This window comes from Moschus berezovskii, chromosome 9, assembly GCF_049115385.1.
Source record: "Moschus berezovskii isolate FMDL1 chromosome 9, NW_MosBer_1.0, whole genome shotgun sequence".
In the NCBI taxonomy this organism is placed as follows: Eukaryota; Metazoa; Chordata; class Mammalia; order Artiodactyla; family Moschidae; genus Moschus; species Moschus berezovskii.
In genome coordinates this window covers 99,154,327-99,206,144 of record NC_142468.1, presented here as the reverse complement: position 1 = coordinate 99,206,144, position 51,818 = coordinate 99,154,327, and the positions used below count along the sequence as shown (strand labels likewise).

The 51,818-nt window shown below is 50.7% G+C and overlaps 3 protein-coding genes across 6 annotated transcripts; 2 read left to right on the top strand and 1 right to left on the bottom strand.

Annotated features, from left to right (window-relative positions):
* The first annotated feature begins 1,176 nt into the window (after window positions 1-1,176).
* On the top strand, window positions 1,177-27,673 carry ARHGEF40 (Rho guanine nucleotide exchange factor 40). The gene is made up of 26 exons (XM_055436803.2): window positions 1,177-1,218; window positions 5,412-5,630; window positions 5,963-6,385; window positions 8,911-9,108; window positions 9,718-10,969; window positions 11,117-11,284; window positions 11,425-11,545; window positions 12,086-12,182; window positions 12,293-12,373; window positions 12,501-12,617; window positions 16,882-16,977; window positions 17,085-17,200; window positions 17,556-17,682; window positions 19,719-19,841; window positions 19,918-20,061; window positions 20,554-21,164; window positions 21,278-21,512; window positions 21,872-21,958; window positions 22,779-22,994; window positions 23,709-23,879; window positions 24,693-24,870; window positions 25,568-25,672; window positions 25,899-26,042; window positions 26,536-26,678; window positions 27,077-27,122; window positions 27,243-27,673. The coding sequence occupies exons 1-25, from the start codon at window positions 1,177-1,179 to the stop codon at window positions 27,116-27,118; spliced, it is 5,256 nt and encodes a 1,751-aa protein (XP_055292778.2). The 3' UTR covers window positions 27,119-27,122; window positions 27,243-27,673.
* Window positions 27,674-28,267: 594 nt separating this feature from the next.
* On the bottom strand, window positions 28,268-36,831 carry ZNF219 (zinc finger protein 219). 4 transcript variants are annotated; one of them, XM_088840022.1, is made up of 6 exons: window positions 36,457-36,831; window positions 35,492-35,576; window positions 31,676-31,767; window positions 29,986-31,393; window positions 29,549-29,680; window positions 28,268-29,333 (listed from the first exon to the last, which is right to left on the bottom strand). In XM_088840022.1, the coding sequence occupies exons 3-6, from the start codon at window positions 31,679-31,681 to the stop codon at window positions 28,729-28,731; spliced, it is 2,151 nt and encodes a 716-aa protein (XP_088696148.1). In that variant the 5' UTR covers window positions 31,682-31,767; window positions 35,492-35,576; window positions 36,457-36,831; the 3' UTR covers window positions 28,268-28,728. The 4 variants fall into 4 exon arrangements, with proteins under 4 accessions (XP_088696148.1, XP_088696149.1, XP_055292781.1 ...); XM_088840023.1 differs by lacking the exon at window positions 36,457-36,831 and adding an exon at window positions 36,048-36,064; XM_055436806.2 differs by lacking the exon at window positions 35,492-35,576.
* Window positions 36,832-39,765: 2,934 nt separating this feature from the next.
* TMEM253 (transmembrane protein 253) lies at window positions 39,766-41,490 on the top strand. Its single transcript, XM_055436821.2, has 5 exons — window positions 39,766-39,871; window positions 39,955-40,011; window positions 40,298-40,408; window positions 40,524-40,670; window positions 41,226-41,490. The coding sequence occupies exons 1-5, from the start codon at window positions 39,836-39,838 to the stop codon at window positions 41,304-41,306; spliced, it is 432 nt and encodes a 143-aa protein (XP_055292796.2). The 5' UTR covers window positions 39,766-39,835; the 3' UTR covers window positions 41,307-41,490.
* The last annotated feature ends 10,328 nt before the right edge of the window (window positions 41,491-51,818 follow it).

Below are 51,818 nucleotides of genomic sequence, written 5' to 3'. Positions count from 1 at the left end.
TGGCTCAGATGGTAAAGAATCCACCTGCAATGTGGGAACCTGGTTTGATCCCTGAGTTGGGAAGATCCCCTGGAGAAGGGCATGGCAACCCACTCCAGTATTCTTGCCTGGAGAATCCCCATGGACAAAGAAGCCTGGCAGACTACAGTCCATGGGGATGCAAAGAGATGGACACAACTGAGCAACTAAGTACACACACACACACACACACACACACACTCACACACACATATGTACCATATTTCCTTTGTCCATCTATCAACAGATAGTTGGGCAGTTTCTGTGTCTTGGCTACTGTAGGTAATACAGCAATGAACATAGACATTCACACATCTTTTCTTCAGGAAGAAATGAAAGCTAAGTAGTGGACTCCACACCTTGGCTTATTCACTTGTTCCTGGTTTCTCTCTCTCACCTGTTCCCACCGCCATTCCTATTATGTGGGGATTTCTGCTCTCTTTACAGTCTTCGGAGCTTCCCTGGTAGCTCAGCTGGTAAAGAATCTGCCTGCAATTCAGGAGACCCTGGTTCGGTTCCTGGGTTGGGAAGATCTGTTGGAGAAAGGCTATGCTACCCACTCCAGTATTCTTGGATTTCCCTGGTGCTCAGTTGGTAAAGAATCCGCCTACAGTGTGGGAGACCTGGGTTCCATCCCTGGGTTGGGAAGATCCCCTGGAGAAGGGAACAGCTTCCCACTCCAGTATTCTGGCCTGGAGAATTCCATAAACTGTGTAGTCCATGGGGTTGCAAAGAGTCGGACACGACCGAGCAACTTTCACTTTAGTCTTCACCTAGTTTGGTGACATCTTTTGGATTCTAGCTAGGATACAGCAGTGACAAGAGAGACAAGATCCTTGACTTTTCATGAAGCTTAATTTCAAATGATATGTGGTGGGAGAGGTGGGTCTATTGAAAAAAAGGAAATAAATAAATAATCAGATAGAGACAAACGCTGGGAGGAAAACAAAACAGAAAACATACATTATTTGGAGGGACAACAGATGAGAGATCAGTTTAGCCCACTTGAGTTTAGGGAAGACACTTGAGAATGCAACATTTTAGTTAGGATCGAAGGATGAGAGCCAGACCCTAGAACTGTGAAAAGAAGCCTCCAAGGAGAAGGAATATTCCAGATTAGGAATAAGCAAGGCCTGTGTGAAGAAATGAAAGGCCGCCATGACTGGAGGCTCACTAGTGTCATCCCACATCAGTGGAGCGGTAAGAGATGAGGCTGGGGAGAGGAGAAAAGCAGTCATGATACAAAGGGGAGGCCGTTAGAAGAGGCAGATGGGATCTGATTGGAGTATTTTTTTTAATGGAAAGATAATTGCTTTACAATGCTCTGTTGATTTCTGCTGTACATCAGTGAGGATCAGCCATAACTATATATGTATACCCCCTCCTTCTTGAGCCTCTCTCCCTCCATCCTCCCTTCCCACCTCTCTAGGTCGCTACAGAGCACCAGGCTGGGCTCCTTGTGTTATACATCAGCTTCCCACTGTCTATTTTACACATGACAATGTATATCCGTCAGGGCTACTTTCTCAGTTCGTCCTTCCCCAGCTGTGTCCACAAGTCCAGTCTCTACATGGGCATCCCCATTTCATCCACACAAACAGGCTCATCAGTATTATTTTTCTAGATTCCATATATATGCATTAATATACAATATGTGTTTTTCTCTTTCTGACATACTTCACTCTGTATAACAGGTTCTAGGTTCATCCACCTCACTACAACTGACTCAGATTTGTTCTTTTATGACTTAGTCCGTTCCGTTCCGTTTCGTCGCTCAGTTGTGTCCGACTCTATGCGACCCCGTGGACTGTAGCCTACCAGGCTTCTCCGTCCATGGGATTCTCCAGGCAAGAATACTGGAGTGGGTTACCGTTTCCTTCTCCAGGGGATCTTCCCGACCCAGGGATCGAACCCGGGTCTCCCGCATTGGAGGCAGACGCTTTAACCTCTGAGCCACCAGGGAAGCCCCATGACTTAGTAGTATTCCATTATATATGTGTAGTATTCCACTATATATGTGTACCACAACTTCTTTGATCCATGGTGGTGGCAGTTTAGTCGCTAAGTCGTGTCCAGTTCTTGTGACCCTACAGACTGTAGCCTTCCAATCACCTCTGTCCATAGGATTTCCCAGGCAAGAATACTGGAGTGGGTTGTCATTTCCTTCTCCAGGGGATCTTCCTGACCCAGGGATCAAACCCAGGTCTCCTGAATTGCAGGCAGTCTCTCCTGCATTGCAAGTGGATTCTTTACCAACTGAGCCATCAGGGAAGCTTCTTTATCCATATACCCTGAGAAAACCACAATTTAAAAAGACACATGTGCCCCAATGTTCATTGCAGCATTATTTACCATAGCCAGGACATGGAAAGTAACCTAGATGTCCAATGACAGATGAATGGATAACGATCAGGGTTTTTAGAAGATCAGTCTGGTGAGGGTGCAGAGAACAGCTTTTTAGGTGGCGAGAGTGGAGCAGGTAGACCTGTATGGAAATGAATGCATTAGTACAGGCAAGATGGTGGTGGTGTGGGCTTTGGTGCCTCCTAGTTCAAAGCAAGGAGAAGGCAATGGCAAGCCACTCCAGCACTCTTGCCTAGAAAATCCCATGGACAGAGGAGCCTGGTAGGCTGCAGTCCGCGGGGTCGCTACGAGTCTGACATGACTGAGCGACTTCTCTTTCTCTTTTCACTTTCACGCATTGGAGAAGGAAATGGCAGCCCGCTCCAGTGTTCTTGCCTGGAGAATCCCAGGGACAGGGGAGCCTGGTGGGCTGCCGTCTATGGGGTCACACAGAGTCAAACACGACTGAAGTGACTTAGCAGCAGCAGCAGTTCAAAGCAGACAAGCTATAAATGTTTAAAGGAATATTACCAATAAAATAAAACCAATCCTAAGGGGAAATTAAACAAAAAATAGAATCAGCATATATATAATACACAGATTTCTTATCCTGAAATACTTAAGGTTTGGCCTCCAGTTTCCTTGGAAAGCACGAGTAACAAGAATATGTTCTCTCAAGTCTGTCCCTTCTTGTCCCCCAAATTCCCCTCTGTGGCCCTTCACTAATTCCCCCTTACCTTGAGGCATGCAGCTCAAACAGAGCCTTCCTCCCTTCTAGTCTCCAAGTGGACAAAAACTGAGCAGCCTTAAGTCCCAACCCTATGTAGAATGGCCATTACATCTCTCGGTGCACACAAGCCAAGTAATAAACATTACAGACACAAATGTTTCTTTCACTGTCTCTCATGTTTGGATAACAGTACTTCCCAAAAGAACCATACTGGAAATTTCCTGGCAATTATTTTAACTATTATTTATTCTAGAACAAGACTAGTGGGGGAAATGGTTTCAATGCCTGACCACAGTGATATATTTATCACTTTTAGAAACTCTTTCCAGCACTGGTTACTACAAAAATAAAGTTAACACTTTAATATCCTTTTTAAAAAATGTATCTGTCTGTACCAGGTCTTAGTTGCAGCACATGGGATCTATTTCCCTGATCAGGGAACTAGATCCAGTGATCCTCTTCGTTGGAAGCGTGGAGTCTTAACCACTGGACCACCAGGGAAGTCCCAAAGTTAACCCTTTTTAACATAATGGTTCAGTTCAGTTCAGTTGCTCAGTAGTGTCTGACTCTGCAACCCCATGGATGGCAGCACGCCACGCTTCCCTGTCCTAACCTAACATGATGGTTAGGTGGTGGAAAAGGTGATGTAGTGTTCAAAGCACTTCCTATATGGACTCTTGCTTGACAGCTTGGATGAAACCCTATGACAGTGGTTGAGAATGAAGCCTCTGTTATCAGGCTGCTGGGGTTCAAATTCTGGCTTCTCCACTTACTGTATAGCTTACAGCTTGTTTTTTAATTTCAAATAAGCCAGAATTTCATCTGTAAAATGCGAGTTTGTTACACTCCAAAGAATCTGAAATTGGTGAAATATAGTGAGAACTTTTAGTGAATGCTGGAGAGTTTCTAAGTCTGGTCTATTACCAGTCTCTATTTCCTCCATTTTAATCTTTCTACTTCTTTCTACTTTCTAATCTTTCTACTTTAATCTTTCTCCCCAAAACGTTCACATCAACACACACACTATCGCGCAGATGCACAGTATTAGGTAAGAGCCTGCATCCTTGGAGAAAGTGGCATTTAACCAGTATATGCGTATCTGTCTATTTACTTAAATAAACCTTTCTAACTTAGCACAGATTAAAACTCCTGAAAAGGAATAACTTGATTTCAGAGCCTGCATCCAACCCCCTCACCTGTAGGCTGAAAAACTTTCAATAACTCCCTTTTTCCCATGGGGGAAAAAATATCCACTCTTTTTTTTTCCCCAGGAGCTCACAGACTATAAGAGCCAGCTTTGTGGGAAACTCGGATTCTACCAACTGTTCCCCAAACAATTTGTCTGAGTATAAAGAATATTAAGATCTAATGAGGAATAGTTCAGACTCTGTCAACACTGGGAATGGGTGAGCCAGGTTTGAAACAAGTAATAAGGTTCATAAAAAACCCCCTAAGAAAGTCTCCTAAATTCTGGCCTCTGTAACTAGCCCCTGGGTCGCATTTACAGAATGGACACCAGGGGGTAGCAAAATCTCACTCTCCGAGTTCTCAGTACTAATTATAAGGAGGCCTGGGGAGGCTGGATGTCTAGAGAGCTCATAACCCATTGATGGACAAGAGTTCCAGCTCCCTGCCTCTGACTGTTCTGGAAAGATGGGCACTGAGGTTTGCTGCCCTCGTTTTTTTTTTTTTTTTTTACGCTATGGAGCAGAGGGATCTTCTTGCCTCCAAAAGAATGAATATTTTCTCTCCTCTTTTCCAGACCCGGCGGAGAAAAGGGCGGAGATTAGCATTCAGAGGAGGTGAGAGAAGAGCCCATCACCTAGGCGACGCCCCCTCCATCCCCACCCTTCAGCCTGCCTCCGTTCCAGAGACTGCCCTCAGGACGTTTTCCAAACGTCACCCCCTCCCCAGTCGCAGTGGTACCTGCATTCACGTCCGTCTCTGGGGTCTATTTGGCTCTCCTATCTTGTCAAATGCCCACTCTTTAGAAGTGCCCCTGCCCACCCCTGGCACGGCTTCCAGGGGAGCCTGCTCAGAGGAGGGGCAAAGCATCTCCTTGCTATGCCTAAGCCTCCTCTGGCCCTCCTGGGAGACCCTCGCCAGGGCTTCATTTGCCATCCAGACGAGGTGGAGGATGGGTGAGACTAGAACTTTCTTAACTAGCCTACCCTCTTTGTCTACTGCGTCAGATTGCCATCCCCGCCACCAAGAGCTCTAGGGGCCCCAGGAGACTCTCTTTCGCCACCCCCAAAGAAGGAAGGGTCTGGAATCCGGAGGTGGGGCTGCTGAACGGGGTCTGGTGCCTTCCCTCCGCTAGCCAAGGGAGTGGATGAGGGATTCACAGGGGAAGGGGCAGCGAGGAAAGAAGTCAGAAAACGTCCGCCTCGGCAGGAGGATCCTGATCCCGGGACTCTGCGTGCATTCAGCCTCGACGTCCAATCCCCCTCCCCAAGCCTTCCCGCTCCCTAATTCCCCCACACCCCCGCCCTCCCCAGGCCGCACAGAGGAGCCCATTGTCGGAGCCCGAAGGCTCGAGGCCGGAGGAGATGGGAGGGGAAGAAGGATGGCAGGCAAGCCCCTGGAGAGTGGAAGGAATCCCCCGATTTTCTTGCCCCCAGCTCCGAGGGAAGCTAGCAGGGGCTGTGTGTGTGTTGGCGGGGTGGGGGGGTGGGGACTGTGTTCTGAGCTCCAGGTGCTGCCAATGCTGCCAAAGTCTGGCAACCGAGGGGAGAAGAGGTTCCCAGGCGAGTTAGACTCAGGAAGCTTCCGGCCATCAAATGACTCCATTCCTCGGCTGCGGACCCCAGGGAATTCACGCACGCCCCAGTCTCTGGACAGTCCCTTGCGGAGACTAAACTGATGGCCTAGGGAGCTAGGCGGAGGCGGGAAAAGAGGGGCATCTTCGGCGGGACGGGCTTCCGAGGGTCAGGGTCTGGGAGACCCGCTGGAGGGCGGGGCGGGGGAGGACGAGGGTTGCGGGAGAGCCGGGCAGATCGGCTGCGGGCGTCGGGGGGAGAGGCCAGAGGCCCGGCGCGGGAGCGGGCGTCCCGGCAGGGGCTCGGACGCGGAGGCGGAGGCGGGCCCTGCAGGGCGGGGCGAGGAGGGGCGGCCGTCTCGACCCTCCCTGCCGGGGCCCCGCGGCCTGGGCGCCCGAGCGGGCCGAGCCGCCGCCGCGGCCGGAGCTGTCCCCTCGCCAGAGCCGGCGAGACGCGAGCGGCGGGAGGGAGGCGGCGGCGCGCCCGGCCCCGCCCGCCGGCCCGAGCGTCGGACGCGGCCGCGAGCCGAGCCATGGTGAGTCCCGCGTCGCCACCCGCTGTCCCCTCCGCTTTCGCGCCGTCCTCTGCGGATCGTCAGCCCCCAGCTGGGTGCCTCCTGCCCCAGCTTGGAACTCTTGAGCGCTCTTGGGACTCTGCTTCCTCCCATCCCCCGCTTCTTTTCTTTGATCTGCCTGTCTGCCCCACTGACTCTGACCCCACTGGGTATTGCCCTCACGCCTTTCTTCCCCTCTTCTGCGCGCCCTCCCCCAACCTGCCTTAGGTCTCGCCCCCTAATCCACATACCTCCCCTCGCCCTCCTCTGTCCTGACTTGTGCTTTCCTTTGCAGGATCTTTCCTCCCCCTCCCGGTCCAAACTCCTTACCCGCGGGAGACCCCTGCGGGTTCGTGCTGCAGCGGCCCTGGAGGGGGACCCGGCCTCGGGTCATGAGAAATGACCTGCCTGGAACCACCATTTTCCATCCCGGGCCCCACCCCGGGCCCACCCATCCGGCCCTGGGGGACCGGCCACAGCTGCGGCTGGGCTGGGGCCAGGGACCTCGTCAAAAAGGGAAATTCCCGCGGAGAAAGAGATGCTGCCTCAGAGTAGTGGACAGAGTGGGGAGGGGGCCCACAGTGCCAGGGGGCGTAACGATGCCAGAGTCGCCCCGAGATGCGATGGGGGGAGGAGTGCCCCGGAGGTCCCGCTGCAGGGAAGCGAAGCACTGTCTCGGAGCATTCCCGCTGCAGCGGGCTGGGGACCCTGGCAGCAGCAACTCGAGGGCACAGGAAGCAGAAGGGCGCTGCTAGGGGACGGCCGTGCCTATAGCAGTGGACATGGTCCTGTGAACTTTCACTCCAAAAGTACTCTCTAAAGAGCCATTGCAGGTGTGGGCACCTCCAGGGAGAGCGCCCACTGCGGAGGGATGGGGGGGCACGGCCATGGGGGCGCTCACAGCACGGAGTGGAGGAGGGGGAGAGGCCCTGCCAGGGGGCGCTCCCAGCAGGGAGTGGAGGAGGGGTAGGAGCACCACCGGGGTTGCTCCCTCTACAGAAGGAAGGGCAGCCCCTGGCAGGGAGACTGGAACAAGAAGAAAGAGGAACTGGGCCAGGGAGAGCTGACTCAGTCTCTCTGCTCTCCTCCTTGGTCCGGGCCGGCTGGAGGCCGGGTCGCTGAGCTCCTGCCCGCCCTTTCCCACCCCAGACCCCTCCTCCCCTCCTGCCGCTGCCGTTTCCTGTGGCTGAGACTCTCACTCAGCCATGAGCTCACCGCCCCTAATGGGTTGCAGCTGCCTCGCTGCTCCAGCTCTAGCTCCCCCTTCCCGGCCTCCGAGGGGACAGCCCACTCTGCCTCACCCCGCCCATCCGCACCCTCCCCCACCCACGCTCCCGGAGCTGGCCGGGTCCCCGGAACACTGGGGGGTCTGTCTGCTCGCCCACACACCTTGGGGCCGGGTCTCGGTGCTGACGCACTGACTGACGGTCTCTGGAGTGGCTGCCTCGCTTCTCTGACTGTCGGGACAGGCTGGTAACACTCAGGCTGGAAGGACTCAAAGTAAAATATGCAGTTTTATCCTCAGGGCAGAGCCGGCGGAGTAGGGGGCGGGGAGGGCAGTGCGGAGTAGAGAACTAAGTAAACACTTCAATTCGAGCATCACCCTTGCCCAGTTACAGCAAAGAAATCTGATAAAAGGAATTTCAAAGCCACCTTGAAAGAGAAGTAAGTTTGTAAAGGAATAGCCTGAGGGGTGGTGTTTAGGTTCTGAGATGGAGAAAGATATCCAACTGATTCACTTAGGGAGGTGAGTCTGGAGGAAACAGGGCTGAGAACTTTTGAGAGAGTGGCCCAGGATGGAGGTTGTCAGACAGGCCTCACAGAAATCAGAAAATATTTCAGCTCCAATATATACCAGCAAGGCCTCCTCCTCCCTTCCCTACATGTTCCTTTTGTGACTTTTCCCTCTTTCAGCTGTCCCCACCCAAGTCTTTGTAACCTAATCCAGCATACTCCGGGAACGGGTGATTCCTTCAGAGCCACTGGAGAGGATGAGGGGTGCTAGAAAGACTCAAGACAGAGAGCCGTTCAGTCCTTCTTCTTCCCACCCAGTGACCATTAGCCTGCGATTGCTCATGGGTGGTGGCACCTCTACTTAAGAAGGGGGTCTTTGGTTGGCAGGCCCTGTGAGGAGGGACTAGTAGAATGGCTGTGTCAAAAGGCTTCACCCTGCAGAACTCTCAGCCCCCTGTGACTTCCCTGATAGCCCAGGGGCCCATCGCTTCTTGAGGAAGAGGGCCTACGCAATTATCCCAATGTGCAAGAACCAGGTTCAGCCCTGATAAGACATTCACAGAAAAGTCTCCCCAGATCTCCAAAACCAAGGTCTCAGAGTGCACTCTGATTGGCCCAGCCCCACTCCCATCTCATTCAGCCAGCATTTCCTGACTGCCTTCTCTCTACACACACTTTGCACATGATGGGGCCCCTGGGGGACAACACCAACCTTTAAGGATCCATGCTTGGGTGAGCTCTAGGGACACACTGTTTGATCTTCTCTCTCCCAGGAGCCTGAGCCAGTGGAGGACTGTGTGCAGAGTACTCTAGCGGCCCTTTACCCGCCTTTCGAGGCAACAGCCCCCACGCTGTTGGGCCAAGTGTTCCAGGTGGTGGAGAGGACTTATCGGGAGGATGCGCTGAGATACACACTGGACTTCCTGGTGCCTGCCAAGCACCTGCTTGCCAAGATCCAGCAGGAAGCCTGTGTAAGTGAACACGTTCCTGTTCTGTCTCCCCTAAGATCCACTGCCTCACCCCAGACACCAGTCAGACTAATTTCCCCCGACCCGAAGACACTGCCTCGCCAACACTGATGCCCCCAGAGACACTTACCACTCTGATACTAACACATAGACACTCATCTTCCCAAATATTGAGCCCTGAGAAACATCAACTCCCAAAGATGCTGACCCTCCAGACCAAATTCCAAACATTTCCCTCCTCATATCAATTTTTTCAAGATACTGACTCCCCCAAGAATGACTCAACAAAGTCACTTATACAGCTCTGAAGACCTCCTAAGAGTCTCCAACTCCTCCAAAACAATGGCATCTGCTGACCACATCTTTATAATGACTCAGTTCTTCCCCTCCTACTTGTAGAACCAGCTTCCTAGAGAAGCTTCCAGAAAACCGATCAGTCCCAATCCTTTCCTCTGTCACATGCACACGGCAAGATATCTCCTTTTGCACCCCTGGAGTCATAACCCACCAGGCATAAGGCCACTCCTGCCTAGGCTAGTCCCATTCTAACTAGCCCCTCCTGCTGGCTTCATCAGCAGAGGCCTGAGCACAGCCTGCCCCCTATCTCCCCAGGCCCAGTACAGCGGTTTCCTCTTCTTCCACGAGGGCTGGCCCCTCTGCCTGCACGAGCAGGTAGTGGTGCAGCTGGCCGCCCTCCCCTGGCAGCTGCTGCGCCCGGGAGACTTCTACCTGCAAGTGATACCCTCAGCAGCCCAAGCACCCCGCCTGGCACTCAAGTGCCTGGCCCCAGGGGGTGGGCGAGTGCAGGAGCTGCCTGTGCCTAATGAGGCTTGTGCATACCTGTTCACACCTGAGTGGCTACAAGGCGTCAATAAGGACAGGCCAACAGGTCGCCTCAGCACCTGCCTTCTGTCTGCGCCCTCTGGGATTCAGCGACTGCCCTGGGCCGAGCTCATCTGCCCTCGATTTGTGCACAAAGGAGGCCTCATGGTTGGACATCGGCCAAGCACACTACCCCCAGAACTGCCCTCTGGGCCCCCGGGGCTCCCCAGCCCTCCACTCCCTGAGGAAGCCTTGGGCACCCGGAGTCCTGGGGATGGGCACAATGCCCCCGCTGAAGGACCTGAGGGCGAGTATGTGGAGCTGCTGGAGGTGACACTGCCTGTGAGGGGGAGCCCCATGGATGCTGAAGGCTCCTCCGGCCTCTCCCGGACCCGGACAGTACCCACACGCAAGGGTGCTGGAGGGAAGGGCCGGCATCGGAGACACCGGGCGTGGATGCACCAGAAGGGTCTGGGACCTCGGGACCAGGATGGAGCCCGGCCACCTGGTGAGGGGAGCAGCACTGGAGCCTCCCCTGGGTCTCCCCCGGGAGCTGAGGTTGAGGCTCTCCCAGAGGCAGCAGCCCTGGAGGTATCCGAGCCCCCGGCAGAGGGACTGGGAGAAGCCTCCGAGTCTTGCCCTCTGAGACCAGGGGAGGTTGGAGCAGGACCAGGCCAGGGGGCTGAAGGGCTGCCTGGTACCCCTCGGAGAACAGGCAAAGGAAACAGGAGAAAGAAGCGAGCTGCAGGCAGAGGGGCTCTTAACCGAGGAGGGGAGAGTGCCCCGCTGAGCCCTGGGGACAAGGAAGAGACCAGCCACCAGGAAGCCCTTGTCAGCCTGCCCCCACCCAACGAACATGAGCTTCCAGGATGTAGCCCCGTTAAGGAGGAACATGAAGGCTCGGGGAAGCCAGAATGTGAGCCAAGAGAGGAGCTCAAACCAGCAGACGAAAACCAGCCTCGGTCCCAAGAAGTCTGCGGGCCTGTAGAAGAAAGGGCCAGAGAAAGAGAACAGGAGGGGCTAAGCCTGGCGTGCATGGCAGGTGAGACAACATTGAGGCCAACAGGGCAAGGGCTGGGCTGGGTGGGGCCTAGGGAAGGGGGATGGAGGAAAAACAGAGGTGAGGCTGGGAGCGGAACAGCCAGCCCTGTCCTCACTTCGGGCCCATAGCTCTGCCCTGTGTCTGCAGCGCCCAGTGATCCAGAAGGGCTCCTCTCCGACCCCCTAAAACCACCCCCAGAGACTGTACAAGAAGTGCAGGGGGAGAGCATTCCGGAAGAATGCCCCCCAGTCTCCATCTCTGATGACCCTGGTGTAGCTTGGGACTTAATGGCATCTGGATTCCTCGTCCTGACTGGTCAGTGGGCAGTAGTGGCTGAAGGGAAGGGGTTGAGGCAGGAAAAGCCTCCAGGGTGGGCTGCAGAGGGAGGCGGGGTAGACGGGAGGTAGCCAAGGCCTGCCCCCAGCCAGGACAGCCTGGCCATTTTGTGTCCTCAGGAGGGGTGGACCAGAGTGGGCGAGCTCTGCTGACCATTACCCCACCGTGCCCTCCCGAGGAGCCCCCACCCTCCCAAGACGTGCTGAGCACTGCTCTTCATTACCTTCACTCACTGCTCAGGTAACTGAGGCCCGGGCTGACACCCTGCACAGTAACCTCCTCGGTCATCAGGACCCTGCCCTCTCCTCTCCACAGGACACTGGCCTCTAGGACACCTACTTCTACAACCCTCAGATTGTTCAAGTCATTGACGTCTGACTTCCTGACCCCTGACTTGCAGAATGTCTTCATCAGTCCTCAAAATCAACCCTGCTGACGTTCAGTCTCCTAAGATGCTACCTAGATTATAAAAATGTTGATTCTCTCATCCAACAACTATTTCTTGAGCCCCAGAACCTATTAGGCTAGGTGCTGGCATTGAATTTATATCCTTCTGGAGCACAGAATTCCTAACTTTTTAAACTCTGATCCCCCGACCCTCTAGTTGTATGAATGTAGACTCCTAATTGCTAGTCATCACTGTCTCTTGGACACACATCCCAGGCTTTGTTTGATTCTTTGCCCATTGCTAGGATCTAACTTCTCCTGAGGCTGAGTGACACTCACACACACACTCGTACACGCACACTCTCTCTCTCCTTGGCTCTTCTGCCCCCACAGACCTGATCTACAGATATTGGGGCTGTCTGTCCTGCTGGATCTTCGCAAGGCACCCCCACTGCCTCCAGCTCTCATTCCTGTCCTGAATCAACTTCAGGTAACAAATCCCTTGAAATGATTACTTCTTCTGGGCCCTAACTCTTCCCTAGTGGTCATTCCAGGCCACCTAGTCGCCTGTAGTTTAGGGTTATTCTTCTCTGCCTTCAGGACTCGGGAGACCCTGCCCTCATTCAGCGGCTCTTGCTTCTCACTCTTGATGAGCCTCCAGCTGAACTCCATGGACTTCAGGTTTGAGCTCCTCATTCCCACCTAGTTCCTATCAATGATGGAGAGAGAAGAGGCTAGTTGGAGCCCCTGGTGAATCCCTGAATCCCTAGGTGCCAGGCCCCAAACCCCCGTCTTCATGTGTCTACAGGGTGCTGAGTTGCTATCAGAGGGTGATCTGAAAAGAGTGGCCAAGCCAGAGGAGCTGCAGTGGGACTTGGGAGGTCACAGGGAGCCCTCTCCTAGTCACTGGGTAGAGACACACCAGGTAAGCTTCCTCTCCCCAACCCAGGACACTGGGAGCCAGGAGTGACCGAGCAGAGGACGTTTCTAGGGGAAAATGGCAAATCTGAGACTTGACCAAGGAGCTGGGAAAGAGTGGTTTCCCTTCCATTTAGTTCAATAAGTAGCTATGGTTCACAATTCAACATGTGTTTATTAGCAAATTCAATAAGTACTTATGAGCAAAAGATTGTGTGTTTTCCCAGGGCTACTGGGAAGATGGGAAGAGTATATTAAATAAATTCTTTTTTTCCTTCTAGTTTTGAGATATAGTTGACATACAGCACTGAACAAGTTTGAGGTGTACAGCACAGTGATTTACATACAATCATGAAGTGATTACCACACTAGTGAATATTCATCATCTCATATAGATACAAAATTAAAGAAATAGGAAAATTGTTTTCCTTGTGATGAAAACTCTTAGGATTTACTCTTAACAACTTCCATATTTAACATACAACAGTGTTAATTATATTGTTTTGTACGTCACTTCCCTAGAACATATCACATCTTGTAACTGGAAGTTTTACCTTTTGATTGAGTGAGTGGGTAAAAATTGCTCAGTTGTCCAACTCTTTGAAACCCCATGGACTATACAATCCATGGAGTTCTCCAGGCCAGAATACTGGAGAGGGTAGCCTTTCCCTTCTCCGGTGATCTTCCCAACCCAGGGATAGAACCCAGGTCTCCCACATTGCAGGAGGATTCTTTACCAGCTGAGCCACCAGGGAAGCCCAAGAATACTGGAGTGGGTAGCCTATCCCTTCTCCAGGGGGTCTTCCTGACCCAGGAATTGAACCAGGGTCTCTTCCTTTGCAGGCAGATTCTTTACCAGCTGAGCTACCAGGGAAGCCCTGATCGTCTTTGTCCAATCCCCACTCCCCCTCATCTATACCCTTTAAAAAACAAAAATCTGATCTCTTTTTCTATGAGTTTGTTTTATTTGTTTTTTTTTTTTATTTGTTTTTGAAGTATAATTGACCAACAACACTATTTTAGTTCCTGGTATACAAGAGTACACTCAATATCTCCATACTTTTCAAAATGATCACTGTGACGTCTAATTAACGTCTGTCAGCACACAAAGATATTACATAATTACTGACTATATTCCCCACACTGTACATTTCATACCTGTGACTGATTTACTTGGCAACTGAAAGTTTGTACTTCTTAATCTCCCCCACCTATTTCTCTCCTCTCCCTACTCCCTCCCTTTCGGCAACCATCTGTTTGTTCTCTGTATCTATAACTTTGCTTCTGTTTTGTTATGTTTATGCATTCGTTTTGTTTTTTAGGTTCCACATATAAGTGAAATCGTTCAGTACTTGTATTTTTCTGTCTGACTTATTTCACTTAGCATAATACCCTCTAGGCCCATCCATGTTGTCACAAATGGCACGATTTCATCCTTTTTATGGCTGAGTAATATTCTTGTGTGTGTGTGTATACACCACTTCTTTAGCCATTCATCTACTGATGGGAACTTAAATTGGTTCCATATCTTGGCTATTGTAATAATGCTGCTGTTAACATAGAGGTGCATATATATTTTCTAATTACTGTTTTCACTTTCTTTGCATTAAATACTCAGGAGTGGAATTGCTGGATGGTATGGTAGTTCTGTTTTTAATATTTTGAGGAATATCCATACTGTTGTCCATAGTGCCTACTCCAGTTTACATTCCCACCAACAGTGCATGAGGGTGCCCTTTTCTGCACATCCTCACCTATACTTATTCTGACAGGTGTGAGGTGCTATCTCATGGCAGTTTTGATTTGCACATTCCTGTTTATTAGTAATGTTGAGCATTGCTTCATGTGCCTATTGGCCATGCGACAATGTCTATATGTCTTCTTTGGAAAAATGTTTATTCAGATCCTCTGTTCATTTTTTAATTGGGTTGCTTGCTTTTTTGATATTGAGTCGTATGAGTTCTTCATATATTTTGGATATTAACCCCTTATAGGATATATTGTTTGCAAATATCTTCTCCCCTTCAGTAGGGAGTTTTTTCATTTTGTTGATGGCTTCCTTCCCTGCACAAAGGTGATGTAGTTTGATGTAATCCCATTTGTTTATTTTTGCTTTTGTTTCCCTTCCCTAAAGAGATGTATCCAAAAAAATAATACTAAGATGTCAAGAAGCATATTGCTTATATTTTCTTCTAAAAGTTTTGTTATTTCAGGATTTACATTCAAGTGTTTAATCAATTTAGAATTTATCTTTGTGCATGGTATGAAAGAGTAGTCCAGTTTGATGCTTTTGCAGGTAGCTGTCCAGTAGTTCCAACACCATTTATTGCAGAGATGGTCTTTTTCTTTTGTATTTTCTTGCCTCCTTTGTCATAGATTAATTGGCCATATGTGTGTAGATTCATTTCTGGGTTCTCTATTCTGTTCCACTGATCAGAATACTGGTGTCTGTGCCAGTATCATACTGTTTTGATTACTGTAACTTTGTAGTTACAGTTTGAAATCAGGGAGCATGATACCTGCAACTTTGTTCTTTCTCAAGATTGTTTTGGCTATTCAGAGTCTTTTGTATTTTCATATAAATTTTAGAATTATTTGTTCTGGTTCTATGAAAAATGCCATTGATATTTTGATAGGGATTGCCTTGAATCTGTAGATTGTCTTGGGAAGTATGGACATTTTAACAATATTAATTCCGCCAATCCATGAGCATGGTATATCTTTCAATCTGTTTGTGTCATCTTCAGTTTCTTTCATCAATGTGTTATAGCAAGTACAAATCTTTTACCCCTTTAGTTAGGTTTATTCCTAGGCATTTTATTTGTTTTGATATTATTATAAATGGAATTGTTTGCTTCATTTCTCTTTCCAATAGTTCATTGTTAGTGTATAAAAATGCAACTGATTTCTATATGTTAATTCAGTATCCAGCAATTTTATTGAATCCATTGGTGAGTTACAGTAGTCTTTTGTTGGCTTCTCTAGAATTTTCTGTGTATAGTATCATATTATCTGCAAACAGTGACCATTTTACTTCTTCCTTTTCAGTTTGGAAGCCTTTTTATTTCTTTTTCTTCTCTGATTGCTGTGGCTAGGACTTCCAAAACTATGTTGAATAAAACTGGTGTAAATAGATGTCCCTATCTTGTTCCTCATCTTAGAAGAAATGCTTTTAGCTTTTCATCATTGAGTATGATGTTAGTTGTGGGTTTGTCAAAAGTGGCCTTTATGATGTTGAGGTGTTTCCCTCTTTACCCATTTTATTGAGAGTTTTTTTTATCATAAGTGGATACTGAATTTTGTGAAAATGTTTTTCCACATCTATCAAGATGATCGTATGATATTTAGCCTTCATTTTGTTAATGTGGTGTTTCACATTGATTAATTTGCAGATGTAGAACCATCCTTGCATATCTGGAATAAATCCCACTTAATCATGATGCATGGTCCTTTTAATGTATTGTTGGATTTGGTTTACTAATTTTGTGCTGAGTGTTTTTGCATCTATGTTCATTAGTGATATTGGCCTGTAATCTTCTCTATTTGTGATTTTTAACATGACATTAAATAACATATCATTTTTGGTGGAAGATAAATTAGAAACAACAGGAGAAGCATGCAGAATGTCACTGAGGTTCTAGAAAGAGCTGACTCAGAGGGGCTGATTCTGGTTCCATGTGATCTGTAACAAGTTACTTCTGGAGATGGTGTCTTCCTGTCCCTGCTCCCTGCACCAACATTCCAGCCTCAAGATTTTTGCCCACAAAGTACACCAATTGGGACATCTCTGATTTTATGAATCTGAATACTGTCTTCAAGAAAAGAGATCTGAACATGATCTGAGCTGAGTATTAAAGGGGGTCTGTAACATGGTCTCTAAGCTGTGGATCAAAGGGGAAGTGCACCTGAATAGGCAGAGAGGTGGGTTTTATAGTGTGAAGAGGCAGCGCAGATGAGGGAAAGGAGATTCATGTTTACTAAGCTGTAAAATGTGTCTGCTTATGTTAATGTGTCTGCTATGCTAACTGCTTATTTAGGGTCGTCTCTTTAAACCTTTAAATCTGGTAGGTCTTTACAGTTGAGAACACTGAGTTTCAGGGAATTTTCTGGACCTGCCTAAAATCATATAGTTAGTAAACAACAACCTACTTACTGACTGAATCCAGCATTGCCTCATAAAAGTCTCTAGGGTTGCCCCACCTCCACCCTCGGGCTTAGGCCCCTTATCCTAGACTCTGTCCCTGGACTCCATCCCCCTGTATTTGTTTCAGCAAGTGGCAAGGCTGTGCCGCCTGTGCCGAGGTGTGCTGGGCTCTATACGGCAAGCCATTGAGGAACTAGAGAGACCAGCAGAGCCAGAGGGAGAGGTATGAAATGAGTTGGGACAAAAGGGCATGAGGTGGAAGTGTGGATGGGGCTGAGCTGAGCTGAGGACCTTCTGGTGGAACCCTGTCGATTTCTCCCTGCCCGCCAGGAGGTGGTAGGAATGCCTGAGCCCCTGCAGAAGGTACTGGCAGATCCCCGGCTGACGGAGCTGCAGAGGGACGGAGGAGCCATCCTAATGAAGCTGCGCTCCACCCACAGCAGCAAGTACGAGGGATGGGTGCATGGGGGCGGGTGGGCATGCGCGATGGAGACACAGCAGAGAACTGCCAGAAAATTCTTACTAAGCGTGTTATCTGGACAGGATATCATGCTTCTCCATTTACAACCCTCATCACATCCCCAGGTGCTAGTCATGATTATGAATGGAGATTTGGAGGATCAGAAACGCTTAATGTCTTGGCAAGGTCAGTCAGTAAATGGAAGAGTCAGGATTCAGATACAGGCCCATCTGCTGACCAAGGATGCTGTGTCACCCCTCACGTTGGAATGCAGGGATGCAGTGGGGTTGGAGGGGAGCTTGACAAGGGCAGTGATTAATTCTGCCCCTCTTCCTCCGCAGGCTGGAAGGCCCAGGTCCAGCTGCACTGTATCAAGAGGTCGATGAAGCCATTCACCAGCTCGTGCGCCTCTCCAATCTGCGCGTGCAGCAGCAGGAGCAGCGGCAACGCTTGCACCAATTGCAGCAGGTGAGCCAGCACCCCTCCCCCAGGCCTCTCTCCACCTGAGGGCCTGGCCTCCAGCAACGCTTTTCCCACTGATACTTACAGTTGATGGTGATCTCCTAACCCGGCTTGAACAACACTCCCTCCCTCCTCATCTCCTTGGAAGTTGATCATGGTCAGTGTGAGATTCAGCAAGAGGGAGATGGCATTTCAGCACCAGCAAGGAAGAGAAGACAGATCTCCCCTTCCCACTGTTGATATTTGATCAAGGGTCCTTAGAAATTGTGAGATGCTCGGGTGCCCTTGGGGACTGTAGGAAGAGTCTATTGATTCTGAGAGCCTACCTCCTTAGCTCAGAAATAACAAATGCCTATTGACACCAGCTCAGTCCACCCCTTAGGCAATATCATCCCCAAACCTGAGCCTGGAAAGGTCCCATCTATCTCCACCTTAGAAGGAGAGGATGATGGAAGCTGCTAAATGCCTTGGAAACTGAAGTCTCTTTATGAGAAAGATTCAGGGATAAGGCTTGCTCTTTTGAACCTTAATTCTTTTCTCCTGGGGTTAAGGGCTCCATAGAGATTTGCTTTCCACCCTACCTTGTAGGGTAAAGGGAGCTTTGAAATCTGATTTCTCCTCCATAACTCCTAAGTGTGCTGAGTAATCACCTCATGGACTGCATGTGGCCTCAGGGGAAGGGTCATCTCAGGGTCAATGACAACAGAGGGTAGGGGCAGGGCTGTCTATCTGAGATTTCTGCATATTTAGCTTCCTCCATTGCAGCATCTGGGTTTCCCTGGTGGCTCAGACAGTGAAGAATCTGCCTGCAATGCAGGAGACTTGGGTTTGAGGCCTGGGTTCAATCCCTGGGTTGGAAAGATCTCCTGGAGGAGGTCATGGCAACCCACTCCAGTATTCTTGAGTGACTAAGCACACACACATTCCAGCATCCAGGTCTGTGAACCAGTGAAGTTGCTCAGTTGTGTCCAACTCTTTGTGATCCCATGGACTGTAACCTACCAGACTTCTCCATCCATGAAATTTTCCAGGCAAGAGTACTGGAGTGGGTTGCTATTTCCTTCTCCAGGGGATCTTCCTGACACAGGGATCAAACCCAGGTCTCCCGCATTGCAGGCAGACGCTTTACCGTCTGAACCACCAGGGTGTCTGGTGGAGTCCTCTTCCAGGCACTCTGCTTCACATGAATCCTAACTCCCTACTTCTCCTACTGTTTGCTTGCTTACTTATTAGCTGTTTTCCTCCTGTTTAAAAACTGTTAGCACACAGGATTTGGAGTCTAAGGTACTCAGTCTGAGTTGTGCTCTGCTAAGAGTGAGGTGTTGGACAAGCTTTGAAACATCTCTGAATTCCCACGTCCTCGTCTGCAGAATGGGGGTGACAGTAAGGCCTACCTCACGAGGGCATTAGGATGATCAAATGATTTCAGCAGAGGACTGCAGAAGTGTTTATTGTTGGCACAGGTTATTGGGAACATTCTCCGACTTCTTGTCCTCAGGCTGTCTTGCCCCAGCTTCCAGCCTTTCTTCAGAGGAAGGAATTACCATCCCTTTTTGGTCAAACATCCCAGAACCAACATGAGAGTTCCTAGAGCCCCATAATAGGCAACCAGAGCTACACACACACACACACAAACCTGAGTTGTCTCTCCAGGCCCAGTCCCTGGAACTACTGCCCCCCTGTCACTAGGCTCTGTAAATGTGAAATTTCTTCTGGCCCTCATGCTTCCAGTTCACACTAGTTTTATCTATTTCAGCTCCAGGCATAGCCCTGGAGCCCTAGCACAGGTCTCTCAGTGCCTCCTAACAGCCCAACCTCCCCTTCAACTTGTGTTTTACAAGGATCTCCTACTCACTTTCTCACTTGACCCTTGTGGAAATTATCACCACTCACTGTTGTTTCCACTTGACAGCTGAGGTGACGTGGTTTCCCCCAACTTCTACAAGTTAGGGTGGTGAGGTAGGAGCTGGACCTCAGCTTTCCTTCGCCCTGCCTGCCCCATTCTCCCTCATGGCCCTGCTCTCCCACCCTGTCTGCCCCAGGCACTGCAGTGGCTCTCGGGCCCCGGAGAGGAGCAGCTGGCAAGCTTTGCCATGCCTGGGGACTCCCTACCTGCCCTGCAGGAGACAGAGCTACGATTCCGGGCTTTCAGTGCTGAGGTTCAGGTGAGAAGGGGGAGCAGGGAGGAAGGGGAGACTGCTGGACTGAGAGCCAGGCCTCAGAGCAGCCTTGCTTCTCCAGGAGCGCCTGGCTCAGGCAAGGGAGACCCTGGCCCTGGAAGAGGACGCTGCCTCCCAGAAGCTTCTGGATGTCTTTGAACAGCACCTGGAGCAGGTGGAGAGTGGCCTCCATCGGGCTCTGCGGTTACAGCGCTTCTTCCAGCAGGTATGTGCCGAGCCTTTTCTTCTGGTGCCCACCGCCACCTTTCTTCTGCCTGGAGAAGCTGATTAGGGAGCTGTTAGAAGCCAGGACTTAGGAGGCCTCCCCTGGGCTTTGACTCTTGGCTCTATCACCCACCTGATGAATGACCTGGGACAGGAGACTACACCTGAGTGTGCCTCGTGGCACCTACCTCAAAGGGCTGCGTGAGGATTATATAAGCAGTATGTACAAGCACTCAGTACAGAGCCTGTCACTTGTAATTTCGGTGTATTGGCCATCTTCATCTAGGCCCCTCTGTCTCCATACCAGCTCAGAGTAACGCATTAGGCAGTGATGCAGGACAGTGAGGGGAGGTGTTCTGAGGGGCGGGTGCTGGTGCTGGGCTTTGGGAAGCCATCAGTGAAGAAGGACAGGAGCTGCCATGGGGCAGCTCGTGGGAGTGGCCTGGGACCTCACCCTTTTCTGTCCCCACTCCCCATCCCTTTGGCCTTGCAGGCACACGAATGGGTGGACGAAGGTTCTGCAAGGTTGGCAGGAGCGGGACCAGGGCGGGAGGCAGTGCTGGCAGCCTTGGCCCTGCGGCGTGCCCCGGAGCCCAGTGCTGGCACCTTCCAGGAGATGCGGGCCCTGGCCCTGGACCTGGGCAGCCCGGCGGCCCTGCGAGAATGGGGCCACTGCCGGGCCCGCTGCCAAGAGCTAGAGAGGAGGATTCAGCAACAGCTGGGGGAGGAGGCGAGTCCCCGGGGCCACCGGCGACGACGGGCAGACAGTGCCAGCAGCAGAGGGGCCCCGCGGGGCCCCCACAGCCCCTCACCCAGCCTCAGCTCCCTGCTGCTCCCCAGCAGCCCTGGGCCACGGGCAGCCCCGTCCCACTGCTCACTGGCCCCCTGCGGGGAGGACTATGAGGAGGAGGGTGCCGAGCTGGGTCCAGAAGCAGAAGGCAGACCACCAAGGACTGTGCTGATCCGAGGCCTGGAGGTCACCAGTACGGAAGTGGTAGACAGGACGTGCTCACCCCGGGAACACGTGCTGCTGGGCCGGGCCGGGGGACCAGAAGGGCCCTGGGGAGTGGGCACCCCCCGGATGGAGCGCAAGCGGAGCATCAGGTGAGAGCCCAAGCAGCAGACCCAGCTGCCCCGCAGTAAAAGAACGTGACATTGTCGGGGTGGTGACTGCCTCCCATGCCACAGCCTCCCGTCTCTCCCTGTGGTACCTGCAGCACCCAGCAACGTCTGGTGTCTGAGCTGATTACCTGTGAGCAAGAATATGTGGCTGCCTTGAGTGAGCCGGTGCCACCCCCGGGGCCTGAGGTGCCCCCAGAATTGCGGGGCACCTGGGCCGCTGCCCTGAGTGCCCGGGAGAGGCTCCGCAGTTTCCACCGGACACACTTTCTGCGGGAACTTCAGGGCTGCGCCACCCACCCCCTGCGCATTGGGGCCTGCTTCCTTCGCCATGTGAGTCAGCCTCTAAAATTTCTTCCAGGGCTTCTCCCTTCACATGTCTTAGCCCCATCCACTGTCCCTCCTTCTCAGTACCTCTCTCCTCCCCACTCCCCCCACCGGAATGTGCAGTCCCAGATACTGGGGCCTAGTGATGTTTGCTGGGCTCCTGGATCTACTCCGCCTCTGTGTCCCCAACATCAGGGCTGCCTGACCTTTGCTCTCTCCACCGGAGCCTGTCATTCCCCCAGGCAGACTGAGTGCTCCCTGGGGGCCGGTCCCTCCTTCCGGCCGCACAGGATGTGGAGGAGGAGAGGGAAAGGCTGGTCTGCGGGGCCTCATGGAGATGACTTACTGCTTCCCTACTGGCACAGGGGGACCAATTCAGCCTTTATGCCCAGTACGTGAAGCACCAGCACAAACTGGAGACCGGTCTGGCCGCCCTCAGCCCCCCAACCAAGGTAACTTTTTCTCCTACTCTCATGAGAAGGGCAGAAGCCAGGAAGATGTAAAATTCAGCCAACCTCAAAATCTCTCAGGGAAAAAAAAGCTTTCCTAGACGTGCCGCGGAGCATCAGCTACCAGTAACCTCCCAGAATTGCTGAGGGTGGGGCACGCACTGGTCTGGGAGCCAGGTGAGGCTGGGATCATATCCGGTCCTCCTGAGGACTTTGGGCAAGGGTCTTGATTCCTCCAGGCCGCTGTTTCTGTATCCAGTAAAAGTGAGCAGTACTCACTCATCTAACTAATGGACTGCTCGGAGGGTCAAAAGACCTCACATCAAAAGATGTGAAAGTGACTTCAAAAGTTAAAAGCCGGAGGATACAAGGGATTATTTGTATTCCTCTTCCATTCTCCTTTAAGATATAGAGGATGTCTGAGTCTCATGCAGGCCTCCCACCTCCTTTCTTTCTGCGGAAAGTTTTTCACCTTACCTTTGGGTGTATCTGGGCTTATGGGTGCGTGCTAAGTTGCTTCAGTCATGTCCAACTCTTTGTGACCCTATGGACCGTAGCCTGCCAGGCACCTCTGTCCATGGGATAGACAAGAATCTCCAGGCAAGAATACTGGAGTTGGTTGCCATGCCCTCCTCCAGGGGATCTTCCTGACCTGGGGCTCAAACTTGAGTCTTTTAAGTCTCCTGTATTGCCAGGTGGGTTCTAGTACCACCTGGGAAGCCCATCTGGGCTTGATCTACCCCTAAAAACCCAGAGTACTGCCCATCTTCCCCAAAGGTCTTAGCACCTCCCCTCATTCCTATCTGTTTCCTCCCCATACTAGGGCGCCTTGGAGGGGGGCCCTCACCTGCCCCGGGCCTTGCAGCAGCCCCTGGAGCAGCTGGCCAGGTATGGGCGGCTCTTAGAGGAGCTCCTAAGGGAAGCTGGGCCTGAACCAAGTTCTGAGCGCCAGGCCCTTGGGGCTGCTGTGCAGCTGCTCCGGGAACAAGAGATCCGTGGCAGAGACCTGCTGGCTGTAGAGGCGGTGCGTGGCTGTGAGGTAAGGGCATGGCTCCAGACACAGCAGCCCAGGCTGCCCTGTGACCTCAGGAGCAGTGTGGGCTGGTAACCAGGGAATTAGACTCAATGTCAGAGGGCCCCAGGCTGTCATTTCTAACAACATGGACAGCTTTGGTCAAGTCACTGAACTTCACTGGTCCTCAATTTCCTCACTACTAATAAAGAAGCTATGTCCTGCCCGACATCCCATGACCCTGTATCTGCCTCTGCTTTCCTATTCCTTTCCTAATCCTCATCTACATTTACCCTGCAGTTCATTCTGTATCTCAACACTCAACACATACCTATTCTCCTCTCCTTAGGCTCTTTCCAGCCCTAAGGTTCCAGAACAGCTTGGAAGCCTACCTCCATTGGGTTAGACCTCTTTTCCCTTCAGGTCTTTGCTGATTTGATTCTCTTCCTGGGGCAAAATGGTGCTTTGGTCCCCAACATGCAAAGCCTTACCCACTGGAGGCTCTAAACCCTACTGTGTTATCCATCTTCTGTCTTCAGAGGCAGGGCTGTGCTGCCAACGCCAGGTGTGCTGTGCATGGTGATCAGTAGATGGATCCTAGGCCGGGGGCTTTCCTGATTTCCTGACTCTGCCTGAGAACCAGTGCTTTAGGCCCCTGGCCCTATAAACCCCATTTTTACGCTCCATAAAATACATATAAAGGGCTCCAGGGCCAATGACTTTTCCTTTTGCTTTCCCCAGATAGACTTGAAGGAGCAGGGGCAACTGCTGCACCGGGACCCTTTCACAGTCATCTGTGGCCGAAAAAAGTGCTTTCGCCAAGTCTTTCTCTTTGAGCATCTCCTCCTGTTCAGCAAGCTCAAGGGCCCTGAGGGGGGCTCCGAGACCTTTGTTTACAAGCAGGCCTTTAAGGTACAATACCTGGGGGCAGGGCGGTGGTGGGAAACCACAGGGACGGGACAGGAAATCATGCTCTTCTTGAAAACTCAGAATGTTCTGGAAAACTCAATCCCAACCCAGGTTCAGAATCTGTATCATGTAGAACAAACAGGCTTTGGCCTGTAATCAAACATCAGGTTAGGATATCGAGGAGACAGACATCCTTGTCATTGGTCTACTGCACGGGGTTCTTATTCGCACAGGAGACTCATGGGGCATTCCAAACCAGAAGGGAGGAGGACCTTTCCCATTAAGAACACACATGCTTTCTGAGTTAGGGATGGTCCCTGGGGGGTGAAGAGAGGACACTATAAACACAGCTTAACTTATGGAACTGAAGAAACCAAGAGGAGGGAGGGAGGAGGCCTTGCTTTAGGGAAACAGCCTTGATACCCAGATAAACAGCAGCAGCAGCCTAGTCCCAGATCAGGCAATGTGGCCTGATTCAAAGAGCTTCTCTGACTTGGTCCTCCCACACTAGTTCCAACAAAGTCCAGTTTAGAGAAAAAAGCTTAGGTTTGGAATAACACAGCCATGGGCTTGGACTTTCTCTAATAAGCTATGATAAGCCTTTGGACAAGATGCTTTGGGTATTATACAGCCCCCCCTTCTGTAAATCGTGGTTGTTATGAAGGCTAAATGTAGAGCATTTGGCACAGGGTAGGTGTTGAGCAAACATTTACTGAGCATCTCCCAGATGCCAAGCGAAGTGTAGTGCTTTTCCACATGGCGCCATCTAGTCAGGACGCACTTCACCTTCACCCACACTCCTCTGCTCTTTCTCAGACTGCCGACATGGGGCTCACTGAAAACATCGGGGACAGTGGGCTCTGCTTTGAGTTGTGGTTTCGGCGGCGGCGCGCACGAGAGGCGTACACCCTGCAGGCGGCCTCACCAGAGATCAAACTCAAGTGGACGAGTTCTATTGCCCAGTTGCTGTGGAGACAGGCAGCCCACAACAAGGGTACCGGGCAGAACCGGGAGAGGGTGTGCTTGGGACCAAGGTTTTGGCAGGAGGTTAGCTGGAGAGGGCCTGGGGAAAAGAGGGTATAAGATGGAGGATGATGTATGGGAAGGTTCGACAGGACAGAGATTGTTGACATAGAAATTAATCTAAGGTGTACCAAAAGAAGAGGAAGCCACTACATTTCAGGAAGGGGGGCAAAAGAGAGTCAGAGTGTGTTCAATGCACCTGCCTTGCCTTCCAGAATTTAATTTCTGTTAGCAGACCTAGTTTGTTGGTTTTGTTTTGAGCGGTCTTTTGCTAGTTTTCGTTTTTCATTTTTAATTCTCTTTAATTCTCACTCCACTCATCTGAAAAGTGGAAAGTAACATCTACACCTTGGTATAATAGGAAGGATTAAATAAGGTGATATATATGGAAACACTTGATAAACTGTAAAGGTATGTAAAAATGGGAATTTTGCTCTTAATTCTCAAGATAAAAGGAAGAAGGTGAGTATTAGAAGAGAAGCAGGAATGCCAAATGGGCAGGATGCAACAGGTAGAAGAGACAGATGTCTGAGGGGGGCGTCAAGGACCACCATCATCCATGTCGTAACAGTCAACAGGAGAATAGCAAGAGGCGCCAAGGGAATGGGAGTGAGGAGCGACGAGCTGGGAAGGCGCAAAGAGCCGGTAACATGGTCTCTGTTCCCTAGAGCTCCGAGTGCAGCAGATGGTCTCCATGGGCATCGGGAATAAGCCCTTCCTGGACATCAAAGCACTTGGAGAGCGGACACTGAGTGCCCTGCTCACCGGGAGAGGTGAGGGCCGGACTGCTGGGGGGCGGCCCCCAGAAGTCAAGACCGTGAGGGTGAGCACACAGCGAGCAGTGTGGGGGAAAGAGAGGAAGGGCCACAAGTGGCTATGTCTTCTCAGAATCTGTGGGACTGACTGGGAGGCCCTCTAGGAGATGAGGGTCATTTCAGGGAGCCAGGAGGGCTTTCCCACACCAGCACCCCAGCCCTCCACCTCCCCCACTCTCTGCAGCCGCCCGCACCCGGGCCTCGGTGGCCGTGTCATCCTTTGAGCATGCCGGCCCCTCCCTTCCCGGTCTCTCCCCGGGAGCCTGTTCCCTGCCTGCCCGCGTCGAGGAGGAGGCCTGGGATCTGGACGTCAAGCAGATTGCCCTGGGTGAGGCACCTCTCAAGGGGTGGCTCCCAACAGCTGGATCATCATGGTGATGTTCAGGCTGCTTGCTGCTGAGCAATTCCTTTCTCTAGCCAGGTGGCCCAGTTGCCATGACAACTATGTACAGCTTCCCCATTGCTAAAAGAGCCTTCCATCTGGTTGCTAGGGTAATGCTTACAGCAGCCTGTTGCTAAGAAGCACTTCCTCTGTACCTCTCTCTCTAGCTCTCCTTGGGTTTCTATGGAAACTGCTTCAGCTTCCTGTTGTACCCTCCTGGTTCACCACGGCAATCCTTATAGTTTCCTGTCGCTTCTTCCCTGGTTGCTCTAATGATGCCGCTGACAATTTCCTGCCTCTTGGTAGGGGGGTTCTCTTGCAACTGGATTGCTATGGTGACTTACAGCTTCCTGTTGCTATGGAGCTTTTTCTTCCCTGATGGAGCAGCTTGGTTGCTTAAGGTAATCTAGAGGGGTTCTGTACTCTGCTCTCACCCTAGCTTCCCCTCCAGCCCCAGAAACACTTGACTCTTCTGGAGATGTGTCCCCAGGACCGAGAAACAGCCCCAGCCTGCAACCCCCACACCCTGGGAGCAGCACTCCCATTCTGTCCAGTGGAGGGATCTTAGGGCTATCCCGGCAGGTAAGTCCCTGCAGTAGTGCTGAGAATGGGGTGGGCTCTTCTGATGTTCAGCTCATGAGGGGCAGAGGAACCAGTGAGCCTGTGCTCCCACAAGGCTACAGGTTAGATGGATGTATTGTCCAGTCTGCGCTTCTCCTCTCCTCCAGGCCTGGCTGAGAGGGATGAAGGTCAGAAGTGAAAAAGAATCTTTAGTAAGGAGTGTACTGCAACAGTGAGAGAAAGGGGAGAATTCTAACAGACTGGTTTGAACTTGGATTCAATCAGCAAAACTCAGGAATGATGAGGGGGGGAAAGCTGAACTAACTGACAAGCTTGGGAGAGAGGAAGGGTTATATAACCTCTCCATACAAGAGATCATTTCCTACGCTTTAAACTCATTGTAGTTTCTCTTCCTTCAGAGTCATACCCGGGCCCTGAGCGACCCCACCACGCCTCTGTGACTGGGTGAGTTGGTACCCCCTTGCTACCACTTCCAACATCCTTCTCCCTTCCCTTCCCTAGCTGCTTGGGAGTCAGCTTCTTCCCTCTCCCAACCCATCTTCCCTCTTCTTTCCTGGCTTCCAGAGAAGATCCGGAGTTTGGCTAGCGCCCCTCCTGTCAACACACTTTGGGCTGGGATGCTGAGGGCACATAGTGGAGGACTGGAAGACCACTGAAGTTCTTCCCTCTGCTTCCTGGACAGAGAGGAGGTCAAAGAACTAGTATGTTTCCCTGCTACCACTGTCTCTAGCTCTTCCCAACCAGGTGCCTTCCTGCAAGAACCAGAGTGTCCGCACTTGCTTGCCTTTATACCCTGGAGGTGGGGAAATTTTCCCCTGTCCAGTCCTTCCCCATCCAGGGCCAGTGCATACTCCCAGGACACCGCTCCGTGTCAGCCCTGCCTCCATAGCCTGTGTTCTCCCCTCATGCCGCCCCCTGACTCTTCCTGAGAAGACTCATCTCTGCCAGTTCCTGGCAACTCCGTTCTTGGGGCGGGGGCGGGGGCGGGGGGTGGGTCATAGGACACGGAGCTATGCAAACCATTACAGAAGAGTGGGGCAGGGAACTGCAAACTTTATATATGTAATTACTGTTATTATAATACTATTGTTATATTAAATATATTTACTCACACTTTGTCTCCGAACAGCTAGAGCAGACCTCAGGGTTGAAGTGATACCACTAACTTGAGCACTTCCGCTCACCCGATCGTTAACTAGAACACAGAAAATAAAGCCAAGGCTGCAAGGTACACTGTACCCCCTTACTGGCACAAAGCTGGGCCTGGGTGAACGTGCACCCTCCCAGAGGAGTGGCCTCCAGAGGCTTGAAGTTCCTCCTCTCATTCTGCATGCACTTCCTGAGGCTGAGCTGGTTACTAGCACCATCCAGCAGTTTCTCAAGATGACATTGTCAGATCACAGTACAGGAGAACAATATTCTACTTGTTAAAATACTAATTCATGGGCCCCACCCCAGAGCTGCTGAAGCCAAAGCCTGAGGGTAAAGCCCAAGCTTCTTACCAAGCTCTTTGGGTAGTAAAAAGTGCCTGAAGAAAGGACTCTTTTCTGGATGCTGTGGCCCAAGGACAGGACATAGGCAGGCAGACACAGTGCCCTGTGTCTCAAGACACCTGTTTATTGGGGACACAACTCTGCGACAGGGATGACAGGAATCGTACCAAAAATAGCGACGTCTACAGGGCCCCTGAAGGGGCTTTAGGGTGCAGTGCCCCCCACCCCCACCCATTGTACAAAAATAAACTCTCACGCCTATGGACCAGCAAAGACTGGCAGAGCTGCCCCTCAGCAGGAACACTCCTCTCTGCCAGCCCTGGGACCCCGTTCTTTGATCCTCACCCCTGCCACTGCTAAGGCACTGTGACTCTCCCCTGGGCTGGGTGGGTGTCGCCCGCCCACCCTCCTCACGCTCTCTGCCCCTCCACCTCTGGTCCGCCCGGGGCTGGGATATGGGTCCCACGCTGCCCCCTGCTGGCTTGTCTACCCAACTACCTCTACCGCTGCCCCGCTCCGGCGGGGTAAACTAAGCTAACGCCCCCTAAGAGGGCTCCCTACCTTTCTTGGCCCCCTAGGCCAGCCTCTCCGGATCTCAACAGCCCGGGGCCCTCCTCCCGTTCCTGCGGAGGAGTGGGAGGGGTCTCTCCTGACGGTGCTCGGGCATAGGGCGGGGATGCATCGGCCTGGGGCGGCCTGCGGCCCCGAGCCCTGCGGCTGTGGTGCACTTGTAGGTGCAAGGCCATGAGCTCGGGGGCTCCAGTGGCGAAGGGACAGAAGAGGCATCGGTGGAGGGCACCCCCTGGCCCAGCCTCGCCTCCCGGCCCTGCCCGCAGGGACAGGTCCAGGGGCTCGGCCTCACCGCCTCGCCCGTTGCGCAGGGTCCTCCCGGGGCTGGCGGGCTTCCGCCGGGACCCCGGCGCGCCGCCACTCGCAGGAGGCCGGGGGCTCGCTCTGCCCTCTACCCAGGTTGCAGGCTGCGGAGCCGCCTTGGCTCCGGACGACTGGACCGAACCCCGCTGGGAAGGGGGCGGCGGCTCTGGGGGTGGCCCGGGGCCGGCTCCGCTCTTCTGCTCCCGGTGGTGGCGCTGCAGGTGATATTTGAGCGAGCCGGACTGGGTGCCCGCGTAGTCGCAGTGCGGACACTTGTAGGGGCGCTCGCCTGGAGAGGAGGGGTGCGATAATGCCAGAGTCACGATCACCGCCCGCCCCGACCCGCATTTCACTCCACGTGCAGGCTTTGGGCAAGGGAAAAAAACACTTGCCTCATCCACCCTTCTGATTTTCATTAAGAGGCGTCTCTCGTAGCTCTCACCCGCGCCCCTCACCCTGCTTCCTGGGCTCAGCCCCCTCCCCACCCCGGAGGTTGCCCCTCACCTGTGTGAACTCGCAGATGCACTTTGAGGTGATGCGCTGAGCGGAAGGATTTTCCACAAAAGGGGCAGTCCTTGCCGGTGGCCCCCCGGCCCCCTTCAGGCCGGGCCCCTCCAGCTAACAGCCCGTTCTCCTCTGCAATACACGCATTGAATGAAGTCAGAGGGACCCGTTGCCCTAACTCCAGTAGGTCCATGTGCCCCCATACCCACCCACAGGCCTGCTTCCCCTCCCAACCCGGGAGGGAACAAAATGTTTGCGGGAACCTGAGACGTTCGACTGCTCTGAGTTGGGCTGTGCCCTCAAAGGGTAGTAAAGCCTCCACGAGAGGAAAACCGAGAAATAAGAGGCAGGTCCTTTTTAAAAGGAGCGGGCAGGAGGGCAGTGGTGGCGTCAGCGTGGGCCACACGTGGAACACCGTGGAGGAGATCCTCACGTACCCTGCGTGGCGGTGGGCCTCGCCTGGGCCCCCGCGGCGGGCGCAGAGTGCCCTGGGGCCTCGCCGGGGCGCGGGGGCAGTGAAGCCAGAGGGCCCACCGCCCGGTTCCGGGCCCAGGTCTCTTCCTCCGCCTCCACCACCTCCTCTTCCTCGTCTGGCTCCTCGGCGCGGTGCCGGCGAGCCCGGGCTGGGAGAGCAGAGGGCAGTGGGCGGAAGCTTCCAAAGCTGCGGCCAGCCCCAGGCTCGGCGCCCTCACCATTGGGCCGCGCCTCGCCGGCTCGCAGGCTCAGGTAGCCCAGAAGGCTCGGAGGCTCACGACGCTCAGCCGGGGTGGGCGCCGGGGCCAAGAGGAGCGCAGGGCCCAGAGGCTCATAGGCAAGCAGGCCCAGGTCAGGAGGCTGGGGGGCCCGGGCAGGCCCGGAACCAGGCCCCGGAGCACGCAGCGGGCCCAGCTTGCTGGCGTGCACTTTCATGTGGTTCTTTAGGAACCAGGGCTCCTTGAAGCAGCGGCCACAAACAGGACATGCATGATCGAAGGAGGCCTTGTGCTTGCGCATGTGACCCTTGAGAAACCAGGACTGCGTAAAGCTCTGGCCACACACTTGACAGCGGAACTCCGGAGGCGCTGGGGGCTCCTCGGGAGCAGCAGGAGCGGGGGCGGGGGTTGCCTCACTTTCAGGCTCCGGCTCTGGCTCGGGGACCGATCTAGGTTCAGGCTGGGGTGGAGGTTGAGGCTGGGGCGCAGCCGAGGTGGCCGCCAGGGGGCGCTCGGGAGCTCCATGGGCCGTCAGGCTGTGGTGCAGCAGCTCCTCCTCCTGGCTGGAGCCGAAACTGCACAGGCCGCACTTCCAGGGCCTGTGCAGAATGTGCAGGTGGCGTTCTCGTTCCGCCGCGGTGCGAAATTTGCCTTTGCAGAATGGGCAACGGAAGGCGGACGACGAAGGAGCCTGGGGCCGCGCCAGGCCCTCGGTGGCAGGGGTGGCCTGCAGGCCCCCGGAGCTTCGAGGTCTCCCCAGCCGGGCCTCCCGCAGTAGAGCGCGCTCCTCCAACTCCAGCAACAGGCGCGCTGCGGGGCTTCGCGGGCGCTCGGGCTGGTGCGTGCGCAGGTGTGAGCGCAGCAGCGCGCGCTGCGCAGCACGGTGGCCGCAGTGCGGGCACTGGAAGGCCTGGGCGCCTGGGTGCGCCCGCAGGTGCAAAGCCAGGATAGAGTTGAAGCGGAAGCGCTTCCCGCATACAGGGCAAGGGAAGCGCCGTTCGCCTGCGCGACTCTCAGACCAGCCCACTGCTCCCATTCCTGGAGACCCGGCGCTCACGCCTGGCCCGTTGGAGTAGCGCTGCAGATCCAGTTCGCCGTCGAAAGCCGGGGGCGACGGCGCTAGGTGGCCGACCGGGACGCGGGGACGTGAGCCCTGTGGAGAAAGATGTGAACAGAGCGAAGGGTGGAGAAGGGAGAGCTATGGGGGAGACATGGACAGGGAGAGCCAGAGGAACCCAAGAGAGGGTGGGTCGGGGCCTGAACCAAGACCACCGGGGGCCCCCCACTCACCTCGAGGAAGCTGGGGGATGAATGGGAACTGAGCTCTGGGGACCACGGAAATAATAATGTGAGGCCAGAGAGACAGAAAGAGAGGTGGGGAGGGGAGGAAGTATAGTTGCAGGTACTTGTGGGTTCAGGCCAGAGCCTCACTCACCTCCATGGACCCCCTTCACATTCTTTGGTTCTGAGGAGTGTACGGAAGCGGAGAGGGGAAAGCGGCTAGTGAAGGCAACAGGTGCTGAAGAGCTAAGGCAAGACAGATAGATTTGGAGCCAAGGATGAGCCCTGATTTTCAGCAGTGAAAAAAGTCACCCCTAACCCCAGCCTCTTCCGGAAAGCCCCAAGCTCTTAGCACCCTGGAATCTATCCCTTTTCCTCCCTTACATCCTGAGACAGGAAGAGGCTGCTGTCTTCAAAACTTGTACTACTTTATTTGTCCACAAACCTCCCAGATAACCCAGATTTCTTCCCCCCAAAGTATTCATTTTAAATGCCTTATCCAGAACAACCATCACCACCAACACCACCACGCCCCCCACCCATGTCTCCGCCAGGCTGGTGGTGGAAGAGACCATCACAGTATACTCTTCTCTCATTTAGACTGGGCTGTGCAGTGGGAAAAGCAAATGGGGTCGGCTTGCTATGCTCCTCAGCTATCCAAGTGGGACCAGTTGCTCTCAGACCCCTAACTGACCAGCCAGCCAAACATTCTTCCAGGCTCCATAGTTCTTCCTTCTGCCTTTACCCTGTCTTTCTGTCTTTCCCCCTCATTCTTCCTCCCTCCGCCTGGATTCCTGATCCATTCATTTCCATTCATTACAGAGACTCATTCATGCATGGGAGAGAAACACCTCCCAGCAGCAGAGTCTGGAGACAGACAGAGGGGGAGGGGCATGAAGGGGGAGAGAGCCAGAGGGAAAGGGAATGAAGAGAGAGTTGGGGGAGGAGTGGAAGTTAAGGGGCGCTGCTGGCCTTGGGAAGGGGTTAAAAACTGCAAATACCAGATAGAATTCATCCCCTCATTTCAAACCTTGGAGCCTGCAGTTTGATGGGGCATCTCAGCCCCTTTGTCCAGGGCTGTTCCGAGGCAGGCTTTCCTCCTCTCTGCAGGGGAGAGGCTCCCTCACACAAGAGGAGGATTACACTGGCTCTGAGCTCAAGAGGCTGGAGTGAGGGACGGGGGGCGGGGCTGGGCCATCTGCACAGATAGGGGCTCAGCACATGCTCTGAGCTGAAAAGGGTTAAAATTCTCCAGGCTAAAATTCCCTGGGCCTGGGATGTGCAGAGCTCCAGTTCTGAGGAAGGAGAAGAGAACACTGAGAGGAAGAGGACTTGGGGGTGGGGGTGGGGGGCGAGCATGTCCTGATTCTAAGCTGCAGAGGAGGTTAGCATTAGGACTGAGAAGCAACCCCAGAATCAAGATTCATCGAAATAGGCCTAGGAGAATGACCAGAAGTCATCTAGTCTATCTTTCTTGCTTACACATAGAACTGTATGTGGTCAAAGCTAGACAAATGTGGACCTTACCTGATTTTTCTTTTTTTGGCCTGAGACAGAAAGAATGTTTTGAGGTATAAAGAACCTCCTTACAATAGGCATTGTGAAACTGAAATAGGTTACTGAGAAAAGGATTCAGCATTATTTTGCTTAAGGAATTTTAATAGAAGAGAACTGAACTAGGGTCAGCCCTGCAAAGAAAAAAGGTTCTGGAGACCCAAGGATGCTTTAATTTTTGATGTTTAGTAGATGGGACAAGACTCTATGAAGGGTCAGGTACCTGTTACATGTGGAATCTGGGTGATGGGAATTTTATTAACAGGAAATTAATTAACAAAATGTCTTTGTCCAAGGTCACTAAACAACCTCCACCACAACTTTTAATATCTTTATTTCTGCAGCTCCAAATTAAGGCATCCACTCTCATCTTCTGGATCCTCCAAATAAGCCCCTTTCCTGAGACTAAGAGCCTTGCTGAGTTCACTAAGTAATATAATGAAAGATGAATTAGTATAGCACTGAGGGGTATAAGACTACTGTGGGCCCAGTCAGATCATTAATAGCCCTGCAATCTTCAGTAAATCACTTAACTTCCCAGTTTATTCATCTGTAAAATAAGGGGGTTAAACCAATTTATACTGATGGTCCCCTCCAGTTCAAAAGTTTTATGGTTCTGAGTCATAGGACTCTTCTGGACCCCAGAGAGATGCTGAAACAAATGGTCATTCCTTCAGTACCATGGAGAGTGCAGTGGGCTACCAGAGGAGCCTCTTTGGCCACCTCCATACCATAGAGCAATGAAGTGCTAGAGGGGTGACATTTGCCATTTTAGCACCTCGAATAAGGCAATGAGAAAAGTCAGAGGATTTTTAAAAATTCTTATCTGGAAACCATAGAGGGGGAAAAAAACCAGTGGTACCAGAGGGATTATTTTGGCCTTTTGGATGTCACTGAAAATAGACAGATGTAACAGAAAATAGATGTAACTAGAAGAATTTTAATTAGCTATAAGGAGTGTTCTGACAGTTACAGTTTGTACATCCTGGAATGAGTTACTGAGGCATCATATTTGGGCCCATCACATTCTGTTGCTCTCCTGGGGATTCCCGGAACATCCTGGTGTACAGCCAATCTGGTATATTCAGAGGAAGCAGATGGTGGGGGAGGAGGGGGAGGAGGCTGGGAATACTGCATGGTCATAGCTGACTAACCTACGGGCACATACTCTGATTCTGAGAAGATTCTAGGGCCCTTAAAACTGCCTATAGGATAGTAAACAAAATACCTCATGGGAGGCTGATCTCATACCAACGCAAGTAGAGTAGGAATTGGGCAAAGCTTCCTCCCCAAAACAAAACAAAAACACTGCTTTGCACACAGCAGTTTTCCAGGACAGAAATGCAGTGATATACAAGAAGGCTCAAAGTGAAGCTGAATTCCCAAGCAGGGAAAGTTTCCCCAGAGGGTAGCCTCAAATCAGCAAAACCCACTGAGAGGCCCTCCTAGGCTCAGTCAAGATCTCCAGAATCATCTCCTCACCAAAGAGGTCCCAAGAACCTGATCCTACAAGTTTTTCTCAGTAGAAGAAAGCACTGACAGAGCCACAGATTTTATGAACTGACCTGGAACCCAGATCATGCATGCATTGCCCGTGGGCAATAATCAGAGTTTTCTATAGTCAGGCCCTAAACACCAACCACAAGACTTAGCCAAGCAATCGCACTGACCTACTTCCCACCCTCAGTGGGAATCAAGGGTTATTTTGCCCTTATTTGGGTTCTACAGGGATGTAGGGCCAGGGATAGGGATCCAAAATCTTTCCAAAGCAATAGGCCAATTCCTTTTATGTGCTAGGAGACCTGGTGGGAAAGAGGGTGTGGACCATCAAACCTTACTGAGTAGAGAAGCACAGAAGGGTTGGTGAGAAGACTGTTAGAAACAACAGGGACAAGTACATAGATGCATCTGCTGTCTGGAGGACCATGAAGATTCTCTCTCAAACTTTGTGTTTCAAAAGCTTTTAGGGTCAAAGTGTAAGGGGCAACAGTTCAGGACTTGAAGTATAGGGCCTGAAGAACAGTGACGAGGTCTCTGTCTCTGGTCATCTCTAATACTTGATGTTTTTCCCTCTGAGAATTTTTACGCCTTCCAAGTCCTCTAACAATTATGATTAATGCTGTACTAGATGGAGTTGAAAGGGAACTCCTTAGGTGGTCTAGAGTCAAGACCATCTTTATCACATGGACACGCCACTAGTTCACTTTTATGGCCTCCTTTCCATGGTCCTCTGAACTGCACTGCTCAAGCGGCTCCCCCAAAACTGACCTCCATAGCACAGCCTGCCCACCTTTTAGATTGAGTTCTTGGTAAAGCCTCCTTCCTTCCATCCTCACTACCCTGAGTGGGGGTTATAGACCTCAACTGTGGGTTTCAAATGGACAGCAAGAGGTGAGAGGGAAGTACACCTGCTCACCTACAGCCACCCCACCATAGTGAATCTTATCCCAGAAGCATGTCCCAAGTTGACTCCTCTTCTGAAAGTTCCAAAGGACCTGGATCTGGGGGAAGGTCATGCAGCCAGCCCTAAACCCCCTTAGCTGGAGCTGACCCTAGAAAGGTCAGAGTCTCAGCACCCATATGAACCTCAGTTCTCAGATTAGGGGGTGGGGAGTGGGTAGGAAAGCCTCTGGGAAAATCTCTCTCCCAGAAGCAGACTGGCAAGTAGGGCAAGACCTTTGATCTTGCACAAGAGGTTCTTCTAGCAGCACCCCGGGCCCCTCCCGGGGAAGATAAACCAGAAGGATGATGGGGGGACAGGGTTGGGAGACTGGGAGGCCAAGGCTCAGCTACCCAGGCCCGGAGAACAAAAGCTGAGTTGCAGCCGCCTCCGCCGCTGCCGCCGGCCGAGCTCTTTGTGACACTTTGTTTGGGACGCAGAGAGGGAAGCACCCCCCCCATCCTCTCCCCTCCCCCATCCCCCGCTCCCGGAGAGTTTGGGTCCCTTCCCCCTCCTCCTCCATCAGCCCTACCTGGGCCGGGGGGCACTCATCCACTCTGGTTCCCAGTTCGGCCGCCCGGCACCCCCAGGCCCCTCGCGCCCTGCCTTCGGGCCCCTACAAAGACGACCGGCCCCCCCCACCCGCGGTGGCCTTTCCCCTTTGGTGTCCGCTTTCCCGACTCCCCCACCCGCCCCCCCTCCTTCGAGGCCCCCCGAGCTCTCCGGGCTTCCGCGGCCGCCGCCCCCACCCCGCCCCCCCAGGAGCTCCGGGCGAAGTTTGCTCGGGGCCGAGCCGGCGCCCCTCCCCCGCCCCCGCCCCCTGCACCTGCTCCGAGCCGGGCGCGCGGAGCGGGGCCCCCCCTCCGGGAGGGGGGGCGGGGGCCGGGGGCGGGGGCCGGGCGGCGGCGGGGGGGCCGGGAGCGGGGGGAGCGGCTACTCACGAGCCCCGGGCGGGCGGCGGCGGCGCGGGCGGCGGCGGCGGCGGCGGCGGCGGGCGGCGGGCCGGCGGCGCGGGCGTCAGCGTTACGTGGGGCCGGGGGAGATGCGCCGGGCCCCGGCCCCCCCGCCCCCGGCCCGGCCCCCGCCCCCTCCCCGGTCCCCCGCCCCCGGCCCCGGCCCGCATTGTGTGCGGCGGGAGGCGGCCCGGCCATTAGCATGCGGGGGGCGGCGCGGCGGGGCTGGGAGCCGCGCGGGAGCGGGAGCGGGAGCGGGGCTCCGGCTCCGGGGACAGGGAGCAGGGGACCCCGGGAGCCGCAAGCGGCGGCCGCCAGGGGCGGGGTGCGGGCCGTTTGGAGACTGGGGGCGCTGTCGGAGGACGCGGGGGGGGGGAACGGGGGTGGGGCGCACGGATGATTCCAACAGGAGACTGGAAGAGATTTTGAAAGGTCATCTCGTCCTTCCCCCAGCCTCCAAGCAGGACTGCCCCTCCCACCCTAAACCCGGACATACCAGGGAAGGAGCTGGCTCTGCCGCTCTTTCTGCCCCAACATGCACAGACTCGGGAAGTTCTTCCTGGGGTTTTATCTCAAAGCCTCTCCCTTACAATTTCTGTCTCTCTTTTGGGGGAGGAGGAGGGGCGATTATAGAGATAGTTAATGTCGGCCGTGTAAGAAACATTAAAGTTATTCTTCGGTCCTTTCTGTTCTTGATAAACAATTCCTGCTCCTTCCTCTCGAATTCTATTTCTCCATTCCTTAAGTCACTTTAATGGCTCTTCAATATAATAAATATTTACTGAGTGCTTACTAAGTACCAAGCACCATGCTCAGTGCCGTGGGGGGATGAACACAGCAGGGGAATGTGGTACTCTCCCTCGAGGAGATTGTAATCTAGAGGGAATACAAATTTGTAAATTGGACACTTAGATTTGATCAATATTTCACTGAATGCCTGATCACATATATAATAGTATACAATCCTTCCAATAACACTTCTATAATTAGTCTGCATTTACAGGTAAGGAAAATGAGGCTAGTCTCTTTCTGCTGGCCTACCAGTTAAGGGATACTCAGTGCAAGCCCAACATCTCACATTCTGTCAGGCCATCGCCACAAAATAAAATCAATATACATAAGGATAGAGGAGAGAGTAGACACAACAGTTCTCAGGATCCCTTTAAATGTGATTCTCACTGCCCAGGAAAGAAGCGGGGGCACAGTGTTCCAGTGAGTTGGCGCAGCACTGAGCAGGGCAGAAGTGGCTCACGTAGAAGGCCACTTGCCTCTGAGGACCCTGCCTCCTAGTTCTAATTCCTGGGGTCTTCTGGCTCAGTCTTCTGTCATCAATTTAATAATAGCGACTCACATTTATTGAGTGTGTATGTGCCAGGTGCTAAACTGAATTGGTTCATATGCTTTTTCTCTTGTAATACTTAAGGCAACCCCTTGAGACTGGTATTAATTTGCCTTTAATGATAAGAAAACAGAGATTAACTTGCCCAAGGTCACCCGGTTTGCTCTGGGATTTGAACATAGATCTGGTTGCCTCCAGAAGTCAGGCTTGCACCAAGGTAGGCTTTTCCTACTTCTGATCTACAGAATATATATTTGGGACCAGGTGATTCTGCTTCTTTATTGCTGTTCGGTAGCTAAGTCGTGTCCGACTCTTTGTGACCCCAGGAACTGCAGCACACCAGGCCTCCCTGGTGTGTAGAAATAAATGACCCCAGCTTAGCTTCTGAATAAGTGCTGTAATATATGGGCATCAGGTATATCAGTATAAACTAATCAGCATCATTAATGGTTATTATGTACCCACCCTGAGTCAACAACCCTTCCCAGTCATATTACTGTCCCCCTTTTAATCACTCAGTTTCAACAAACTGAGGTTCAAATTGGTAGAACAATGTATCCAAGGCCACAAAGCTGGGAAAGTGTCAGAGCTTGCCTGGCTGCAAGACAACTTCTGTCCCTCAAATATATTAACTGTTGCAATAGTGTCCTTTCCAAGACTGACCATTTAAGGCCCATCTTCTGTCTAACTACAGGTTATCACTGAGTCAAAAACAATCGCTACTATAAATAGAGCTCTCCATCCACTTAGCCAGTGCCCAATCCAGAGTAAATCCTTCAAGAACGGAATGAGAGAGGAGAAACTGTCCAGAAAGTGAGAGATAAGAAGCCAGGTCTTGGCTGGTCTTGGGACAAACCTTCAAGTGGTAATGATGGGACTAATCCAGAGAGTGAGGTGGGATTTCCCTACGGAATGGCAAGTAATTTAAGGAGGAAGCCCCCTAAAAAAAAGAAAAAGATTAGGTGGAAGTGGGACATTGGAGCCCAGGGTGATAGTATCCATGTGGATAAGGTGAGTGATCAGAAGAGGCACCAAGGATGGGCAGAGACGGGGTCAATAGAAAATGGGAACAGAATGAGATAGGGCGCGGTGTATGGCAGAGTGAACTGAGTGAGGCTGGTGTCTACCAACCGCCACTCCCTGAATCCACAGGCCCTCATTGGGACCTTTGCCCCACCACACCTCAGCCCTGATAGCCTGTCTTTGCCAGGACAAGTTTGTCATCTGCTCTGAGCTACCAGGGGCCCGGCCAGGAGCTCCAGGCCCGATTGGGACCCATCCCTTTGGAGCAGCTGCTTCAGACTAGGTAGGTGTAAGGACCCTAAGCCTCAACTTCCTGGATATTGAAAGCGGGCAGAGGGGCAGCTGAAAGAGATGTTGCTGTATGTCCTGTCTTCTGATGGGTGTCATAATGCATTTTTCCCAGGCTAGAAATCACAGAGCTTTAGTGGTCAAGGGAGCCATGGAGGACAGAGATGGTCAGCAAGAGAGACCTAGCGTTCGACTGGAAAAGCTACAGCACTGGGCCAGGCACAGGCAGAGTGGGCGCCTCCTGGTGCTGGCGGTGAGACCAGGCTGCCCCACCCCTACCTTCAGCATGTTCACTTGTACCCCCAATTCAGTTCTACACATGTTTTGTAAGCACCTATCACGTGCCTGAAACTGTGCTAGGCTCTGAGTGGGAGGAGGGTGGAGGAAATATAGAATAAACAAGTCCAGACCCTTAATCTCCAAGGAGATTCTCCATATGGGGAAAACACATAGGTAAGTAACTGAACTACAACATGAGGCAGAAAAAAAATTAAGTGATATCTTCTTCTCCTTATGGCCCTTGGTTGACTACTCTCTGGCACTATGCATTCCTCCCAATAGCTGATCTCTGGAAGAGGCAAGGATTGGGAGGAAGGGAGTTCCTGACAGTTTCCCTTCAACTACACTGCATCTGGCCTCCAGGTGAGCCAGCTATGGCTGGCAGTGGCTGTGGTGCCCTTTGCCGTCTCAGTAGCCTGCCTGAACTCTGCTTGTCACATGACCACAGCACTGCCACTTGGGCCTGGCATACTGGTAAGAACTACCACGTGGGAGGGTAGAAGGAAGGCCCTTCCCTAACAAGCCAGACCTCACCACTTGCCTTTCTCATCATTTAGGGTCTCCTCACTGGGATTGTTACTCTTGAGCTGCGCAGAGCACCCCGTCTCTGGAAGGTGAGAGGGGAAAAGAATGCAGCTATTCTCCCACTCCCTGAAACACATACACATATGCACATCTCAGTCTAGGAAGTGAATTTCTAACTGTTGACTAATTGTGTCAGCTCTCTGCCCATGACTGGCCTAAAACCCTGAGGGGGGAAATAAGAAAGTTAAAGGGCTGATGGTCTTGTTTGGAGATGGAGGAATAGGAGCTGAGTTTTGTTTTCAGCTAGGCTACAGGTGGGGCTTGAGGTTCCAATGAGTCCCCTAGGCTGGCAGGACTCAGCTGGCTCACTGGCAGGTGCGCGCCATGATGATATTCAACACCTTTAATGTGATCTCGGGCTTCATCGCATTGGTGGTCGAGGTGACGAAGACAGCCTTGATGTCTGCCCCAACTGTCCCCTCCCAGGTACAAGTGAATAAAGGAGAATGTGGGAGGATTTGGAGGCAAGAGGTGGGGAAAGGACAAGGGCAGATAGGAGCAGGGTCCCCTGTAGCACACCCTCAGCCCCATCTACCTACAGCTAGCCGGCTTGCTGGTGCTGGAGCTCAGTGCTGAGGCCTTCACCCTAGGGGGAGTGCTGGTCTCAGCATACTCCCTGTTCCTGCTGAGCCAGAGGAAGCCAAGATGCTGCAGAAGCCAGAGTCTCCGCTACCAGGAGCTACAGGAGGTATTGAGGGCAGGGAGGAAGCAGAGAGCTAAAAGCTCATTTTTTTTTCTGGCTATTCTGGTCAATGGTACTTAAGAGAAAACAATGGGGCGGGGCAGGAGAGGTTGCTAAACTGAAACTTATTAGTTTTCTGGCTTTGGACATATCTCTCCTAGTGATGGCTAGGAGACTCAGACAGTAAAGCGTCTGCCTGCAGTGCGGGAGACCCGGGTTGGATCCCTGGGTTGGGAAGATCCCATGGAGAAGAAAATGGCAACCCATTCCAGTACTCTTGCCTGTAAAATTCCATGGACTAAGGAGCCTGGTAGGCTACAGTCCATGCGGTCGCAAAGAGTTGGACACGACTTCACTTTCTCCTAGTGATGGGTAACAGGAAACTGAGTATCTAAATGGTTGGGGCTAGAAATGTGGGAGATCATTAGGAATGTGACTAAATATCGGAAGAACTATGGGAACATGAGGGGAAAAACGGGAGAGGAGGAAGCTGCATCTCTCTAGGATTCCTGCTTTCTCACCCTTGATGTTTGCTCACCTCACAACTGTCTTGGTTTTCAGGGCCTCTCAGAGTTGGAGGAAGTTCCTGAGTTGGAGACTGGTCCCACAGTGGCTAGCACAGCAAAGAGAACAAATGAGTGAGCTGGCAAGTGGAAGCAGACATGTGCTGCTCTCCTACCCGACGGGAACATTCTCCAGACGCTCCTGCACCGCATCCCCCCGAACTCAAACTAGATGGAGTCCCCTGAGACATACATGAAGTCTGGTGGAGTGCCTTCAATTTTCACTCTTTCTAGGCCCCTTGCTTTACCCTTCCCTGCTGGGGAAAGCAATACCTAGACTGAGTCTTAAATCATCTCACAGCCCTGAGAATCTGACTGCCTGCAAGATAAGATATCCTTAAACTAACTTTCAGCTAGATCCATTTTCTCCCTTCCATTCTTACCCACTGCCTCCCCAGCTTCACACCTGCCTCATCTCACTGTTTCCAAGATTTCCACCTTTCACAATCCCATTCACTCCAAACCCGGGTTCCCGTACACGCCCACTCTCTGAAATCAATTCACTACTGGTGCTTTCGTTCTTTCGTTTCGATCTGGTGCCTTTGTACGCTAGCGGAAACCACAAATCCCAGGATGCCTCGCCGCCCCGTGGCCTGCTGGGAAATAAAGAGCCTTCCCTTCTGTGGTGGGGGCGCTGTGCATCTGCTGAGTGACGCGAGGCGCTGGAAATCTGGGCCTAGATAAGCGTTTCCTCGGACGCGACCACTGGCCCCGCGTGCAGGGAGGAGCTGGGCGGGCAGTTCTACGCGGGGGCGCCACCACCCCAACCTCGGTAACTGAGAACTGACTGGGGTCCTACATTCCTCCATGTGGTAGCTTCGGAGACCGGCCGGGATTGAGGGCGGCCCCTCGGCAGAGCTGGGGTTTCCCAGACGCTGTCGCCGTGCCCCCTCCCACAGTGCCCGGGTCCAAAGTCCTGAGACTTGGAGCGCGCGCGAGAAAGGGGTTGGAGATGATGAGTCAGAAGCCCAGGGCCGTTCTCTCCCCCTCCCCCGGGGCCTAGGCGCCTGAGGAGGACAGACTGGCTGGGCAGACGGGGACGTCAGGGCAGGAAGAGGGAGGGACACGGTGACCCAGCCTAAGGTTTTCCCGCCTCTTGTGAGCTAGCCGGTGTAACGATCCCGCGTTGCAGCCACCTTTTCTCTCCAAGGCGGGAGCGGGACTGCGCAGGCTCAGCCTCTTGGCAGCCCTGCCGACCTTTGATCCCAGCTGCGGCGCGCATGCTGAAGCTCTGGTTGTGCTCAACCCCCACCGTTTATGACCTGTGCAAAAATGGCAAGTTCAGGTGGGCTTGAGAAAAGCTCAGGAAAACGAGGGCACCTAGTAGCACCAACCCGACAGCTTGCTAGCCTCTAGAGAAACTAGAAATTGACCAGAGCTGCAGTACTAAGAAAACTTCACCCCAAATTCACATAGTGCCAGGATGGGTGTGTGCCTCACACTCATTTTTGTTCCCAATTGAGAAGGCTGCTTCTCCAGGCTTAACCAAGCCCAGGCACCAGTGAGGAAAGAGCGCAGCCTGGCTTCATTGCCCTGACATTGCAGTGGCGCCAGCTGTTTGTGACACCTTGGGAGTGGTAATAGTTGCCCTATGACAAGATTGTGTGAGTATTAGTGAGTGGGGACAGTTCTGGGATTAGGCTCTGGAATGAGAAAACAAAATCCCCCCTACACGCCCAGTCTAAATGCCAGAGTAATGGAGAGCCCATCTGTGAAGCACATAATAATTTTCCTCAAAATCAGAAGATGGTGGTAGCTGAAGAAGCTAGGAATAAAAGTCAACAATTCATTCTTAACTGTCTTCCACATTGGAGCAACAAGTTTTAGTGTTATGATCAGATATCTAGGAATTGCATTTTAGTTCTTGGAAAAGTTCGGTTACCATGCAGATGAACCTTAGGCTAGGTTATGCTGTGTAACCATGCCAAAGTCTCAATGGCCTAAAACCACAAAGGTTTACTCTTTGCCAGGGTGCTCTGCTCCTTGTAAATTATTTAGGTACCCAAGTCCATGGAGCACCACCATTTTGAGATCCTACCATGTCACCATGAGACTAATCCCCCCTCCCCCCATCTCCAGCCCCTTCCCAAGCTGTGAAGTAAACATGAAGAATTGTTCAGGTTCTTAAATGCTTCTGCCTCAAAGGGATACAGACTTTCACACACACTTCATTGACCAAAGCAAGTCATTTAGCCACACCCAACTTCAGGATGGCTAGAAGGGCAATTCTTCATATGCCTGAAAGGGGAGTAGACAGTTCACTGAAAGAAGAGGAGGTAATCATTTGCAAGGATTCTTGAACAACCAAACAGTGGAATTCATCCATTCCAACAGTTATACCTGTATCTACTTCTCTGGTTTTGATCCATGAACCACTAAAATGAAGTTCTTTTCTTTTTTTGGCCATGTCACATGCCTCGCAGGATCTTAGTTCCCTGACCAGGGATGGAACCCATGCCCCCTACAGTTGGAGACATGAAGTCCCAACCACTAGACTGCCAGAGAAATCCATATAATGAAGTTCTTAATAGAAACTTAATAGTTTCCCCTGCCACGAATAATAAGATTGAGAGTCAGAAAATCTAGACTGGTTTTGATGTGGAAGTTTGGGCAAATCAGACCTCTCTGAAATGCATTTTGCTTAAATGAAGATTATGTTATTTACTCTCTCTACCTTACTGGAGTACTAAGGCGCAAATAAATCACACGTTAGAAAAAAAAAAACTTTATAAACCACTTCAGAGGTTGAAAATACATTGCCTAAAGAGATGAGAAATAGTGTAAATGAGTGAAGCAGATTAGGCATGAGTTAATAGGGAGTGAGAGTCCCTTGGATTGCAGGGAGGTCCAACCAGTCCATTCTGAAGGAGCTCAGTCCTGGGTGTTCACTGGAAGCACTGATGCTAAAGCTGAAGCTCCAATACTGTGGCCACCTCATGCGACGAGTTGACTCACTGGAAAGGACTCTGATGCTGGGAGGGATTGGGGCAGGAGGAGACGGGGACGACGGAGAATGAAATGGCTGGATGACATCACCGACTCTGTGGACATGAGTTTGAGTGAACTCCGGGAGTTGGTGATGGACAGGGAGGCCTGGCGTGCCATGGGGTCACAAAGAGTCAGACACGACTAAGAGACTGAACTGAACTGAACTGAACTGAATAGGGAGTGATGGGAACTATGGCAAACTAGAGAGCCCACATTCTGTTTAAAGACTAACCCTACTCAACTCTACCCAATTATTGCCATGTGAGACTGTGGGCTTAGTATTGCCGTTGTTCCAATTTTTCTATAATAGTAAGAAATTCTGACTTTTTAAATGTAAAATCTTCTGACTTTGAAAAGTTAACAACTGATTTTCTTAAAACTGAGTACCAGATTTGCCCCATAGTCCTTCAATTATTATCTTTCCTTTATATACACATATGGTAGAAATTTAGAGTTTAGATGTGCAGTATGGTTCTTATAGGCCATCAAAGCCTTTTATAAAATGCAAGTGTCCTGTAGAGATTTACCATTAGGTTCTCAAAACCATTTTTTAAGAATCATATCCCTCTCATATTGGTTTTCAGGGAGGGGTATTTTGCCCCCCAGGGATTATTTGGCAATTTTTGGTAGTGACAGCTTCGGGGGTGGGGGGGAGGGGAAGAGTATGTAACCAAAAGAGTATTAAAAGGATAAATTGGAAGATCAGAGATTTAGTCCCAGTGCCATTGTTGCCCCTTTCCTGTGCATTGCCCTCTGCCAGCTGCAAGTGAAGACTGTGAGACTGGTCCTGTGGTCCTCATTATCCCCCCACCCTTCTCGGACTACCCACTGCCAGAGTTCCTAGCTGCTCCATGAAAGCATTCTGCTTTGCTGCAATGCTTCCCAGCAACCATTTATCTGTCCCCTTCATCAGTTTGGCAGCCGCTGTAGAAGTCACTCATGTTTTACTTGAATTGCTGCCCATTGGAACTTCACAGAAAGAAGTGACTGTGACAAAGTTCCTGCTGACGTCAGTTTTAAAGGCCTTGACCCCATCCCCTGCTTGAAGCATTTAAGAAATATGTGGCTTCATATGCGGCTGAATTCTGAGGTGGTTGGGAAATTCTCCACGTTGACGAATTTTACCCTGATTTTTTTTTGAAGTTCAGTCATTTATTCTGACTTCAAATACATGATTGTAGACAACAGACATTTCCCAAATGAAGTATCAGCTTTTGCAGATGGTTCAGGTTTTGTGTCCTGGGCTTTGTCCTCTGCTGCCATCTTGTGGCCTCTTTGCTGCCAGGGTCGAGGTCTCACAAAGGGCCTTCCCTCCAGGTAATGCCTTATGGCTTAGTTGGAGAAGTCTCTGCTCACTGTGGGGTATGCACCAAATCCCTCCCCTGCTATGAGTCCACCTGGGCCATGACGCATGCCAAGCGCATAGCAAGTAGGCTGCAGGCACAGGGCCCTTCTGGGTCATTCCCAGCCCTTGGGCCTCCATGTGTTATGCAATCCTGGACTCAAGCCAGAAAATCAGTAAACTCAACTACCCAGGAGTAATCAGAGCTGACCTCGCTTGCTTGGCCCAGTGAATGCCCTGCAGCCTCTCTCTACTCACTGTTAGGGCAGAGATATTCTTTATCTTAGTGAGAAGAGATGATTACTCCATCAGGATTTTGTTTTACTGTCTAGGCCCATTTTGGTTTGCTCTGTGTTCACATCATTTCTTCTTGGCTTGTCCAGCCAGTGCTGCTTCAAGTTCGATGTTATTGCTGGATTGAGCAGGACAGTGGCAGTGTGTGTCACTGTTCAGCAGCGTTTCCTATAAGGATGACAGGATCTGAGCACTGTAGTGATCAGAGGTCCATGTCCAGGGCACAGGGAATCTAGGAGATAGCTGGGCTATTGGTGACTGAGCAGCAAGTGACTCGTTCTGGAGGAAAGGCAGGAAAACTTCTAGCTGGTGCTGTTTTCTTTCATTATAATAATGTGTTTAAAACCTTCCAAGAGTTGAAGTATTAATAAATGTATAGAACTCCCCTAGCTGTTTGCCCTTCCTGTATGTTTTACACATGTTTGGCTTTTTATGGAGAGCCCAGACTCTAACAGGCCCTCCTTATCCCTAACAGCAGAATTGGAGGAGGAGACAGAGGAGGAGGGTGGGGGGGAACAGTTGCCTGTAATTCGTTTTAATATGCTTTCCCATGTATAAAAATTTAGGGGAGTCTGGTGATCTGTGATGACCTGGAGGAATAGGATGGGGGAAGGGGAGGAAGACTGCGGAGGGAAGGGCTGTATCTCTAATTGCAGCTGATTCGCATTGCTGTATGGCAGAAACTAACACAACACTGTAAAAAACTTCTTTAAATTAAATTTAAAAATAGAAAAAAAAAAGACCAAAATTCAGGGGAAGGGCCTCCTTGTATAATTTCCTAGGCTATTAAACTGGTATGTCTTGCTTTATGCTGTTTACTTAATGGGAATTGTCTTCTGTTTCTTTTGTTTTTCCTTCTTTGCCTATATTTTTTCAGCTTTATTTTAATTATTATTTTTGGTTCATGTTATTCCTTTTTATTTTTATAAAATTTTTAAAAAGCTTATTTATTTTTGGCTGCTCTGGGTCTTCTTTGGTGCACAAGGGCTTTCTCTAGTGTGGCTAACGGAGGCTATTCTTTAGTTATGTTGTGCAGGCTTCTCATTGCCATGGCTTCTCTTGTCAGAGCATGGGCTCTAGGGTACACAGGCTTCAGTAGTTGTGGTGCATGGACTTAGTTGCCCCATGGCATGTAGGATCTTCTCGGACCAGAGATTGAACAGTGTTCCCAGGATTGGCAGGCAGATTCTTAAGCACTGGATCATCTGGTAAGTCCTATATGTTATTCTTGATTCTACTTATGGCCTGAATCTTTGGTTTATTTTTCTTATAAGAAACTTTTCTTGTGTTCAATCCAGAGTGAATGAGTTGTTTTTGTTGACTCTTGTCTATTTTTCCTTGCCTTTTAAAGTTTTCTTGTTTATATTTTTCTACAAGTCCAAGCTCCTCAGATAGAGGAACTTTGCTTCTTTATAATTCTATGCTCACTTTATGTATAAAGAAACTGCTCTGTATCCATTCTTGTGCTTTAGATAAAATGAGAGGACTCAACGTCATGGCATAAGAGAAACAGGACTGATGTCTTTGTAAATCTCACAGATAATTATGAGGAAGAGAAACTATTGTTGGTGAGCCCAAGATGTGAAGCTGGGTCCAATGGGGTCATTATAGAGAGACAGAGAGGCTGGTTTTCAACCAAAAAAGAGAAATGGAACACCTTTCTAAAGATGAGCTGCTTTGAAGTTAGTCTCTCAACCTCTGGGTAATGTGTGAGGTGTTTTGTGCAACGCACTTCTGTACAGTTAAGTTGTTGAAGTGAGTTTTCAAGTATCAACCAAATGGTTGGAATGTTGTTGTTCAGTTTCTGAATCATGTCCAACTCTTTGCGACCCCATGGACTGTAGCACACAAGGCTTCTCTGTCCTTCACCATCTCTGGTAGCTTGCTCAAACTAATGTCTGTTGAGTCAGTGATGCCATCCAGCCTTCTCATCCTCTGTCATCCCCTTCTCCTCCTGCCTTCAGTCTTTCCCAGCATCAGGGTCTTTTCTAATGAGTCAGCTCTTTGTATCAGATAGCCAAAGTATTGTAGCGTTAGCTTCAGCATGAATCCTTCCAATGAATATTCAGGACTGATTTCCTTTAGGATTGACTGGTTGGATTTCCTTGCTGTCCAAGGGACCCTCAACAGGTTTCTCCAACACCACAACATCGGACTTTATTTTCACCACATCCACAACTGGGCATTGTTTCCGCTTTGGCTCAACCTCTTCATTCCTTCTGGAGCTATTTCTCTGCTTTTCTCCAGTAGCATATTGGGCACCTACTGACCTGGGGAGTTCATCTTTCAGTGTCATATCTTTTTGCATCTTTATACCGTTTATAGGGTTCTCAAGGCAAGAATGCTGAAGTGGTTTGCCATTCTCTTCTCCAGTAATGGTTGGAATAGATGACCTTTAATTTATTCTCCAACATTAAGATTTGGTTTCTCAGCAGTGATGGTTTTGTTTTTTGACTGCTCTGGGTCTTCATTCCTGCACATGGGCTTTCTCTGCTTGCGGAGAGTGGGGGCCACTCTGTAGTTACGGTGAGTGGGCTTCTCATTGAGATAGCTTCTCTTGCTGTGAAACACAGGCTCTAGGGTGCTCAGGCTTCAGTAGTTGCAGCTTGCAAGCTCCAGAGCACAGTCTCAATAGTTGTGGCACACAGGCTTAGTTACCCCATGGCATGTGGGATCTTCCTGGACCAAATAATGTTCCCTACATTGCAAGACTGATTCTTAACCACTGGACTAACAGGGAAACCCCAGTGATGGTTTTTTAAATGGACCCACCCATAATCTGGTGGCTCAGGCAGTAAAAAATCTGCCTGCAATGCAGGAGACGCAGGTTCAGTCCCTGGGTTGGGAAGATCCCCTGGAAAAGGGAAAGGCTACCCCCTCGAGTATTCTGGCCTGGAGAATTCCATGGACTATATAGACCATGGTGGGGTCTCAAAGAGTCGGACACGACTGAGTGACTTTCACTTTGAAGGATGATGATGATGACAGCAGTGGCTCAGTGATGGGCAAGGTGGGAGTCAGGACTGTTTTTTGCACACATTAGTGAAAAGTCAGAACAATCAAAACCCCAGTGATAAGTTAAAGCCATGTCATGTCAAAATAGCTAAGTCAAAACATCTCATTTTGGCACATATGTTTCTTACTTTTATGCCTTAGTCAAGCAGTGGTAAGTAGTCGTAGCCCCAAATTGCTAACTGGTACTGATTCTTCAAGACTCAGTTTAGTCTTCACCTACTTTGGGAAGCTTTCCTGACTTCTCTCCTCACTGTCAGGTACTTTTACAGTGCTCTACACATAATTCTATACATACTATGAAGGAGATCAGAAGACATCACCCCAAAATGTGTCACGTTGGCATGGAGATTGTTTTGATTAGAAGGCAAATAAGCAGCACACTCAGAAAGAGCTCTTCGCCCTCCCTCTAAAAAAAGTGGAATATAAATTTCCCTTTGTAAAGGTCATCCCCCTCCTGTCTCTCATAGTGGGAGGAAGAAAAGCAACCATTACACAGCAGACAGAGTCAGCACCATCATGAATGTACGCAAACAACCTTATTAAAATCACCATTATCTTTTATCAGTTTTCCCCGTATATGTAGTTTCCTGAAATCTACCATTCCTAGAGGCCTAAAATGCTTTTCCTTTGTCTTGTTACTTCTCCACAGTTTATCACCCTTTGTTAAAATAGTATATAATCCCCTGTGTCTAAGCACCTCTTTGAGCTATCATTTCTTTTCTATGAAGAACCTCTGTATATATAAAAATTGAAATATTAGCAAGTGAAATGTATATGCCTTTTTTCCTGTTAATTTGACTTTTATCAATTTAATTTGCAAGCTCCAGCTACTAAACCAAGAAGGTAGAGAAGTTTTTTCTTCCCCCACAAATGAAATTATCATTTTATGTGCCCACCTTTGAAGCAAGAACTATGTTTTATTCATCTTTATAAGCCCAGAATAGCTAAGGGAATGGCATATAGGATACATTCAATACACGTTGACTGACTGAATGAATAAATACACTAAGTCTGAAGGAACTTCAACATAGAAACCCCTATAAACATTCTGACAGTCATTCAGTCTCTGCTAAAACATTAACAGTAATGGTCACTGGAGAAAATCACCCCGTCATGGCAGCTGGTTCCACAACAAATTCATGATCTCAAGCTGCAGCTAGATCCTAAACGCAACCCCGTAATATTAATACTACTATTGGCAGTTCTCAGTTTCCACAGCTGCTACTTCAAGTTTTTTGTCTTGTTTTGTTTTCAACAGTTATTCTAAAGTGCACCTGGAAGAATAAACAAATGATAATGAAAGAAAGAGAAGGCAGGAAAGAAAAAAAAGAAAGAAGAGAGAAAGGGTTTCTAACAAGAGTAATAAGGTGAGACTTGGTCTATCAGCTATTAATGCATAAGATGAAAAATTAAAACACTATGGTATTGATATCAGAATAGATAGATGAATGGAATAGAATAGAGTCAAAAGAAGAACTCAAGTATATATAAGATTTAATAAATTTTAGTAGTACTATTTCTTATCAGCTAGTTAATCATGAACTAAAATCAGTTTATGATATTGGAATAACTGCATAACTGTACTAAGTTATACTTCTATCATATACCATACACTAAAATAAATTCTAGACATAAATGGAAAAAATCAAAATCATAAAAATATGAGAAGAAATATAGGTAATTATTTATATAACCCAGGTCAAATTAGAGCTTTTAGATATAACATTAATAACAGAAACTGCAAACAAAGCTAGTGGAGGTGATAAACAAAGCTAGTGGAAGTGATGGCGTTCCAGCAGAGCTATTTCAAATCCTAAAAGATGATGCTGTTATAGTGCTGCATTCAATATGTCAGCAAATTTGGAAAATTCAGCAGTGGCCACAGGATTAGAAAAGGTCAATTTTCATTCCAATCCTAAAGAAGGGCAATGCCAAAGAATATTCAAACTACCACACAACTGCATTCATTTCACGTGCTAACAAAGTAATGCTCAAAATCCTCCAAACTAGGCTTCAACGGTTACCGAAGAATTCCAGATGTACAACCTGCATACAGAAAAGACAGAGGAACCTGAGATCAAATTGCCAACATCCTTTGGATCATAGAAAATACTAGAGAATTCCAGAAGAACATCTACTTCCACTTCATTGACTACGCGCTAAAGCCTTTGACTGTGGATCACAACAAACCGTGGAAAATTCTTAAAGAGATGGGACTACCAGACCACCTTACCTGCCTTCTGAAAAACCTGTTTGCAGGTCAAGAAGCAACAGTTAGAACCAGACATGGAACAATGGACTGGTTCAAAATTGGAAAATGAGTATGGCAAGGCTGTATATTGTCACCCTGCTTATTTAATTTATATGCAGAGTACATCATGCAAAATGCCAGGCTGGATGAAGCACAGCTGGAATCAAGATTGTGGGGAGAAATATCCATAGCCTCAGATATGCAGATGATACCACCCTTATGGCAGAAGAGGAACTAAAGAGCTTCTTGATGAAGGTGAAATAGGAGAGTGAAAAAGCTGGCTTAAAACTCAACATTTAAAAAATTAAGATCATGGCACCTGGTCCCATCACTTCATGGCAAATAGATGGGGAAACAATGGCAACAGTGAGAGATGTTATTTTTTGGGGCTCCAAAATTATTGCAGATGGTGACTGCAGCCATGAAATCATAAGACGCTTGCTCCTTGGAAGAAAAGCAATGACAAACCTGGACAGTTTAAAAAGCAGGGATATTACTTTGTCTACAAAGGTCTGTATAATCAAAGCTGTTTTTCCAGTAGTCATGTACGGATATGAGAGCTGGACAATAAAACAGGTTGAGTGCTGAAGAATTGATGCCTTCAATTTGTGGTGTTAGAGAAGACTCTTGAGAGTCTCTTGAACAGCAAGGAAATCAAACCAGTCAATCCTAAAGGAAATCAACCCTGAATATTCACTGGA

What these genes read in the sequence shown, in the direction of transcription:
- TMEM253 (XM_055436821.2), top strand. Translation starts at nt 39,836, where the DNA reads ATGACCACAGCACTGCCACTTGGGCCTGGCATACTG. An exon ending in GAGCACCCCGTCTCTGGAAG is followed by an intron (nt 40,012 to 40,297) that starts GTGAGAGGGGAA and finishes GCTCACTGGCAG; the next exon opens with GTGCGCGCCATGATGATATT. An exon ending in GCTACCAGGAGCTACAGGAG is followed by an intron (nt 40,671 to 41,225) that starts GTATTGAGGGCA and finishes CTTGGTTTTCAG; the next exon opens with GGCCTCTCAGAGTTGGAGGA.
- ZNF219 (XM_088840022.1), bottom strand. An exon ending in GAGGCCCACCGCCACGCAGG is followed by an intron (nt 29,681 to 29,985) that starts GTACGTGAGGAT and finishes CGTGTATTGCAG; the next exon opens with AGGAGAACGGGCTGTTAGCT. An exon ending in GCATCTGCGAGTTCACACAG is followed by an intron (nt 29,334 to 29,548) that starts GTGAGGGGCAAC and finishes CCTCCTCTCCAG; the next exon opens with GCGAGCGCCCCTACAAGTGT.
- ARHGEF40 (XM_055436803.2), top strand. Translation starts at nt 1,177, where the DNA reads ATGACTGGAGGCTCACTAGTGTCATCCCACATCAGTGGAGCG. An exon ending in CTGTCCTGAATCAACTTCAG is followed by an intron (nt 12,183 to 12,292) that starts GTAACAAATCCC and finishes CTCTGCCTTCAG; the next exon opens with GACTCGGGAGACCCTGCCCT. An exon ending in GCTTGCACCAATTGCAGCAG is followed by an intron (nt 17,683 to 19,718) that starts GTGAGCCAGCAC and finishes TGTCTGCCCCAG; the next exon opens with GCACTGCAGTGGCTCTCGGG.